This window comes from Rattus norvegicus, chromosome 1 (genome assembly GCF_021556685.1).
Source record: "Rattus norvegicus strain SHRSP/BbbUtx chromosome 1, alternate assembly SHRSP_T2T, whole genome shotgun sequence".
NCBI lineage: Eukaryota > Metazoa > Chordata > Mammalia > Rodentia > Muridae > Rattus > Rattus norvegicus.
Genome location: NC_141534.1, coordinates 58,395,900 through 58,467,988, shown reverse-complemented (window position 1 = coordinate 58,467,988; position 72,089 = coordinate 58,395,900). Strand labels below are relative to the sequence as shown.

Below are 72,089 nucleotides of genomic sequence, written 5' to 3'. Positions count from 1 at the left end.
GGATAGATAATCATTATCAGTAAGATGGAAATAAGAATCTGTACTAGAAAATATTTCATCCTTTTTAAAACAGGATGCAAAATAACTGAATTTGAGTTCTTAAATGTTCTAAAAAAGTTTTGATTGTTACCCCAACAATACCAAGAATCAAGATCAAGTGGCTAGTAGAGATAATCAAGAGCTGCTGTATGATTGAACTTCTCGTATCCTTTTTGACAATTTTCACAAATAGAGCTAGGCAGCAGGTCATGATTTTTTGAAAGAGGTATTCTGACATAGCAATGAGCCCAATTTCCCATTTCTCAATACCTGTGATATTTAGAAGTTAAAACACACTCATCATCCCTGCCTTATATGCAGCTAGGGTGATCATTTCTGTTTAATTCCAACTAGGCATTCTCCCACTGTCGTATTCCTGTAGTGCATCTTTGTTCAGCATATCCAGGAACCCAGGCATCATTATTTTTGTTGCTTCGCCCTTTTCTTATAACTGCCTCAGTTGAAATATCTGAGCCCTTTGAATTGAATGCTTCTCCAAACACTATATAATCCCATGGTACACGAACTGAAGGCACTTCTACTTTTTTATGATGTTAATAACTGACTGTGAACAGTGTTTTCAAGGGCTCAGTAGCCCTTGAAAATTATTCGGATTTCTTCTAACTCACCATGCTCACCATCCTTCACATGTTATAGTCTCAAACCTTCATCCTTTTTTCATCCTTCTTAAGCAGCATCATCTCTTTACAAGCCCACGTTTCTTTCCTTATACAGTTTACTTATTAAATGTCCTCTTCTCATATTCATGTTTTGCACTCATGTTACAAAGTTTATACCAATAATTTTGGATTTTTTTGAAACTTACGCAATGAGACATAACTAGAGACCATGGGATGTGGGTCAAGAGAGGGACCTGGTCAGTAAAATATGGGTAGTAGTACCTGACAACACTCTTGAGGTATCTCCATTTTCTAGTACTTCAACTGTGTTGATGTGCACAGGATTTCTTCCATTCTTGCTGCTGCTGAGAATGGAAGTTCTGTATTTATTTTTATTTGTATTGGCCACATATCTTGACTTTTCTATCCAATGTAAACCATGTAAGCAACAGGAATACAGTGAGTAAAATCCTTTATGCGTGTAATAGAACAAAATGAGAGATTAAGACTCAACAGACATAAAAGTCCAGATAACCAACCTATTATTTTAATGTTAACATACTGGTATATACAAATTATCATTCTATTAATCATGTCCATACATATTCATGCCTTCCTGGCATACCAGTAAGAACACTTTAAAAAAATGACTCCAGCCAGTTCTGAGGTTGAAAGAGATGTTTTATTTTCCAATCTGCTTTTTTTTGGCATTAAAGCCAAAATTTTATTTTTTTAACTTCATGTCTGTAAACAAATACAGAAAATCAACATATAGCAACTAGTTTTATTTGTTATAATGTTAAAGATTTTTTACCACCAGTCCCAGTAAGTACTCTTATCTAACTATTAAGATGCCAACTCTCTACAAAGTAATTTCATAGACTCAGAGCTAAAGAAAATAAGATTTATGGTAATCAAGCAACCTGTAATATCTCATCTTTTCTCAAAATTAGTATGTTTAAAATTGTAAACTGATCTTTCAAATGAGGATGGTTACCCTTAAAAGAGATGCCAGGGTTTCCAGAGTCAATCCTGTGCAAAAGCTTCCTCTGGGTGGCAGGAACACACCAGGAAGACACACTGGATACTAGGGAAGAAGTCACCGCCAATGCAGCTACCAGATTTGAAGAGTTCTGTGCAGTTTTGTAATAATGGAAGGAAACAGAACCAGAGAGTGTCTATGAATGGTATCTTGTTTGGCCCTGGTACCAAATATTAGAGAATAAAGTGCTTTTTATTCCCAAATAACAGCATTTGCCGTAACTAAAAACTTTATGTAAGTTTCCCAACACACTAAAGCTTTAAAGACTTGTTTTCTACTCAGAATCTTACCACATTTTTATAAGCTCCTGGGAACTGCAGTAAGTCACATGCATTCAGTACAGCATTACACTGTCAAGATGGGCCTCATGCCCATCAGGAAGTACTGAGGAGGCATTGCCATTCAAAGGAGTCCTTCCCTGAGAGAGCAATTTTGGAATCTCTCCAGTTTCTAATTATAGATTCAAGATTGAAAAATTATAGCTCAACAGGAAACTGTTCTCATAACTATTTCACTTTCTACAGTACAATTTCTTACAGAGCAAAAATAAAATTTAAGACATGATTGTTTCTGTAACACAAAAGACAGCATATTTGGTAAATACTGATTAGTGTCTAAACACTACAAATTTTCCTATAATGTTTTATAGGAAATTGTTTACAAGTGGATAAACTAAGGCACACAAACTTAAGCTAATATCAAAGTTATCTTGATCCTGAAAGAAAAAGCAGGGATCCAGTTTCCAGGCCAGGGGTTAATGAGTAACAAGTCTTCCCATTGGGAAAAATGATTTTTGTCCTGTAGGCAAATACTTTTAATATTGAGATGTACACTATGAATTCCCTTGAAAATCTTTGGCATGTTAAAAAGCCCTTGAGGTGAAAGGTTCTGGAAATTTTCTCCCACAAAATATAAAACTGCAGTGGAGTCATCCTGTAAGTTAAACAAAAAAAGAATCAATCATAATTTCAAAATGACCTGAGTTCATTTTACATGATTATATATAATTTACTTGAAGTCTATGAATCTTGTGAAAGACAAGTGAGGGCATAGCCCTTCACCATATTCACACACACACACACACACACACACACACACACACACACACCATTATAGGACTTATTTCCAGTTAAGTCCAGAATTAAGCAGTATGTCTCAGGGTTTTTCCCCCATAGGCCCACCAAGTTGAAAATGTCAGACTTATTACAGTAGAATTATTAATTCACACACTGAATACTGTATGACTTGGAGTTGTCCCCAAGGCCAAGCCCAGATATCCTTCCACCCATGTGACAGTCTTTGTTGTGGTTGCGATGTAAACTGAAATCAACTTCATCCAGATCACTGTTGTTTGCTGAGAGCCTGTTTCCTATCAGTAAAACCCTCATCTCCTAAGTCTGTTTTGTTAAGAACTCAGATATGTTTACAAGGTCACAGCATGATTAAACAGAATGTACCTGGTAAGAAACACCATTGTCAGCCTGTTTTTAAAGTGCCCCACGTGCAGTATTAATAGAAATCCACAATGACTGGTAACACTTTACCACCGGCCAGCAGGTGAGCCAGAGTGACCTTTTTCAACTGAACACGCAGACCGAATAATGCTAAATCTCTTTAGAACCATTCAAATCCAGAGCAAACAAAAGCCAAAGAACCCCACAACTGCATCGCATAATCAGAGATATGTCAGAGGTAATGGAGTAAGGTCACACGAGTGTAAACACAACGTCATTTGAAGAGTTGGATATGAATTTGTCAGAGAGAACACTGAACAACAGAAAATATGCACTTAATCCTTATCCAAAATCAAGTCCATCCAAATGCTCAAAGCTGTATGTGCAAAATATCTGGAGACTTTCGTGGCTAGTAGGTGGCTTCGTCCATGTTGTCCTTGCTGTCTACCACAAAATCATCCCCGTTGTCGAAGTAGGAGTTAATGTAGTCATTCTCCTCCTCTTGTTCCTCTTCATCATACTCTTCCTGTTCCACATCTTCTGCGCCATCCTCCTCCTCATCTTTCTCTTTCTCTTTGCTCATTTCTTTCCCATCGTTTTCTTCATCCGACCTTTCACCCTCGCCTCTCCTTTCCAGTTCCTCAATCTTTTTCAACAGATCTGCAGAATTCATGAGGGAAGTACCCTTGCTTGTGGCTTTGGCCGGTTTGGATTTTGGATCTGCTTTTTTGCACTTCTTTCTTGGCATCATCTCTCTTGGAAGTTTTCTCCAATCTGGTTCCCATTCTTCTTTATAGACCTTCAGGCATCGCTTGCTATACCTTTCAATATCATCTTGTTTTTCTTCGGGTGTTTCGATAAAGTAAGGCAATCATTTCACTGTTTCCCTTAACTCCTGTTTCAAGGCCAGCATGTCATCCTCGACTTCTCCTTTTTCAGGGGCACTGACTTGTAATCTGTATCAGGAAATAGCATGGGTGGCTTCAACACAACATCAGGTAACTTCTCTCCTCTGCTGAATCCAACAGCTTCGATATTAAAGGTATAGGCAGCACGGCCTCTTCCTTTATTGCCAGCCATCAGAAGCTATAAGAGCAGTATGGACCAAGGCAAGTCTCGAGGCTGGGGCACACTGTGCAGCGATGGTGGCAGAAAAGCTGGCAGTTGCGCCAACAAGGAGCCATAGATTCCACCTCCTGAACAGCGCGTACCTCACCACACATCCCCAATCTGCTTTTATACCACTTTAATTACATACAGAATAATAAGATCAGTTCTTTCTTTTTTTATTAACTTGAGTATTTCTTATATACATTTCGAGTGTTATTCCCTTTTCCCGGTTTCCGGGCAAACATCCCCCTCCCCCCTCCCCTTCTTTATGGGCGTTCCCCTCCCCATCCTCCCCCCCTTGCTGCCCTCCCCCCAACAATCTAGTTCACTGGGGGTTCAGTCTTAGCAGGACCCAGGGCTTCCCCTTCCACTGGTGCTCTTACTAGGATATTCATTGCTACCTATGAGGTCAGAGTCCAGGGTCAGTCCATGTATAGTCTTTAGGTAGTGGCTTAGTTCCCTGGAAGCTCTGGTTGGTTGGCATTGTTGCACATATGGGGTCTCGAGCCCCTTCAAGCTCTTCCAGTTCTTTCTCTGATTCCTTCAACGGGGGTCCTATTCTCAATTCAGTGGTTTGCTGCTGGCATTTGCCTCTGTGTTTGCTGTATTCTGGCTGTGTCTCTCGGGAGAGATCTACATCCGGCTCCTGTCGGCCTGCACTTCTTTGCTTCATCCATCTTGTCTAATTGGATGGCTGTATATGCATGGGCCACATGTGGGGCAGGCTCTGAATGGGTGTTCCTTCTGTGTCTGTTTTAATCTTTGCCTCTCTATTCCCTGCCAAGGGTATTCTTGTTCCCCTTTTAAAGAAGGAGTGAAGCATTCACATTTTGATCATCCGTCTTGAGTTTCATTTGTTCTAGGCATCTAGGGTAATTCAAGCATTTGGGCTAATAGCCACTTATCAATGAGTGCATACCATGTGTGTTTTTCTGTGATTGGGTTACCTCACTCAGGATGATATTTTCCACTTCCAACCATTTGCCTACGAATTTCATAAACTCGTTGTTTTTGATAGCTGAGTAATATTCCATTGTGTAGATGTACCACATTTTCTGTATCCATTCCTCTGTTGAAGGGCATCTGGGTTCTTTCCAGCTTCTGGCTATTATAAATAAGGCTGCGATGAACATAGTGGAGCACATGTCTTTTTTATATGTTGGGGCATCTTTTGGGTATATGCCCAAGAGAGGTATAGCTGAGTCAAGGAACACACAAGGTTTCTGGAAACACCTTACTCAGGACTGCCACACAGGCTTCTGTTGAGCTTGCTCTGAACTTTGCATTAACTCAAATGTAAATGTTCTTAAGCAGGGCTCATTTCCTTAGCCCAAGCCCAAAGCCAGATTCCTGCTCTCAGTTTATTTCTTTTGTCCTGATAAAGTCAGATTCCCACAAAGTGTCTAGAAGGGAAGCAAGTGGCCCCCAAAGTCTCTCTACAGCTCCTCCTTATTTGTTTCATAAACAAGACTGAGCCTGTCTTGGGTCGTTCTGACAAGAATGCCTTACTTTCCTGTCATAAAATATGTATTATCAAAAGCAGGGCTATTCTGTCTTATGTTGGAATGGTGAGATTCTGTGCAGAATCTTGTCTGTCTTTGGCTTGCTAGCCTGTTAGATTTATAAGTCTGTATGGGGATCTATTTTTAGTTTAAAGTCATGTATCTTGGCGGCCAAAATATTGATGCTGTTAAAAGCAAGCTTTATCACAATGGGAAGGAATAAAAGCATTCCCAGGACAAAAAGGGCTAGCATGATGAAGCTATATACCTTGTTCTCTGAGTTTGACCAAGATGGAAATTCAGGCCATGAATATAACTTTACCAGCAATATCAGCATCATCAAAGCTCAGTGGAGCAGCATTATTTAAAATTATAATCTTGGTAACCAAGGTTAAAACACTCAGGAGTTAGAATTATGTCATATACCCTGCAAGTGTCTTTGAACCTTTTTCCCATTATAGTGACTATCACTGTAAATTTTAGAAGTAACACAAATCTACTGGTAATTAGCATAACACTCAAGATGGCTTCTTTCTCTAAAGCTCTGAAAATCCTCTCCATTAATTTGAAGAACAGTATCATAAAGAGCATCAATCTGTTGTTCCAAACACCTGAATCCACTTGAATACGCAAACCATTAGCAACATTTTTGATAAATGATTAACAAATAATAGTTGTCTTAGCTTCAAGTCAAAGCAATTGTGAAAGCAGTTGTGCTACCTGTTAATGTAATTAAAGCTGCTATACCAGCACATCAAGTCCACTACCCTCTTGCTTCTGCTTAAAGCCTGACTCACTTCTTTGAATTTTCGCAAGCCTTTGTCAGAATACCAGAGTCCTGTATTACACACAAGCAATAAAACAAAAGCTGGTGGATAGGCCATCATAACAGACATGTCAGATTTCAGCACATTAACACAATTAGAAAGTGTACAATCAACACAATTTACATTAAATATCAATGAAGAAACAAGAATAATTTTAACAAGATCAATTATTGAAAGATTAGGAGCTTTATAACACGTACACTAACATTTGTTAGAAACCTAGATCCTGTCCTAATTTTATTGACTGTAAATATAACTTCATACAAGGCAATTGTGAAATTATAAATGTCTGTGAACATGCCTAGAACCAGTCTTCCAAATGAATAATGTTATTTCCAATTTGATTTTCAGACCAGTCCATGATTGAGCTGTTCACATTAAAGGAAAGAAAAGACTCATTATAAGTTCTTCTATTTGATTAATGTTTTGAAGGTAGTTTTAACAGTCCCTAACTTCTCTATCACAGAATGTTTTAAAGTTTGAAGCAAGGCTGCTTGTCCAATTTGAGATATAGGCAAGCAAAGGTGGGTCAGGAACATATATCCAAAACAGCTTCCTAGTCATCACTGTCAGGGCACTCAGCAAGCTCACAGGTCAGCATCATTCTTTGTCCCAGCGTCTGCTTGTCTCACCAGTCACTCTGGCAGGTAGCACACTCCTGCAGCATCCTGCAGAGGAAAAGCATAAACATGCCCTCTTCCCCATATTAATATCTGATCAGGATAATGCCATATGCCAGTAAGTGGATGCTGTCATTTCACCTAGGCATAAGTATGCCTTGTTGTAGGGTGCCATAGCCACTTAGAGAGTTCCTTGGCATCCAATTTTTTTAAAAAAGAGCATTATTTAAATATTTGCATAATATACAGGGATATAACTACCCTTGTTACTTTATGAAGATATTGTTTAAAAGTTTTACAATACCTGTTTCACAATACCTTGTCCTTGAAGATTAAGAAATCCTAGTAATAAGAGTAATATTAAGTTGTTGAAAAAATATCTCAGATGTTTGACTGCAATAGCCAGTTTAAAAAAAAATGTAGGCAACGACTAATTACATTTTTACTTGCTTTTCCTGTTAACGTAGTTCGACCAGAAAGCTTGAAATGATGTCAATAGTCACATGAACATGTTTTCTATAATCAGAAAGGAGTAACATCTATTTGTCATAATTGATTAGGTATAAGTCGTAGGGGATCAACACCATTATGTAGTACAGGAAGAAATTGAAGACACTGAGGACAAGTATTTACGATTTGACTTGTACATTCTCTAGGAATACCAAATTTTTGTCTGAAGCTACTACTATTTAGATGATGTAAAGAATGAGATTGTTTGCTTAATTGTTCCTAGGTATGGCCTATAATCTATCTGGTATACAAATCTGCTGTGGCAGTGCACTCACTAAAGAATCCAGGCAATCCAGCCTGAGTTCTTAAATGGCCTATAAAGGAACAGTATGTTCTTAAATTAAGTTGTACTTCCATAAATAATTGTAAATCGTTGGGGGTAGCAGTATCTAAAAGACAGAAAATTTCAAGCAATTGTAAACCTATCAGTATACAAATTGAAAGCTTAGATTTCTAAAATTTCACAAACAGTGGCTACAGTGCATAATTGAATAATCTGTGCTGAAGCAGGGGGAAACTCAAGAGAATAAACATGTGATCCTAGTATATTTGCTGCCTCATATCTTTAAATAATCAGATTTATATGAGAACCAATAACAAGTCTTGCAAGAGTCACCATGTATGTTGATATAAACTTTATGGTGAGTTACCAAGGGTAGTGATGATCTTTCTTTTACAGACAATAACAAGTGCAGCTATGATATAGATGGACTCAAAGCAGCTCTTGGAATCTGAAGAAGTAGTTGAAGACAGCATCATTAGAAGGTTAGAACTGAAGTGATTCCTCTCTCACATTTGTAACCCACTTTTGTAATGCTAGAATAAATCCCACTGAAAATTAATTCTCCAATTTTCTTAGGATGCTTATTATCAATTTCTTTTGAAGACAAATTTTGTCTTTCTTTATTTCCTTCTTTCTTTCTTTCTTTCTTTCTTTCTTTCTTTCTTTCTTTCTTTTTTCTGGGTTCTATGTCATGATTATGGCACCCTAGATAAACAGATGACATTTTATAATATTAACAAAGATCTATTATGGTGGTCAAGTTCCTAATGCTGTGGTTTACAATTCATAGGTCTAAGAAGTGTAAATCAAAGCCCTAAGTTCATAGTTCCCTTAGGTAGATCAAAGAAAACTAAATATAAATAGTACTTATTATGAATATATCTTAACACATTTAAGTTCCATATTCTCATAGATTAAATCTCAACCTCACCCTCAAAACTTTATACTCTTCCCTGGTCCACCCTACAAGCACTCTACCTCAGATCTACTGCTCTTCAGAAGCTTTCCTTCAGAAAAGAGAAGCACTTAGAGAGCTATGAAGATGACACTGTACAACAAGATGTGATAAGGTGATGCATGAAACCTCATATCAAAGATGAATGATACAACCCAGTAGAAGATTAGGCAAAAGAGTCAGAGGTACTCCCACTTTCATTATTATGAGACCCACAAAAATCACAACCTAATTAGCCACAGCACTGTGCATCAGGACTAACTTAGAACCATGCAAACTGTGTGATTGCACGTTCAGTGTCTGTGAGTCCCTACAAGCCCTGCTTAGTTAATTCTGTGGACTTGGTTCTTGTGAAGTTCTTGAATCTTTTGGCTCCTACAGTCCTTTATCACTCTATTGCCAGGATGTTTGCCTAACTCCAACTATATTTTTAACTATTAGTTTCTATTTCTGTTTCCACCAATTTCTGGATTAAGCCTTTTGTCTAGGTAATGATCTAAGTGTTAAGCAGCATATTGCTTCCCATCCTTTTGGCTCATATAAAATGCAGCATCTGTTCTTATCAGTTTAATATTAATCATGCTACTACTTCTTTTTCTTAGTTTCTATTTCTTTTTAAGACCACAATAATTACATTAGCTTTTCCACTTTCCTTTAGTCAAACTTATTTTTCCATTCCCTTTAAATCTTTAAAACTAGTTGCTTTTTTCCATTTAGTTTTTATTCACAAACACACACACACACACACACACACACACACACACACACACACAAAGAGAGAGAGGGAGAGAGAGACAGAGAGAGACAGAGACAGAGGTAGAGGTTGAGAAAGAGAGACAGAGAGACAGAGAGATGGGGAGAGAAAGGAAAAGAGATAGAAAAATATTTATATATTTAAATACAAAATTTTTTGTCTGTATATTTCTACTTCTATGTTGTATTTTAAGTGCTGATTATTTGTTATTAGATATCCACTGGTTTCTTCTCATAAGAAGACATTTTACTAAATATCTCCCTTCTTTATTTGCTTGCACTTATTTGTTTATGGTTGAAGCCTCAATAGACCTTCATGACTGATAAGCCTGTCTATTGGTTTCTTCCTTCTTCAGCTTATTTTTGAGCAATTATGTTTGTGAGGTTATTAGAGTTTCTAACAGCTCTCTCTCTCTCTCTCTCTCTCTCTCTCTCTCTCTCTCTCTCACACACACACACACACACACACACACACACACACACACATTTTTCAGTGTGTGTATGTATGTCATTTGCAGAAAACTCTATCTTCTTGTCCCTATACTCTTTCCACTCATTCTTTTACAATTAAGTGCATGCATAAGGTACAATAATTATGTCATCAAGGATTATGTCTTTGGTACTCTGGCAGTTGGCAATTTGGACTTAGCCCCAAAACTGCACATTGTTGAGTTGGAGTTTTCTATACTGATTGTCATCTGTTTCTGAGAGAAATTTTCCTTGAGAAGAAATGTGTATTGTACTTATATATAAGAATATGAATAGACAGTGTGAATGTACTGAGGATTTATGCTCTTTCAGGAAAATGGTGGTTGTAAATTCACCTTCAAGATGCATGATATCACTAAATGAAATGCTGCTACTTTTTTAGTAAAAAGCATGATTTACTTATTGATTAGGAGATACAACACACCCAAACTTATGGGATACAATGCAAGCTGGGCTAGGAGGAAACCTAAAAGCTCTGAGAGCCTGAAAAGAGAAACAGGAGAGAGAATATGTCAGCAGCTTGACAGCACAAATAAAAGCTCTAGATAAAAAAAAATAAATAGCTGCTCCCAGACCCGGTGAGAGAGAGACCCAACCGCCTGGTCAGGTGGGCACTCCTGAGGCTGCAGAGCGGAAGAGACCAACAACACTGCTCACCCCTGCCCACATCCCTGGCCCAAGAGGAAACTGTATAAGGCCTCTGGGCTCCCGTGGAGGAGGGCCCAGGAGCAGCAGGACACCTGCCTGAGACACCACCGGAACCGGAAAGAAACAGACCGGATAAACAGTTCTCTGCACCCAAATCCCGTGGGAGGGAGAGCTAAACCTTCAGAGAGGCAGACAAGCCTGGGAAACCAGAAGAGACTGCTCCCTTCACACACATCTCGGACGCCAGAGGAAAAAGCCAAAGACCATCTGGAACCCTGGTGCACTGAAGCTCCCGGAAGGGGCGGCACAGGTCTTCCTGGTTGCTGCCGCTGCAGAGAGCCCCTGGGCAGCACCGCACGAGCGAAACTGAGCCTCGGGACCACAGGTAAGACCAACTTTTCTGCTGCAAGAAAGCTGCCTGGTGAACTCAAGACACAGGCCCACAGAAACAGCTGAAGACCTGTAGAGAGGAAAAACTACACGCCCGAAAGCAGAACACTCTGTCCCCATAACTGACTGAAAGAGAGGAAAACAGGTCTACAGCACTCCTGACACACAGGCTTATAGGACAGTCTAGCCACTGTCAGAAATAGCAGAACAAAGTAACACTAGAGATAATCTGATGGCGAGAGGCAAGCGCAGGAACCCAAGCAACAGAAACCAAGACTACATGCCATCATCGGAGCCCAATTCTTCCACCAAAACAAACATGGAATATTCAAACACACCAGAAAAGCAAGATCTAGTTTCAAAATCATATTTGATCATGATGCTGGAGGACTTCAAGAAAGACATGAACACACTTAGGGAAACACAGGAAAACATTAATAAACAAGTAGAAGCCTACAGAGAGGAATCGCAAAAATCCCTGAAAGAATTCCAGGAAAACACAATCAAACAGTTGAAGGAATTAAAAATGGAAATAGAAGCAATCAAGAAAGAACACATGGAAACAACCCTGGATATAGAAAACGAAAAGAAGAGACAAGGAGCTGTAGATACAAGCTTCACCAACAGAATTCAAGAGATGGAAGAGAGAATCTCAGGAGCAGAAGATTCCATAGAAATCATTGACTCAACTGTCAAAGATAATGTAAAGCGGAAAAAGCTACTGGTCCAAAACATACAGGAAATCCAGGACTCAATGAGAAGATCAAACCTAAGGATAATAGGTATAGAAGAGAGTGAAGACTCCCAGCTCAAAGGACCAGTAAAGATCTTCAACAAAATCATAGAAGAAAACTTCCCTAACCTAAAAAAAGAGATACCCATAGACATACAAGAAGCCTACAGAACTCCAAATAGATTGGACCAGAAAAGAAACACCTCCCGTCACATAATTGTCAAAACACCAAACGCACAAAATAAAGAAAGAATATTAAAAGCAGTAAGGGAAAAAGGTCAAGTAACATATAAAGGGAGACCTATCAGAATCACACCAGACTTCTCGCCAGAAACTATGAAGGCCAGAAGATCCTGGACTGATGTCATACAGACCCTAAGAGAAAACAAATGCCAGCCCAGGTTACTGTATCCAGCAAAACTCTCAATTAACATTGATGGAGAATCCAAGATATTCCATGACAAAACCAAATTTACACAATGTCTTTCTACAAATCCAGCACTACAAAGGATAATAAATGGTAAAGCCCAACATAAGGAAGCAAGCTATACCCTAGAAGAAGCAAGAAACTAATCGTCTTGGCAACAAAACAAAGAGAATGAAAGCACACAAACATAACCTCACATCCAAATATGAATATAAAGGGAAACAATAATCACTATTCCTTAATATCTCTCAATATCAAGGGCCTCAACTCCCCAATAAAAAGACATAGATTAACAAACTGGATACGCAACGAGGACCCTGCATTCTGCTGCCTACAGGAAACACACCTCAGAGACAAAGACAAACACTACCTCAGAGTGAAAGGCTGGAAAACAACTTTCCAAGCAAATGGTCAGAAGAAGCAAGCTGGAGTAGCCATTCTAATATCAAATAAAATCAATTTCCAACTAAAAGTCATCAAAAAAGATAAGGAGGGACACTTCATATTCATCAAAGGAAAAATCCACCAAGATGAACTCTCAATCCTAAATATATATGCCCCAAATACAAGGGCACCTGCATACATAAAAGAAACCTTACTAAAGCTAAAAACACACATTGCACCTCACACAATAATAGTGGGAGATTTCAACACCCCACTCTCATCAATGGACAGATCATGGAAACAGAAATTAAACAGTGATGTCGACAGACTAAGAGAAGTCATGAGCCAAATGGACTTAACGGATATTCATAGAACATTCTATCCTAAAGCAAAAGGATATACCTTCTTCTCAGCTCCTCATGGCACTTTCTCCAAAATTGACCATATAATTGGTCAAAAAACGGGCCTCAACAGGTACAGAATGATAGAAATAATCCCATGCGTGCTATCGGACCACCACGGCCTAAAACTGGTCTTCAATAACAATAAGGGAAGAATGCCCACATATACGTGGAAATTGAACAATGCTCTACTCAATGATAACCTGGTCAAGGAAGAAATAAAGAAAGAAATTAAAAACTTTTTAGAATTTAATGAAAATGAAGATACAACATACCCAAAGTTATGGGACACAATGAAAGCTGTGCTAAGAGGAAAACTCATAGCGCTGAGTGCCTGCAGAAAGAAACAGGAAAGAGCATATGTCAGCAGCTTGACAGCACACCTAAAAGCTCTAGAACAAAAAGAAGCAAATACACCCAGGAGGAGTAGAAGGCAGGAAATAATCAAACTCAGAGCTGAAATCAACCAAGTAGAAACAAAAAGGACCATAGAAAGAATCAACAGAACCAAAAGTTGGTTCTTTGAGAAAATCAACAAGATAGATAAACCCTTAGCCAGACTAACGAGAGGACACAGAGAGTGCGTCCAAATTAACAAAATCAGAAATGAAAAGGGAGACATAACTACAGATTCAGAGGAAATTCAAAAAATTATCAGATCTTACTATAAAAACCTATATTCAAGAAAATTTGAAAATCTTCAGGAAATGGACAATTTCCTAGACAGATACCAGGTATCGAAGTTAAATCAGGAACAGATAAACCAGTTAAACAACCCCATAACTCCTAAGGAAATAGAAGCAGTCATTAAAGGTCTCCCAACCAAAAAGAGCCCAGGTCCAGACGGGTTTAGTGCAGAATTCTATCAAACCTTCATAGAAGACCTCATACCAATATTATCCAAACTATTCCACAAAATTGAAACAGATGGAGCCCTACCGAATTCCTTCTACGAAGCCACAATTACTCTTATACCTAAACCACACAAAGACACAACAAAGAAAGAGAACTTCAGACCAATTTCCCTTATGAATATCGACGCAAAAATACTCAATAAAATTCTGGCAAACCGAATTCAAGAGCACATCAAAACAATCATCCACCATGATCAAGTAGGCTTCATCCCAGGCATGCAGGGATGGTTTAATATACGGAAAACCATCAACGTGATCCATTATATAAACAAACTGAAAGAACAGAACCACATGATCATTTCATTAGATGCTGAGAAAGCATTTGACAAAATTCAACACCCCTTCATGATAAAAGTCCTGGAAAGAATAGGAATTCACGGCCCATACCTAAACATAGTAAAAGCCATATACAGCAAACCAGTTGCTAACATTAAACTAAATGGAGAGAAACTTGAAGCAATCCCACTAAAATCAGGGACTAGACAAGGCTGCCCACTCTCTCCCTACTTATTCAATATAGTTCTTGAAGTTCTAGCCAGAGCAATCAGACAACAAAAGGAGATCAAAGGGATACAGATCGGAAAAGAAGAGGTCAAAATATCATTATTTGCAGATGACATGATAGTATATTTAAGTGATCCCAAAAGTTCCACCAGAGAACTACTAAAGCTGATAAACAACTTCAGCAAAGTGGCTGGGTATAAAATTAACTCAAATAAATCAGTTGCCTTCCTCTATACAAAAGAGAAACAAGCCGAGAAAGAAATTAGGGAAACGACACCCTTCATAATAGACCCAAATAATATAAAGTACCTCGGTGTGACTTTAACCAAGCAAGTAAAAGATCTGTACAATAAGAACTTCAAGACACTGAGGAAAGAAATTGAAGAAGACCTCAGAAGATGGAAAGATCTCCCATGCTCATGGATTGGCAGGATTAATATAGTAAAAATGGCCATTTTACCAAAAGCTATCTACAGATTTAATGCAATCCCCATCAAAATACCAATCCAATTCTTCAAAGAGTTAGACAGAACAATTTGCAAATTCATCTGGAATAACAAAAAACCCAGGATAGCTAAAGCTATCCTCAACAATAAAAGGACTTCAGGGGGAATCACTATCCCTGAACTCAAGCAGTATTACAGAGCAATAGTGATAAAAACTGCATGGTATTGGTACAGGGACAGACAGATAGACCAATGGAATAGAATTGAAGACGCAGAAATGAACCCACACACCTATGGTCACTTGATTTTTGACAAAGGAGCCAAAACCATCCAATGGAAAAAAGATAGCATTTTCAGCAAATGGTGCTGGTTCAACTGGAGGGCAACATGTAGAAGAATGCAGATCGATCCATGCTTATCACCCTGTACAAAGCTTAAGTCCAAGTGGATCAAGGACCTCCACATCAAACCAGACACACTCAAACTAATAGAAGAAAAACTAGGGAAACATCTGGAACACATGGGCACTGGAAAAAATTTCCTGAACAAAACACCAATGGCTTATGCTCTAAGATCAAGAATCGACAAATGGGATCTCAAAACTGCAAAGCTTCTGTAAGGCAAAGGACACTGTGGTTAGGACAAAACGGCAACCAACAGATTGGGAAAAAATCTTTACCAATCCTACAACAGATAGAGGCCTTATATCCAAAATATACAAAGAACTCAAGAAGTTAGACCGCAGGGAAACAAATAACCCTATTAAAAATGGGGTTCAGAGCTAAACAAAGAATTCACAGCTGAGGAATGCCGAATGGCTGAGAAACACCTAAAGAAATGTTCAACATCTTTAGTCATAAGGGAAATGCAAATCAAAACAACCCTGAGATTTCACCTCACACCAGTGAGTATGGTAAGATCAAAAACTCAGGTGACCACAGATGCTGGCGAGGATGTGGAGAAAGAGGAGCACTCCTCCATTGTTGGTGGGATTGCACACTGGTACAACCATTCTGGAAATCAGTCTGGAGGTTCCTCAGAAAATTGGACATTGAACTGCCTGAGGATCCAGCTATACCTCTCTTGGGCATATACCCCAAAAATGCCCCAACATATAAAAAATACACGTGCTCCACTATGTTCATCGCAGCCTTTATTCAAAATAGCCAGAAACTGGAAAGAACCCAGATGCCCTTCAACAGAGGAATGGATACAGAAAATGTGGTACATCTACACAATGGAATATTACTCAGCTATCAAAAACAACGAGTTTATGAAATTCGTAGGCAAATGGTTGGAACTGGAAAATATCATCCTGAGTCATCTAACCCAATCACAGAAAGACATACATGGTATGCACTCATTGATAAGTGGCTATTAGCCCAAATGCTTGAATTACCCTAGATCCCTAGAACAAACGAAACTCAAGAAGGATGATCAAAATGTGAATGCTTCACTCCTTCTTTAAATGAGGAAAAAGAATACCCTTGGCAGGGAAGGGAGAGGCAAAGATTAAAACAGAGACTGAAGGAACACCCATTCAGAGCCTGCCCCACATGTGGCCCATACATATACAGCCACCCAATTAGACAAGAAGGATGAAGCAAAGAAGTGCAGACTGACAGGAGCCGGATGTAGATCGCTCCTGAGAGACACAGCCAGAATATAGCAAATACAGAGGCGAATGCCAGCAGCAAACCACTGAACTGAGAATAGGTCCCCCGTTGAAGGAATCAGAGAAAGAACTGGAAGAGCTTGAAGGGGCTTGAGACCCCATATGTACAACAATGTCAAGCAACCAGAGCTTCCAGGGACTAAGCCACTACCTAAAGACTATTCATGGACTGACCCTGGACTCTGACCCCATAGGTAGCAATGAATATCCTAGTAAGAGCACCAGTGGAAAAGGAAGCCCTGGGTCCTGCTAAGACTGAACCCCCAGTGAACTAGACTATGGGGGGGAGGGCGGCAATGGGGGGAGGGTTGGGAGGGGAACACCCATATGGAAGGGGAGGGGGGAGGGGGATGTTTGCCTGGAAACTGGGAAAGGGAATAACACTCGAAATGTATATAAGAAATACTCAAGTTAATAAAAAAAAATAATGGACTGATTTGCATGCTTCTACCTGCTGACCTCCAGTTGAACCAGCATCATTTGTCGAAAAAGTTATCTTTTTTTCCACTGGATGGTTTTGGCTCCTTTATCATAAATCAAGTGACCATAGGTGTGTGGGTTCATTTCCTCTGATATATCTGCCTGTCTCTGTAACAATACCATACAGTTTTTTATCACTATTGCTCGGTAATACTGCTTGAAGTCAGCAATGGTGATTTGCCCCCCAGAAGTCCTTTTATTGTTGAGGATAGTTTTAGTTATCCTGGGTTTTTGTTATTTCAAATGAATTTGCAAATTGTCCTTTCTATTTTTTTTTTTTTTTGGTTCTTTTTTTCGGAGCTGGGGACCGAACCCAGGGCCTTGCGCTTCCTAGGTAAGCGCTCTACCACTGAGCTAAATCCCCAGCCCCGCAAATTGTCCTTTCTAATTCTAGGAAGAACTATATTGGATCTTTGATGAAGATTGCATTGAATTTGTAGATTGCTTTTGGTAAAGTGGCTAGTTTTACTATATTAATCCTGACAATCCATGACCATGGGAGATCTTACCATCTTTTAAGATCTTCAGTTTTTTTCTTCAGTGACTTGAAGTTCTTATATACAAATTGGTTTGTTAAAGCCACACCATGTTTTTTTGTATTATTTGGGACTATTATGAAGGGTGTCGTTTCCCTTACTTCTTTCTCAGCCTCATTATCCTTTGTGTAGAGGAAGACTACTCATTTGTTTGAGTTAATTTTATACCCACCCACTTTGCTGAAGTTGTTTATCTGGCTTAGTATTTCTCTGGTGTAACTTTTGGGGTCACTTAAGTATACAATCATATCATCTGCAAATAGTGATATTTTAACTTCTTCCTCGCAATTTATATCACTTTGACCTCCTTTTGTTGTCTGATCGCTCTGGATAGGACATCGAGTACTATATTGAATAAGTAGTGAGAGAATAGGCAGCTTTGTCTAATCCCTGATTTTAGTGGGATTGCTTCCAGTTTCTCACCATTTAGTTTAATGCTAACTACTAGTTTGCTGTATGTGGCTTTTACTATGTTTAGGTATGGACCTTGAATTCTTGCTCTTTCCAGGACTTTTATCATTAAGGGGTATTGAATTTTTTCAAGTGCTTTCTCAGCATCTAATGAAATTATCATATGGTTTTTACTTTGATTTTGTTTATATAGTGGATTATGTTGATGGTTTTTCCATATATTGAACCATCCCTGCATGCTTGGGATGCAGCCTACTTGATCATGACAGATGATAATTTAGTTGTGCACTTGGATTCCATTTGCAAGAGCTTTTTTGAGTATATTTGTATTAATATTCATTAGGGAAATTGTTCTGCTGTTCTCTTTCTTTGTTGAGTCTTTGGGTGGTTTAGGCATAAGAGTAATTGTGGTTTCATAGAAGGAATCTGGTAGTGCTCTGTGTCTATTGTGTGGAATATTTTGGACAGTATTGTTATGAGGTCTTCTGTGAAGGTCTGATAGAATTCTGCATTAAACCCATCTGGTCCTGGGCTCTTTTTGGTTGGGAGACTTAATGCCTGCTTCTATTTCTTTAGGAGTTTTGGGGTTCTTTAGATAGATTATTTGTCCCTGATTTAATTTTGGTACCTGGTATTTTTCTAGAAAACTGTCCATTTCCTTAAGATTTTCCTGTTTTGTTAAATGCAGGCTTTTGTAGTAGGATTTGATGATTTTTTAAAATTTGCTCAGATTCTGTTGTTATGTCTCCCTTTTCATTTCTGATTTTGTTAATTTGTATACACTCTCTGTGACCTCTGATTAGTATGGCTAAGGGTTTATCTATCTTGTTGTGGTTTTTTGTTTGTTTGTTTGTTGTTTTGTTTTGTTTTTGTGTTTTCTCAAAGAACCAGCTCCTAGTGTTTTTGATTCTTTGTATAGTCCTTTTTGTTTCTACTCAGGGTTGATTTCAGCCCTGAGTTAGATTATTTCCTGCCTTCTATTCCTCTTGGGTTTATTTATTTCTTTTTTTTTTTTCCCACACCTCTCCTAACATTATTTTCTCAATCCCAATAGGTTAAAATTACTTACTCTGTACTGCACATAATACAACCATGTCCTGTGTGGTCCTTTGTGATTGTCTCTTCCATATAACATGCTGCTTTCTAGATTTGTCAATGTTGAAGACTGCGTCATTGACTTTGTGTATGCCTTTTTTTTTATTAACTTGAGTATTTCTTATATACATTTCAAGTGTTATTCCCTTTCCCGGTTTCCGGGCAAACATCCCCCTCCCCCCTCCCCTTCCTTATGGGTGTTCCCCTCCCAAAACTCCCCCCATTGACGCCCTCCCCCCATAGACTAGTTCACTGGGGGTTCAGTCTTAGCAGGACCCAGGGCTTCCCCTTCCACTGGTGCTCTTACTAGGATATTCATTGCTACCTATGGGGTCAGAGTCCAGGGTCAGTCCATGTATAGTCTTTAGGTAGTGGCTTAGTCCCTGGAAGCTCTGGTTGCTTGGCATTGTTGTACTTTTGGGGTCTCGAGCCCCTTCAAGCTCTTCCAGTTCTTTCTCTGATTCCTTCAATAGGGGACCTATTCTCAGTTCAGTGGTTTGCTGCTGGCATTCGCCTCTGTATTTGCTGTATTCTGGCTGTGTCTCTCAGGAGCGATCTACATCCGGCTCCTGTCGGTCTGCACTTCTTTGCTTCATCCATCTTGTCTAATTGGGTGGCTGTATATGTATGGGCCACATGTGGGGCAGGCTCTAAATGGATGTTCCTTAAGTCTCTGTTTTAATCTTTGCCTCTCCCTTCCCTGCCAAGGGTATTCTTTTTCCTCATTTAAAGAAGGAGTGAAGCATTCACATTTTGATCATCCTTCTTGAGTTTCGTTTGTTCTAGGGATCTAGGGTAATTCAAGCATTTGGGCTAATAGCCACTTATCAATGAGTGCATACCATGTATGTCTTTCTGTGATTGGGTTAGCTCACTCAGGATGATATTTTCCAGTTCCAACCATTTGCCTACGAATTTCATAAACTCGTTGTTTTTGATAGCTGAGTAATATTCCATTGTGTAGATGTACCACATTTTCTGTATCCATTCCTCTGTTGAAGGGCATCTGGGTTCTTTCCAGCTTCTGGCTATTATAAATAAGGCTGCAATGAACATAGTGGAGCACGTGTCTCTTTTATATGTTGAGGCATCTTTTGGGTATATGCCCAAGAGAGGTATAGCTGAATCCTCAGGCAGTTCAATGTCCAATTTTCTGAGGAACCTCCAGACTGATTTCCAGAATGGTTTCACCAGTCTGCAATCCCACCAACAATGGAGGAGTGTTCCTCTTTCTCCACATCCTCGCCAGCATCTGCTGTCACCTGAGTTTTTGATCTTAGCCAATCGCACTGGTGTGAGGTGAAATCTCAGGGTTGTTTTGATTTGCATTTCCCTTATGACTAAAGATGTTGAACATTTCTTTAGGTGTTTCTCAGCCATTCGGCATTCCTCAGCTGTGAATTCTTTGTTTAGCTCTGAACCCCATTTTTTAATAGGGTTATTTGTTTCCCTGCGGTCTCTATCTGTTGTAGGATTGGTAAAGATCTTTTCCCAATCTGTTGGTTGCCGTTTTGTCCTAACCACAGTGTCCTTTGCCTTACAGAAGCTTTGCAGTTTTATGAGATCCCATTTGTCGATTCTTGATCTTAGAGCATAAGCCATTGGTGTTTTGTTCAGGAAATTTTTTCCAGTGCCCATGTGTTCCAGATGTTTCCCTAGTTTTTCTTCTATTAGTTTGAGTGTGTCTGGTTTGATGTGGAGGTCCTTGATCCACTTGGACTTAAGCTTTGTACAGGGTGATAAGCATGGATCGATCTGCATTCTTCTACATGTTGCCCTCCAGTTGAACCAGCACCATTTGCTGAAAATGCTATCTTTTTTCCATTGGATGGTTTTGGCTCCTTTGTCAAAAATCAAGTGACCATAGGTGTGTGGGTTCATTTCTGCGTCTTCAATTCTATTCCATTGGTCTATCTGTCTGTCCCTGTACCAATACCATGCAGTTTTTATCACTATTGCTCTGTAATACTGCTTGAGTTCAGGGATAGTGATTCCCCCTGAAGTCCTTTTATTGTTGAGGATAGCTTTAGCTATCCTGGGTTTTTTGTTATTCCAGATGAATTTGCAAATTGTTCTGTCTAATTCTTTGAAGAATTGGATTGGTATTTTGATGGGGATTGCATTGAATCTGTAGATAGCTTTTGGTAAAATGGCCATTTTTACTATATTAATCCTGCCAATCCATGAGCATGGGAGATCTTTCCATCTTCTGAGGTCTTCTTCAATTTCTTTCCTCAGTGTCTTGAAGTTCTTATTGTACAGATCTTTTACTTGCTTGGTTAAAGTCACACCGAGGTACTTTATATTATTTGGGTCTATTATGAAGGGTGTCGTTTCCCTAATTTCTTTCTCGGCTTGTTTCTCTTTTGTATAGAGGAAGGCAACTGATTTATTTGAGTTAATTTTATACCCAGCCACTTTGCTGAAGTTGTTTATCAGCTTTAGTAGTTCTCTGGTGGAACTTTTGGGATCACTTAAATATACTATCATGTCATCTGCAAATAATGATATTTTGACCTCTTCTTTTCCGATCTGTATCCCTTTGATCTCCTTTTGTTGTCTGATTGCTCTGGCTAGAACTTCAAGAACTATATTGAATAAGTAGGGAGAGAGTGGGCAGCCTTGTCTAGTCCCTGATTTTAGTGGGATTGCTTCAAGTTTCTCTCCATTTAGTTTAATGTTAGCAACTGGTTTGCTGTATATGGCTTTTACTATGTTTAGGTATGGGCCGTGAATTCCTATTCTTTCCAGGACTTTTATCATGAAGGGGTGTTGAATTTTGTCAAATGCTTTCTCAGCATCTAATGAAATGATCATGTGGTTCTGTTCTTTCAGTTTGTTTATATAATGGATCACGTTGATGGTTTTCCGTATATTAAACCATCCCTGCATGCCTGGGATGAAGCCTACTTGATCATGGTGGATGATTGTTTTGATGTGCTCTTGAATTCGGTTTGCCAGAATTTTATTGAGTATTTTTGCGTCGATATTCATAAGGGAAATTGGTCTGAAGTTCTCTTTCTTTGTTGTGTCTTTGTGTGGTTTAGGTATAAGAGTAATTGTGGCTTCGTAGAAGGAATTCGGTAGGGCTCCATCTGTTTCAATTTTGTGGAATAGTTTGGATAATATTGGTATGAGGTCTTCTATGAAGGTTTGATAGAATTCTGCACTAAACCCGTCTGGACCTGGGCTCTTTTTGGTTGGGAGACCTTTAATGACTGCTTCTATTTCCTTAGGAGTTATGGGGTTGTTTAACTGGTTTATCTGTTCCTGATTTAACTTCGATACCTGGTATCTGTCTAGGAAATTGTCCATTTCCTGAAGATTTTCAAATTTTCTTGAATATAGGTTTTTATAGTAAGATCTGATGATTTTTTGAATTTCCTCTGAATCTGTAGTTATGTCTCCCTTTTCATTTCTGATTTTGTTAATTTGGACGTACTCTCTGTGTCCTCTCGTTAGTCTGGCTAAGGGTTTATCTATCTTGTTGATTTTCTCAAAGAACCAACTTTTGGTTCTGTTGATTCTTTCTATGGTCCTTTTTGTTTCTACTTGGTTGATTTCAGCTCTGAGTTTGATTATTTCCTGCCTTCTACTCCTCCTGGGTGTATTTGCTTCTTTTTGTTCTAGAGCTTTTAGGTGTGCTGTCAAGCTGCTGACATATGCTCTTTCCTGTTTCTTTCTGCAGGCACTCAGCGCTATGAGTTTTCCTCTTAGCACAGCTTTCATTGTGTCCCATAACTTTGGGTATGTTGTACCTTCATTTTCATTAAATTCTAAAAAGTTTTTAATTTCTTTCTTTATTTCTTCCTTGACCAGGTTATCATTGAGTAGAGCATTGTTCAATTTCCACGTATATGTGGGCATTCTTCCCTTATTGTTATTGAAGACCAGTTTTAGGCCGTGGTGGTCCGATAGCACGCATGGGATTATTTCTATCATTCTGTACCTGTTGAGGCCCGTTTTTTGACCAATTATATGGTCAATTTTGGAGAAAGTGCCATGAGGAGCTGAGAAGAAGGTATATCCTTTTGCTTTAGGATAGAATGTTCTATGAATATCCGTTAAGTCCATTTGGCTCATGACTTCTCTTAGTCTGTCGACATCACTGTTTAATTTCTGTTTCCATGATCTGTCCATTGATGAGAGTGGGGTGTTGAAATCTCCCACTATTATTGTGTGAGGTGCAATGTGTGTTTTTAGCTTTAGTAAGGTTTCTTTTATGTATGCAGGTGCCCTTGTATTTGGGGCATAGATATTTAGGATTGAGAGTTCATCTTGGTGGATTTTTCCTTTGATGAATATGAAGTGTCCTTCCTTATCTTTTTTGATGACTTTTAGTTGGAAATTGATTTTATTTGATATTAGAATGGCTACTCCAGCTTGCTTCTTCTGACCATTTGCTTGGAAAGTTGTTTTCCAGCCTTTCACTCTGAGGTAGTGTTTGTCTTTGTCTCTGAGTTGTGTTTCCTGTAGGCAGCAGAATGCAGGGTCCTCGTTGCGTATCCAGTTTGTTAATCTATGTCTTTTTATTGGGGAGTTGAGGCCCTTGATATTGAGAGATATTAAGGAATAGTGATTATTGTTTCCCTTTATATTCATATTTGGATGTGAGGTTATGTTTGTGTGCTTTCATTCTCTTTGTTTTGTTGCCAAGACGATTAGTTTCTTGCTTCTTCTAGGGTATAGCTTGCTTCCTTATGTTGGGCTTTACCATTTATTATCCTTTGTAGTGCTGGATTTGTAGAAAGACATTGTGTAAATTTGGTTTTCTCATGGAATATCTTGGATTCTCCATCAATGTTAATTGAGAGTTTTGCTGGATACAGTAACCTGGGCTGGCATTTGTGTTCTCTTAGGGTCTGTATGACATCAGTCCAGGATCTTCTGGCCTTCATAGTTTCTGGCGAGAAGTCTGGTGTGATTCTGATAGGTCTCCCTTTATATGTTACTTGACCTTTTTCCCTTACTGCTTTTAATATTCTTTCTTTATTTTGTGCGTTTGGTGTTTTGACAATTATGTGACGGGAGGTGTTTCTTTTCTGGTCCAATCTATTTGGAGTTCTGTAGGCTTCTTGTATGTCTATGGGTATCTCTTTTTTAGGTTAGGGAAGTTTTCTTCTATGATTTTGTTGAAGATCTTTACTGGTCCTTTGAGCTGGGAGTCTTCACTCTCTTCTATACCTATTATCCTTAGGTTTGATCTTCTCATTGAGTCCTGGATTTCCTGTATGTTTTGGACCAGTAGCTTTTTCCGCTTTACATTATCTTTGACAGTTGAGTCAATGATTTCTATGGAATCTTCTGCTCCTGAGATTCTCTCTTCCATCTCTTGAATTCTGTTGGTGAAGCTTGTATCTACAGCTCCTTGTCTCTTCTTTTCGTTTTCTATATCCAGGGTTGTTTCCATGTGTTCTTTCTTGATTGCTTCTATTTCCATTTTTAATTCCTTCAACTGTTTGATTGTGTTTTCCTGGAATTCTTTCAGGGATTTTTGCGATTCCTCTCTGTAGGCTTCTACTTGTTTATTAATGTTTTCCTGTGTTTCCCTAAGTGTGTTCATGTCTTTCTTGAAGTCCTCCAGCATCATGATCAAATATGATTTTGAAACTAGATCTTGCTTTTCTGGTGTGTTTGAATATTCCATGTTTGTTTTGGTGGAAGAATTGGGCTCCGATGATGGCATGTAGTCTTGGTTTCTGTTGCTTGGGTTCCTGCGCTTGCCTCTCGCCATCAGATTATCTCTAGTGTTACTTTGTTCTGCTATTTCTGACAGTGGCTAGACTGTCCTATAAGCCTGTGTGTCAGGAGTGCTGTAGACCTGTTTTCCTCTCTTTCAGTCAGTTATGGGGACAGAGTGTTCTGCTTTCGGGCGTGTAGTTTTTCCTCTCTACAGGTCTTCAGCTGTTTCTGTGGGCCTGTGTCTTGAGTTCACCAGGCAGCTTTCTTGCAGCAGAAAAGTTGGTCTTACCTGTGGTCCCGAGGCTCAGTTTCGCTCGTGCGGTGCTGCCCAGGGGCTCTCTGCAGCGGCAGCAACCAGGAAGACCTGTGCCGCCCCTTCCGGGAGCTTCAGTGCACCAGGGTTCCAGATGGTCTTTGGCTTTTTCCTCTGGCGTCCGAGATGTGTGTGAAGGGAGCAGTCTCTTCTGGTTTCCCAGGCTTGTCTGCCTCTCTGAAGGTTTAGCTCTCCCTCCCACGGGATTTGGGTGCAGAGAACTGTTTATCCGGTCTGTTTCTTTCCGGTTCCGGTGGTGTCTCAGGCAGGTGTCCTGCTGCTCCTGGGCCCTCCTCCACGGGAGCCCAGAGGCCTTATACAGTTTCCTCTTGGGCCAGGGATGTGGGCAGGGGTGAGCAGTGTTGTTGGTCTCTTCCGCTCTGCAGCCTCAGGAGTGCCCACCTGACCAGGCGGTTGGGTCTCTCTCTCACCGGGTCTGGGAGCAGCTATTTATTTTTTTTTATCTAGAGCTTTTATTTGTGCTGTCAAGCTGCTGACATATTCTCTCTCCTGTTTCTCTTTTCAGGCTCTCAGAGCTTTTAGGTTTCCTCCTAGCCCAGCTTGCATTGTATCCCATAAGTTTGGGTGTGTTGTATCTCCTAATCAATAAGTAAATCATGCTTTTTACTAAAAAAGTAGCAGCATTTCATTTAGTGATATCATGCATCTTGAAGGTGAATTTACAACCACCATTTTCCTGAAAGAGCATAAATCCTCAGTACATTCACACTGTCTATTCATATTCTTATATATAAGTACAATACACATTTCTTCTCAAGGAAAATTTCTCTCAGAAACAGATGACAATCAGTATAGAAAACTCCAACTCAACAATGTGCAGTTTTGGGGCTAAGTCCAAATTGCCAACTGCCAGAGTACCAAAGACATAATCCTTGATGACATAATTATTGTACCTTATGCATGCACTTAATTGTAAAAGAATGAGTGGAAAGAGTATAGGGACAAGAAGATAGAGTTTTCTGCAAATGACATACATACACACACTGAAAAATGTGTGTGTGTGTGTGTGTGTGTGTGTGTGTGTGTGTGAGAGAGAGAGAGAGAGAGAGAGAGAGAGAGAGAGAGAGAGCTGTTAGAAACTCTAATAACCTCACAAACATAATTGCTCAAAAATAAGCTGAAGAAGGAAGAAACCAATAGACAGGCTTATCAGTCATGAAGGTCTATTGAGGCTTCAACCATAAACAAATAAGTGCAAGCAAATAAAGAAGGGAGATATTTAGTAAAATGTCTTCTTATGAGAAGAAACCAGTGGATATCTAATAACAAATAATCAGCACTTAAAATACAACATAGAAGTAGAAATATACAGACAAAAAATTTTGTATTTAAATATATAAATATTTTTCTATCTCTTTTCCTTTCTCTCCCCATCTCTCTGTCTCTCTGTCTCTCTTTCTCAACCTCTACCTCTGTCTCTGTCTCTCTCTGTCTCTCTCTCCCTCTCTCTCTTTGTGTGTGTGTGTGTGTGTGTGTGTGTGTGTGTGTGTGTGTGTTTGTGAATAAAAACTAAATGGAAAAAAGCAACTAGTTTTAAAGATTTAAAGGGAATGGAAAAATAAGTTTGACTAAAGGAAAGTGGAAAAGCTAATGTAATTATTGTGGTCTTAAAAAGAAATAGAAACTAAGAAAAAGAAGTAGTAGCATGATTAATATTAAACTGATAAGAACAGATGCTGCATTTTATATGAGCCAAAAGGATGGGAAGCAATATGCTGCTTAACACTTAGATCATTACCTAGACAAAAGGCTTAATCCAGAAATTGGTGGAAACAGAAATAGAAACTAATAGTTAAAAATATAGTTGGAGTTAGGCAAACATCCTGGCAATAGAGTGATAAAGGACTGTAGGAGCCAAAAGATTCAAGAACTTCACAAGAACCAAGTCCACAGAATTAACTAAGCAGGGCTTGTAGGGACTCACAGACACTGAACGTGCAATCACACAGTTTGCATGGTTCTAAGTTAGTCCTGATGCACAGTGCTGTGGCTAATTAGGTTGTGATTTTTGTGGGTCTCATAATAATGAAAGTGGGAGTACCTCTGACTCTTTTGCCTAATCTTCTACTGGGTTGTATCATTCATCTTTGATATGAGGTTTCATGCATCACCTTATCACATCTTGTTGTACAGTGTCATCTTCATAGCTCTCTAAGTGCTTCTCTTTTCTGAAGGAAAGCTTCTGAAGAGCAGTAGATCTGAGGTAGAGTGCTTGTAGGGTGGACCAGGGAAGAGTATAAAGTTTTGAGGGTGAGGTTGAGATTTAATCTATGAGAATATGGAACTTAAATGTGTTAAGATATATTCATAATAAGTACTATTTATATTTAGTTTTCTTTGATCTACCTAAGGGAACTATGAACTTAGGGCTTTGATTTACACTTCTTAGACCTATGAATTGTAAACCACAGCATTAGGAACTTGACCACCATAATAGATCTTTGTTAATATTATAAAATGTCATCTGTTTATCTAGGGTGCCATAATCATGACATAGAACCCAGAAAAAAGAAAGAAAGAAAGAAAGAAAGAAAGAAAGAAAGAAAGAAAGAAGGAAATAAAGAAAGACAAAATTTGTCTTCAAAAGAAATTGATAATAAGCATCCTAAGAAAATTGGAGAATTAATTTTCAGTGGGATTTATTCTAGCATTACAAAAGTGGGTTACAAATGTGAGAGAGGAATCACTTCAGTTCTAACCTTCTAATGATGCTGTCTTCAACTACTTCTTCAGATTCCAAGAGCTGCTTTGAGTCCATCTATATCATAGCTGCACTTGTTATTGTCTGTAAAAGAAAGATCATCACTACCCTTGGTAACTCACCATAAAGTTTATATCAACATACATGGTGACTCTTGCAAGACTTGTTATTGGTTCTCATATAAATCTGATTATTTAAAGATATGAGGCAGCAAATATACTAGGATCACATGTTTATTCTCTTGAGTTTCCCCCTGCTTCAGCACAGATTATTCAATTATGCACTGTAGCCACTGTTTGTGAAATTTTAGAAATCTAAGCTTTCAATTTGTATACTGATAGGTTTACAATTGCTTGAAATTTTCTGTCTTTTAGATACTGCTACCCCCAACGATTTACAATTATTTATGGAAGTACAACTTAATTTAAGAACATACTGTTCCTTTATAGGCCATTTAAGAACTCAGGCTGGATTGCCTGGATTCTTTAGTGAGTGCACTGCCACAGCAGATTTGTATACCAGATAGATTATAGGCCATACCTAGGAACAATTAAGCAAACAATCTCATTCTTTACATCATCTAAATAGTAGTAGCTTCAGACAAAAATTTGGTATTCCTAGAGAATGTACAAGTCAAATCGTAAATACTTGTCCTCAGTGTCTTCAATTTCTTCCTGTACTACATAATGGTGTTGATCCCCTACGACTTATACCTAATCAATTATGACAAATAGATGTTACTCCTTTCTGATTATAGAAAACATGTTCATGTGACTATTGACATCATTTCAAGCTTTCTGGTCGAACTACGTTAACAGGAAAAGCAAGTAAAAATGTAATTAGTCGTTGCCTACATTTTTTTTTAAACTGGCTATTGCAGTCAAACATCTGAGATATTTTTTCAACAACTTAATATTACTCTTATTACTAGGATTTCTTAATCTTCAAGGACAAGGTATTGTGAAACAGGTATTGTAAAACTTTTAAACAATATCTTCATAAAGTAACAAGGGTAGTTATATCCCTGTATATTATGCAAATATTTAAATAATGCTCTTTTTTAAAAAAATTGGATGCCAAGGAACTCTCTAAGTGGCTATGGCACCCTACAACAAGGCATACTTATGCCTAGGTGAAATGACAGCATCCACTTACTGGCATATGGCATTATCCTGATCAGATATTAATATGGGGAAGAGGGCATGTTTATGCTTTTCCTCTGCAGGATGCTGCAGGAGTGTGCTACCTGCCAGAGTGACTGGTGAGACAAGCAGACGCTGGGACAAAGAATGATGCTGACCTGTGAGCTTGCTGAGTGCCCTGACAGTGATGACTAGGAAGCTGTTTTGGATATATGTTCCTGACCCACCTTTGCTTGCCTATATCTCAAATTGGACAAGCAGCCTTGCTTCAAACTTTAAAACATTCTGTGATAGAGAAGTTAGGGACTGTTAAAACTACCTTCAAAACATTAATCAAATAGAAGAACTTATAATGAGTCTTTTCTTTCCTTTAATGTGAACAGCTCAATCATGGACTGGTCTGAAAATCAAATTGGAAATAACATTATTCATTTGGAAGACTGGTTCTAGGCATGTTCACAGACATTTATAATTTCACAATTGCCTTGTATGAAGTTATATTTACAGTCAATAAAATTAGGACAGGATCTAGGTTTCTAACAAATGTTAGTGTACGTGTTATAAAGCTCCTAATCTTTCAATAATTGATCTTGTTAAAATTATTCTTGTTTCTTCATTGATATTTAATGTAAATTGTGTTGATTGTACACTTTCTAATTGTGTTAATGTGCTGAAATCTGACATGTCTGTTATGATGGCCTATCCACCAGCTTTTGTTTTATTGCTTGTGTGTAATACAGGACTCTGGTATTCTGACAAAGGCTTGCGAAAATTCAAAGAAGTGAGTCAGGCTTTAAGCAGAAGCAAGAGGGTAGTGGACTTGATGTGCTGGTATAGCAGCTTTAATTACATTAACAGGTAGCACAACTGCTTTCACAATTGCTTTGACTTGAAGCTAAGACAACTATTATTTGTTAATCATTTATCAAAAATGTTGCTAATGGTTTGCGTATTCAAGTGGATTCAGGTGTTTGGAACAACAGATTGATGCTCTTTATGATACTGTTCTTCAAATTAATGGAGAGGATTTTCAGAGCTTTAGAGAAAGAAGCCATCTTGAGTGTTATGCTAATTACCAGTAGATTTGTGTTACTTCTAAAATTTACAGTGATAGTCACTATAATGGGAAAAAGGTTCAAAGACACTTGCAGGGTATATGACATAATTCTAACTCCTGAGTGTTTTAACCTTGGTTACCAAGATTATAATTTTAAATAATGCTGCTCCACTGAGCTTTGATGATGCTGATATTGCTGGTAAAGTTATATTCATGGCCTGAATTTCCATCTTGGTCAAACTCAGAGAACAAGGTATATAGCTTCATCATGCTAGCCCTTTTTGTCCTGGGAATGCTTTTATTCCTTCCCATTGTGATAAAGCTTGCTTTTAACAGCATCAATATTTTGGCCGCCAAGATACATGACTTTAAACTAAAAATAGATCCCCATACAGACTTATAAATCTAACAGGCTAGCAAGCCAAAGACAGACAAGATTCTGCACAGAATCTCACCATTCCAACATAAGACAGAATAGCCCTGCTTTTGATAATACATATTTTATGACAGGAAAGTAAGGCATTCTTGTCAGAACGACCCAAGACAGGCTCAGTCTTGTTTATGAAACAAATAAGGAGGAGCTGTAGAGAGACTTTGGGGGCCACTTGCTTCCCTTCTAGACACTTTGTGGGAATCTGACTTTATCAGGACAAAAGAAATAAACTGAGAGCAGGAATCTGGCTTTGGGCTTGGGCTAAGGAAATGAGCCCTGCTTAAGAACATTTACATTTGAGTTAATGCAAAGTTCAGAGCAAGCTCAACAGAAGCCTGTGTGGCAGTCCTGAGTAAGGTGTTTCCAGAAACCTTGTGTGTTCCTTGACTCAGCTATACCTCTCTTGGGCATATACCCAAAAGATGCCCCAACATATAAAAAAGACATGTGCTCCACTATGTTCATCGCAGCCTTATTTATAATAGCCAGAAGCTGGAAAGAACCCAGATGCCCTTCAACAGAGGAATGGATACAGAAAATGTGGTACATCTACACAATGGAATATTACTCAGCTATCAAAAACAACGAGTTTATGAAATTCGTAGGCAAATGGTTGGAAGTGGAAAATATCATCCTGAGTGAGGTAACCCAATCACAGAAAAACACACATGGTATGCACTCATTGATAAGTGGCTATTAGCCCAAATGCTTGAATTACCCTAGATGCCTAGAACAAATGAAACTCAAGACGGATGATCAAAATGTGAATGCTTCACTCCTTCTTTAAAAGGGGAACAAGAATACCCTTGGCAGGGAATAGAGAGGCAAAGATTAAAACAGACACAGAAGGAACACCCATTCAGAGCCTGCCCCACATGTGGCCCATGCATATACAGCCATCCAATTAGACAAGATGGATGAAGCAAAGAAGTGCAGGCCGACAGGAGCCGGATGTAGATCTCTCCCGAGAGACACAGCCAGAATACAGCAAACACAGAGGCAAATGCCAGCAGCAAACCACTGAATTGAGAATAGGACCCCCGTTGAAGGAATCAGAGAAAGAACTGGAAGAGCTTGAAGGGGCTCGAGACCCCATATGTGCAACAATGCCAACCAACCAGAGCTTCCAGGGAACTAAGCCACTACCTAAAGACTATACATGGACTGACCCTGGACTCTGACCTCATAGGTAGCAATGAATATCCTAGTAAGAGCACCAGTGGAAGGGGAAGCCCTGGGTCCTGCTAAGACTGAACCCCCAGTGAACTAGATTGTTGGGGGGAGGGCAGCAAGGGGGGGAGGATGGGGAGGGGAACGCCCATAAAGAAGGGGAGGGGGGAGGGGGATGTTTGCCCGGAAACCGGGAAAAGGGAATAACACTCGAAATGTATATAAGAAATACTCAAGTTAATAAAAAAAGAAAGAACTGATCTTATTATTCTGTATGTAATTAAAGTGGTATAAAAGCAGATTGGGGATGTGTGGTGAGGTACGCGCTGTTCAGGAGGTGGAATCTATGGCTCCTTGTTGGCGCAACTGCCAGCTTTTCTGCCACCATCGCTGCACAGTGTGCCCCAGCCTCGAGACTTGCCTTGGTCCATACTGCTCTTATAGCTTCTGATGGCTGGCAATAAAGGAAGAGGCCGTGCTGCCTATACCTTTAATATCGAAGCTGTTGGATTCAGCAGAGGAGAGAAGTTACCTGATGTTGTGTTGAAGCCACCCATGCTATTTCCTGATACAGATTACAAGTCAGTGCCCCTGAAAAAGGAGAAGTCGAGGATGACATGCTGGCCTTGAAACAGGAGTTAAGGGAAACAGTGAAATGATTGCCTTACTTTATCGAAACACCCGAAGAAAAACAAGATGATATTGAAAGGTATAGCAAGCGATGCCTGAAGGTCTATAAAGAAGAATGGGAACCAGATTGGAGAAAACTTCCAAGAGAGATGATGCCAAGAAAGAAGTGCAAAAAAGCAGATCCAAAATCCAAACCGGCCAAAGCCACAAGCAAGGGTACTTCCCTCATGAATTCTGCAGATCTGTTGAAAAAGATTGAGGAACTGGAAAGGAGAGGCGAGGGTGAAAGGTCGGATGAAGAAAACGATGGGAAAGAAATGAGCAAAGAGAAAGAGAAAGATGAGGAGGAGGATGGCGCAGAAGATGTGGAACAGGAAGAGTATGATGAAGAGGAACAAGAGGAGGAGAATGACTACATTAACTCCTACTTCGACAACGGGGATGATTTTGTGGTAGACAGCAAGGACAACATGGACGAAGCCACCTACTAGCCACGAAAGTCTCCAGATATTTTGCACATACAGCTTTGAGCATTTGGATGGACTTGATTTTGGATAAGGATTAAGTGCATATTTTCTGTTGTTCAGTGTTCTCTCTGACAAATTCATATCCAACTCTTCAAATGACGTTGTGTTTACACTCGTGTGACCTTACTCCATTACCTCTGACATATCTCTGATTATGCGATGCAGTTGTGGGGTTCTTTGGCTTTTGTTTGCTCTGGATTTGAATGGTTCTAAAGAGATTTAGCATTATTCGGTCTGCGTGTTCAGTTGAAAAAGGTCACTCTGGCTCACCTGCTGGCCGGTGGTAAAGTGTTACCAGTCATTGTGGATTTCTATTAATACTGCACGTGGGGCACTTTAAAAACAGGCTGACAATGGTGTTTCTTACCAGGTACATTCTGTTTAATCATGCTGTGACCTTGTAAACATATCTGAGTTCTTAACAAAACAGACTTAGGAGATGAGGGTTTTACTGATAGGAAACAGGCTCTCAGCAAACAACAGTGATCTGGATGAAGTTGATTTCAGTTTACATCGCAACCACAACAAAGACTGTCACATGGGTGGAAGGATATCTGGGCTTGGCCTTGGGGACAACTCCAAGTCATACAGTATTCAGTGTGTGAATTAATAATTCTACTGTAATAAGTCTGACATTTTCAACTTGGTGGGCCTATGGGGGAAAAACCCTGAGACATACTGCTTAATTCTGGACTTAACTGGAAATAAGTCCTATAATGGTGTGTGTGTGTGTGTGTGTGTGTGTGTGTGTGTGTGTGTGTGTGAATATGGTGAAGGGCTATGCCCTCACTTGTCTTTCACAAGATTCATAGACTTCAAGTAAATTATATATAATCATGTAAAATGAACTCAGGTCATTTTGAAATTATGATTGATTCTTTTTTTGTTTAACTTACAGGATGACTCCACTGCAGTTTTATATTTTGTGGGAGAAAATTTCCAGAACCTTTCACCTCAAGGGCTTTTTAACATGCCAAAGATTTTCAAGGGAATTCATAGTGTACATCTCAATATTAAAAGTATTTGCCTACAGGACAAAAATCATTTTTCCCAATGGGAAGACTTGTTACTCATTAACCCCTGGCCTGGAAACTGGATCCCTGCTTTTTCTTTCAGGATCAAGATAACTTTGATATTAGCTTAAGTTTGTGTGCCTTAGTTTATCCACTTGTAAACAATTTCCTATAAAACATTATAGGAAAATTTGTAGTGTTTAGACACTAATCAGTATTTACCAAATATGCTGTCTTTTGTGTTACAGAAACAATCATGTCTTAAATTTTATTTTTGCTCTGTAAGAAATTGTACTGTAGAAAGTGAAATAGTTATGAGAACAGTTTCCTGTTGAGCTATAATTTTTCAATCTTGAATCTATAATTAGAAACTGGAGAGATTCCAAAATTGCTCTCTCAGGGAAGGACTCCTTTGAATGGCAATGCCTCCTCAGTACTTCCTGATGGGCATGAGGCCCATCTTGACAGTGTAATGCTGTACTGAATGCATGTGACTTACTGCAGTTCCCAGGAGCTTATAAAAATGTGGTAAGATTCTGAGTAGAAAACAAGTCTTTAAAGCTTTAGTGTGTTGGGAAACTTACATAAAGTTTTTAGTTACGGCAAATGCTGTTATTTGGGAATAAAAAGCACTTTATTCTCTAATATTTGGTACCAGGGCCAAACAAGATACCATTCATAGACACTCTCTGGTTCTGTTTCCTTCCATTATTACAAAACTGCACAGAACTCTTCAAATCTGGTAGCTGCATTGGCGGTGACTTCTTCCCTAGTATCCAGTGTGTCTTCCTGGTGTGTTCCTGCCACCCAGAGGAAGCTTTTGCACAGGATTGACTCTGGAAACCCTGGCATCTCTTTTAAGGGTAACCATCCTCATTTGAAAGATCAGTTTACAATTTTAAACATACTAATTTTGAGAAAAGATGAGATATTACAGGTTGCTTGATTACCATAAATCTTATTTTCTTTAGCTCTGAGTCTATGAAATTACTTTGTAGAGAGTTGGCATCTTAATAGTTAGATAAGAGTACTTACTGGGACTGGTGGTAAAAAATCTTTAACATTATAACAAATAAAACTAGTTGCTATATGTTGATTTTCTGTATTTGTTTACAGACATGAAGTTAAAAAAATAAAATTTTGGCTTTAATGCCAAAAAAAAGCAGATTGGAAAATAAAACATCTCTTTCAACCTCAGAACTGGCTGGAGTCATTTTTTTAAAGTGTTCTTACTGGTATGCCAGGAAGGCATGAATATGTATGGACATGATTAATAGAATGATAATTTGTATATACCAGTATGTTAACATTAAAATAATAGGTTGGTTATCTGGACTTTTATGTCTGTTGAGTCTTAATCTCTCATTTTGTTCTATTACACGCATAAAGGATTTTACTCACTGTATTCCTGTTGCTTACATGGTTTACATTGGATAGAAAAGTCAAGATATGTGGCCAATACAAATAAAAATAAATACAGAACTTCCATTCTCAGCAGCAGCAAGAATGGAAGAAATCCTGTGCACATCAACACAGTTGAAGTACTAGAAAATGGAGATACCTCAAGAGTGTTGTCAGGTACTACTACCCATATTTTACTGACCAGGTCCCTCTCTTGACCCACATCCCATGGTCTCTAGTTATGTCTCATTGCGTAAGTTTCAAAAAAATCCAAAATTATTGGTATAAACTTTGTAACATGAGTGCAAAACATGAATATGAGAAGAGGACATTTAATAAGTAAACTGTATAAGGAAAGAAACGTGGGCTTGTAAAGAGATGATGCTGCTTAAGAAGGATGAAAAAAGGATGAAGGTTTGAGACTATAACATGTGAAGGATGGTGAGCATGGTGAGTTAGAAGAAATCCGAATAATTTTCAAGGGCTACTGAGCCCTTGAAAACACTGTTCACAGTCAGTTATTAACATCATAAAAAAGTAGAAGTGCCTTCAGTTCGTGTACCATGGGATTATATAGTGTTTGGAGAAGCATTCAATTCAAAGGGCTCAGATATTTCAACTGAGGCAGTTATAAGAAAAGGGCGAAGCAACAAAAATAATGATGCCTGGGTTCCTGGATATGCTGAACAAAGATGCACTACAGGAATACGACAGTGGGAGAATGCCTAGTTGGAATTAAACAGAAATGATCACCCTAGCTGCATATAAGGCAGGGATGATGAGTGTGTTTTAACTTCTAAATATCACAGGTATTGAGAAATGGGAAATTGGGCTCATTGCTATGTCAGAATACCTCTTTCAAAAAATCATGACCTGCTGCCTAGCTCTATTTGTGAAAATTGTCAAAAAGGATACGAGAAGTTCAATCATACAGCAGCTCTTGATTATCTCTACTAGCCACTTGATCTTGATTCTTGGTATTGTTGGGGTAACAATCAAAACTTTTTTAGAACATTTAAGAACTCAAATTCAGTTATTTTGCATCCTGTTTTAAAAAGGATGAAATATTTTCTAGTACAGATTCTTATTTCCATCTTACTGATAATGATTATCTATCCCTGAATTCCTGACAAGCTTCTCTTTGTTCAATTTTACACCTCTAAAATGAGACATCCCTCAAACCTGAAAATTAAAATATATGTATAAGTGTATGTGTATCCTTATACATACTTATAAAATATATGTATAAGTGCATGCGTATCTTGTGTTTGTGTGATTATTTGTGTTTCTTCTCTTTTCTCTCTCTCTCTCTCTCTCTCTCTCTCTCTCTCTCTGTGTGTGTGTGTGTGTGTGTGTGTGTGTGTGTGTGTAAGAACAAACCAAAAGAAAGATGGAGTCTAATGAGAATCCCAGGTTTCATTGTACATCTTCCCTACATCAAACACTGATGTCCCTAGCAGGTTCCCTCTGTCAGCCTTCAGTAATCATGAAATCTTATGATATTCTCCAAGCACTTTGCCTCTTTTGAGACACTCATAACAATGAGAAATCATCTTAAGCAAATTGAAATACCCAGAAAGTCTCAGGACAGTTATAGGTTCACAAAGCAAGTGTTGTCATTGCCGGGTGATGTGACAAAAAGATTACAATTATGAGGGCGATAAAATCACATGCTCTGATCCTTTATCTGAATCTTACTTTCCCTTCCTCTCTCATAGTGCTGCAGTTTCTGTAGCTTCACACCAAGCTGAAGGTTCTACTGAGAAAAGGAGTGAGGTATGCAATTTTTACTGAGTCTGGGAAGCAGAGAAAAAAAATGATAGTTTGGGGAATTGCTCAAGTTTAAAGAAAGGATTCTAGGGTGAAAACATATAGACAAATCTCATCTAAATGAGAAGAAAACTTTATGAGGTATAAGTAGACTTGCTAAAATGAACAGTGTAACTCACTAGCTGCTAAATTCTGACTTCCAAATATTGTGTGTTAAAATCTTTTCTGACACTGACTTTTAGTAAATCATCCCAGATCAAATTTATATTACATCAAAGGTACTTAGATAGCATTGTAATTATGGCATTTTTTTTGTTTTTAGTCCCCTTATTCTACATGAATTGTATACTAATTTTAAATATGAACATCATAATTTCTTATATAAGATCTTCATATTTCTTCTGAAGAATGAAATGAAATAACAGCTATCTAGTTTTGGAAAACTTTTTGTAAGTTGAGCCAGCTTAGCTAGTAAAATCAGATGGCTCTCCGTCTTGAACCTAAATAATACAGTATATATTTGCACATGATTAATTGGTACATTAAAACATGTGTATATATAAATGCAAATTGTATATGATATACCATAATATGTGTGTATATTCACATCTATACAATATACATTATACATACATATGTATGTTATACATATCATAGGTAATTATATGACAGATTTCATATTTTATATATTATATGTTCCTATATTTTTGCATATATAATTGAAAAAGGGAAATCTTACTAACTTTATTATAATGAAATAATTATAAGTTTTTAAAGAATACATGACAGCACACTAGTTATTTTTTTAGTTGAGATTTTAAGAAAAGAAGTTATCAACTAAATTTTCTGCCCACTCCAGTAATAACAATGTTTGCCATAGTCTGATTTCACATAATCCTTTTCATGTTTTATAGCAGATTATATGTTTTGAACAAGGTTCTTAAAAATAATCCTGCACTTGTCTTCATTTAAGTTATACCATCACTGCTTTTTGTTTTCATGAAACCGTAAGTATTTGATGTAAAACTACCTATTGAGTCGGCATTAACTTATCAAATCAAACTTAGATATAGGTAATTTCTGTTGATTTAACCTGAATAAAAACTGTATTTTTACAAGATGACATGAATTTAAGTTGCAGTGAAAATAAACTGAATATCAGTTAAATATTTCAAAACTTAGCTGACATAGCATCACTGAATACACAATTTTGTGACTGTTCAAGCAGCCGGGTGGGTCATGTTGTTATTTCTTAAGTCTCAAAACTGCACAGAATTACCATTTGAATACAGGCAATCATCTACAAAATCTTCTCTCTGGTTTTACAAATGGTGAGAAATGTACTTGCATATATACAGTGATTATTGCTAGCTGTCTTTGTAGTTTTCAATTCAATTTAGGGTGTATCTTAAAAAGTAGTAAAGTATTCATTTTTGAGATTTTTAAAAAAAATAAGTTGATGTTATTATTGTGACCACACTGTGTGTTCCTACTCAGAGCAAAGTCTGGGGCCTCTGGAAAAAAATGCAAGTTATTGGAATCTGGTAGAGAGACATAGGGATTCAGAAATGGGAATGGTCCAAATGATTCAGTGTGAAGATGGAATTATAGATATTTACTTGAGGATTAAATCCTTATACTTAATTTTAAAATACTGGTTGCATTCTACTGCCATATCCCTGATTTCAAAGTGTCTCCAATCTCGTGCTTGCTCTTCTCTTGGGTTGTTTTTCAGTAACTATTATTGCAAACTCTACACTCACAGATATGCCATGGCAGATTCTACTAAAGCAAATTCCTGAGCATGTGTTCAAGTAACTCAGTCACCTAAGTACTCTAGGTGGTTAGAATTTATGAAGGTTCCAGGTAGTTCATGCTTAAATTTCTTTCTGTAATTACTTGATATCATGTCAAATGCTTTCCTATGCTTGATGTAATTATCTGAAGGAGCACTGAAACACAATAAATTACAAAGAATATTGCGGACAGTGTTTGAGGTAATATCACAATGTTTTTACAAACTATATTGTCATTGATATTATGAATCTTTCAAAGTTAGTGTTCATAATCTGGTCCTGTGAATACTGTTTATTAATCCTACAAAGGTATTCCTGCCTACTACGTATGCATTGCATTTACAGAACCCTTGTACCAAGCCATATTATATTTTTAGTTATATGAGGTAAAAATTATTCACTGTAATTCACAAATGAAATATAGCTTAGTGTAAAGCACACACATGAAAGAACAGAATATCATCTATGGTAGTAATTATAGGAATCCATAGGCTGTTGTATTGAGATTTTAGAAATGTCTTGGAAAGAGCTAGCCATTAATTATTTACACTGAAATACTACCAAAATTCCTAAACTTTACAAAAAAGAAAGAGAATATTGACAATGTTATTTGTTACACTGCTCTGTGTTTTTTGAAGGTGGTGAGTGTTCATGAATTCATAGGTTCATATATATTTTAATCTTTAATAAGTATGATAAATACATATTTAAGATGTGCTTTGATGAATGCAGAAATAAAAAATAAACACTTTTATGGGTAGACTATTTGATGTGTTTTATTTTTTGCTAGCCTTCATCTTTCAACAACAAGGTCCCAAGAACCTCACTGTGTTTCAACTTGGGCAGTGCATTTCTAATGGATATGTAAAGAGGTTTCTTATTAGAGACCACAGCTGGTTGTTAGCTGCAACCTTGGACTTTGAAAATACTATTAGAATAATGAGTTTTCACAGATATGTTTATATCTATTCTATTAAATATTTCAGTCACGTAAACCTATCAAAGTTTCATTATCCATATCTATAAGAACTGTTATCTCCAATGTTATTTTAATTATATTTATACTATATCACAACTATACTAAACCATGTATCTATTAAGATCATCAGACATTCTTTCCCTGTATTTGCTTCATTAATTTTTTTTTAGTTTGAGTCACCTACTTTAATTAAATTGTCACTTGGTATAAGTTTACACAGAAAATGCATCTTGTGGCTCTCCACCACACTCTGAACCTAAGAGATCATTCATGTTTCATTATGTATGAGCTTTTAATAAATTTGATGAGCATTACTTCTCAGCATAACTTATTTGAAATTTTAACGTATACTTATGGTTATTATCCTCGACCCCTAATAGTAAATATATTTTATAAGATTACATATCTACCTTGTTGTATAACATGTACAATTTTATGTCTTTTATACCACGTGAGAACTGCATGAATTTCTTTCTTATTTCTTTCCTCGAGTATGACTTTTAAACAGCACTTAAATCTAAAATTGTAGAACACAACAATTAGTCCCTTCGAATTTACTAGCCATTGGCTCTTACAGTGGGAAGGTGTGTTCTTTATTTATGATAACTTTTCTACCAAATATGTTGGAAGCTCTCTTTTTAAATGTGTTCATTTATAGGCATCAATCATTTGATTACATGTTATTAATGATGAAATACATTTGCTTTGAAACAGAGTCTTGATGTGCTGCACACCATGGCTTTATGAATTTGAGCACATATGGTTCTTGCTCACATATGTCCTTCCTAGAAATCTTCAATACATGCTTTGGTTCACAAATGTGATTGTTTCTATAATTTAAAGGAGAAACTACTAAATGACAGAATGGAAACCAGGAACATGGCAATAGGAATCATTCTCTTAGTACAGAGTATACTTGGAATTTTCGGAAACTTTTCTCTTCTTTTCTACTATCTAATTCTTTACTACAAGGAATGTACATTAAAGATTGTAGACATGATTTTTACACATGTGTTCATATCTAACTCTTTGATAATTCTCTCCAAAGGAATTGCCCAGATAATGGGAGCCTTTGGTTGGAACCAGTTCTTCAATGATGTTGGATGCAAACATATTTTATATTTTCAAAGGCTTGGCAGGAGCATGTCCATCAGCACCACCTGTCTCTTGAGTGTCTTTCAGGCAATTACCATCAGCCCCAGAAATTTCTACTGTAAGGAAATTAAAATTAAAACTCCAAAGTTTATGGGACTGTTAATTTCACTCTGCTGGATCCTGTTCCTGCTAATAAATATGTTTTTTCCTCTGTACACATCTACCAAAAAGAATAGCAAAAATAGGACACAAAAGAGAGGTTATGAATTCTGCCTCTCTCTAAGTCGTGACAAAATCATAGATTTAATGTACACAGCATTTTGGGTGTTCCCTGAAGTTTTATTTTCTGTGCTCATTGTATGTTCCAGCACCTTCATGATTGTCACACTTTATGGGCACAAGAAGAGGGTTCAACGGATTCTCAGCACACATGCTTTCCAAAGAATGTCCCCTGAAAACAGAGCCACACAGACAATCCTGGTCTTGGTTTGCACCTTTTTAGCTTTTTATACTCTCTCTTCCATTTTACAAGGTTATATTGCACTTTCACAAAACCCCAGTTGGTGGATAATGAATATCACATCCATCATTTCTATGTGTTTTCCTACATTAGGTCCATTTGTGATGAGCCATCATTCCATGTTTTCCAGATTTTGCTTTACCTAGCTAAGAAATATAATAATAATAATAATAATAATAATAATAATAATAATAATAATAATAATAATAATAAATGCTATACAATTTTTTTGTTGGTGAACTTAGATTGAGTCACTTGTGTCTTTCAAGATATCATGGAGGTCATGTAATAATATGTGGAGAGATTATTTCAAAATTATTATAATTTCACTGCAGAATTGATCCATATTTTCCTTATAGTCTATAGTCAAAGGATTTTCACCAATAATATGTTATAAGTATAGACTGTATTTCATTCAGTGGGCCTATGATCCTATTATACTGTGGATGATTCCTTCTGATGTATTTGCCCAGTTATTTCATTTGACAGTTCATTTGTAAAGTTAGTCTTGTTCTTTGTGGAAACCAGTGTTCATGCATGTTTTGTTTCCCTAATAGATAGTGTATAACTTTCCAGAGCAATGAGTATAAAACACTATACCTAAGCCTTGCAAGTACCTTTTTGATATCCTCATATTTTATCACTCATAATTTTTCAGATATATCTATTCATGAAGATAATATGTGTCAGTATAAACAAGACTCATGCTAGTTCAAGTCAAATAATATTCCAACAATGTGGTGGGGAGGGAGCTAACATTCATGATTTCCAAAGACTAAAGGAAATCCTAGTAGTATTTGATAGCAGCTGGGGAAAGTATAGATTCACTTTGCTGTAACTGTGTGAGTCAGTATTAGACTTCACACATTCACTGTTATATACTAGAACTAAGAATACTTAAGCAGTACAAGGAGACCTTGATGGATTTTAAAATGTAATAACTTGAAGGAGTGAGTAGATCTGAGGAAATTTGGAAATAAGGATGACTATGAACAAGATATAGTGTGTGCAATTCTCAATAAATAGATAAAAATATGAAATAAAACTATGTTAAGGCTCATGATCAGCATGCAATTTATGCCTTGTTTACAATATTAGAATCAAGAGTACAAAATTTAAATTTTCTTCTGAGACACAGGGCAGTATTTTAAATGTGATCTTATGGGGTTGGGGATTTAGCTCAGTGGTAGAGCGCTTGCCTAGGAAGCTCAAGGCCCTGGGTTCGGTCCCCAGCTCTGAAAAAAAAAGAACCAAAAAAAGATTTTAAATGTGATCTTATTTAATATCTAAATGCATTCTAATACTTCCTATACAGTACAGTAAAGAATATGTTTTTCTATTCCCAATGTGAAATGGCAACCTGGTAAGGAAACACTGGATAAAAACAATACAGTAACTAAGCAGGGTATTACCAAAGACTGCATCTCCTTAATTATTATCTGGGACTTTGATTTAAAGGCTTAGAAAACTACACAAACCAATTTATATATGTAACATTAGGTCTACTCCCTATATCTGATTCAGATTTCTCAGTATCCAAACAATCTTTCATTTCTAATTTCCTATTTCTGCACTGAAATCTAGCTTCCAATTCAATAGCTATATGGGATGACTTCTTATGGCTTTCCAGATGCTATAATATACACTGCATATACCCTGTGGCTCTATAAAATCTATGGAATATTTAGTGAATCACTTGTTCTCCATTTGACAACCTTCCAAATGTAACACTACATGTGATATAAGGCCACATAAGTCATACAGCTTGAAATGCACCCTTACGAACACCAACTATATGGCATCATGGTGGGTGTTTTATTCTGTGATGTGCTTACAAACAGGAACCTAGCATGGCTTCCTTCTGTGAGGCCCAACAAGCAACTGAAAGAGTCAGAGGCACATACTTACCACCAACCAATGGACAGAAGCTGGGAAACCCTGTGGTTGAATTAGGGAAAAGCTGAAAGAAGCTGAGGAAGATGGTGACCCCCGTAAGAAGACCAGCAGTATTAACGAATCTGCACCCCTGATATCTCTCAGACACTAAACCACAAGCCAGGGAGCTGATATTAGGCCCCCAACACTTATACAGCAGGGGACTGCCAAGTCTTGCCTCAGTGAGAGAAGATGCACCTTATCATTGAAAGGCTTGAGGCCCCAGAAAGTGGAGAGGTATGGTGGGGTAGAGGTTGTTGGGAACATCCTCTTGGAGAAGGGTGGTAGGAATGGGATGAGGAATGGTCACAGGGTGGACTGGGAGGGGAATGATGATTTAAGTGTGCAAAAGATTATAGACTAATAAAAAAGCCATTAACAGTCAGCACCTCAAGCTTTCTTTTTTACAAACAGTAACTTGGTAGGGACTTGCCCTGAGAATATTACCCCAATTTCAACTGAGCATCAGGATATTTCCTTTCAAGGTCACTAATCTTTTTAGTAAATGTAGCATTTCTTTTTTCCTATACCTTGGTTTTCATGTATCTCTCGTACATCTTTTCTTTCCAAACAATATATTTTACAATAATTCCTGCCTTAACTGCCATTTTCACTCTCAATCAGAATAAAAGTTAGCAGACAATGATATACCAACTTAAAATTCCTTGGGCCAAATATCTTAATCCTTTATTCCTAAAGTCCATCTCATAAAAAATATTCAGGATTTGGCAGAAAATTGCCATAAACCTTGCACCTATCAAAAAAATGATGTTTTTAATCCTAATCCATTTATTGAGATATATATTCTATACTCAATAGCCTGACCATACTATGGCTCCTAACAATTTATTTATTTATTTATTTATTTATTCATTCATTAATTCATTCATTCATTCATTCCTTTCTTTCTCTTTCTTTTCTTTCTTCCTTCCTTCTGTTCTTTTTTCTTTTTCTTTGTATCACCATCTCTCTCCTTTTGTATCTTAGTTTCTTTCATTTTTTTCTTTTTTCTATTTTTTATATGCCAAATGATGCCTCATTATGGTGCCTCATCACAGTTTCCCTCTCCTCATACTACCTTCTGCTCTCCTCTGGGAGTATACACATGCACCTAGTTTTCTACTTTCCCTGCCATATCAATTTTCTTTAGGAGTATGGCAATATTCTTCCACTGAAGCCAGAAAAGACAGCCATATAGGAAATTTGATCCCAACAGTCTCTTACAGCTTTAGTAGGGATAGCCACTTCTCGAGTTGTTGTGGTTTACACCCACATGAAAACTGAGCTGTTTGTCTGCTACATATGTGTAGGGGTCCTCGTTGAAGCAGGTTTATGATCTTTGACGGGTGGCCTAGATTCTGCGAGCTCCCCCAGGTGTCCAGGTTATTTGACTCTATTGGTCTTCTTGTGGAGTACCTATCCTCTTCAAGGCCTTCAATCTTTCTACCAACTATTCCACCTTCAATCTTTCTACCAACTATTCCATAAGAATTCCAGTACTTTGTCTAATGTTTGGCTATTATTATCTACATCTGTTTCTTTTAGCTTCTGGTGAGAGCTGGTCACAGAAGAGTTAAGCTAAGTCCCTGTCTCACTCAGGATGATAAAAGTGAATTTTATAACAGTTACTGCTATACTCCCTACATAATTTTGAAACACAAGCTCCAATAATGGGCATCTACTTTTCTCTCAGCATAATGGTCTTCCAGATTACAAGCACATTAGCTCATTAAGATCTGCTCTCTTCACACAAATCCCATGGGGAGAGAGCTGAACTCCCAGAAGGGCAGGCAATCCTGAGATCTCAGGGGACACCACTACTTCTACTCATATCCTGGCCCAAGAGTAACCTGCATAGTGGCATCTGCATACAGGAATATAGGAGTAGTCAATGGCAGGAACCTGCTGGTTTCTGCCTGCTGCCAGAACATAACTGAATAGGGTCCTCAGCTCCACGCACCCAAATCCTGGACTGTCACAAGTGCAGACAATCCTGAGAACTCAGAGGACACAACTACTTTCTGCGTACATTTCTGAACCAAGAGAAAACTGCCTAGTGCCATCCATGCCCTCTGGACACAGGGAACTAGGAGTGGTCAGGGGCAGGACTCTTCAGGTTTTTGCCTGTGCTGAGAGCTGAAAGGCAGTCGCAAGGAGCATCTATACACGTGAAAGCAGAGATAAGACCAACTCTTTTGTGCCAAGCAAACCACCTGGAGGCTTCAGGTCACACAGACACAGGAGCAGCTCTCTGTCCCCAGATCCAGCTGAAAAAAAAAAGGAGTGCTGACACACAGTCCTATGGGAGGATATAGTCACTATCAGAGAGAGCAAGACAGGTTAACACCAGAGACAACCTGATGGCAAGAGGCAAGCACAGGAACCTAAGCAACAGAAACCAAGACTACTTGGCAACATTAGAAAGCAGTTGTCCCACCAATGCAAATGCTGGATATACAAACACAACAGAAAAGCAAGATTGGAATTAAAAATCACATTTTATCAGGAACAGTAAAACCATCTAAACAATCCCATAACTCATAATCAAATAGAAGTAGGAAATAAAAGTCTCCCAACCATGAAGAGCCTGGGACCAGAAGGTTTTAGTGCAGAATTCTATCAGACCTTCATAGAAGACCGCATACCAATACTGTCCAAACTATTTAACAAAAAAGAAACAGACAGAGCACTACTCAATTCTTTCTATGAAGCCAGAATTACACTTATACCTAAATCTCACAAAGACCCAACAAAGAAAGAATACCTAAGACCAATTTCTCTTATTAATATTTAATCAAAAATCCTCAATAAAATTCTCAAAAAAATCCAAGAATACATCAGAACAGTCTTCCATCATGATCTAGTAGGCAGGAATGAAGGAATAGTTTAATTCATCAATTTAATCCATGATAAAAAGAAACTCAAAGGAAAAAAAGAAACATTTCATTAGATGCTGGAAAGCATTTGACAAAATTCAACACCCCTTCATGATAAAAGTCCTGGAAAAATCAGGAATTCAAGGCCCATACAAAAACATTGTAAAAGCAAAATACAGCAAACCAGTAGCCAACATTAAACTAAATGAAGAGAAACTTGAAGCAACCCCAGTAAAATCAGGGACTAGGCAAGACTGCCCACTATTTCCCTACTTACTCAATATAGTGCTCAAAATCCTAGCAGAGCAATCAGACAAGAAAAGGTCAAATGGATGCAAACTGGAAAGGAAGAAGCCAAAATACTACTATTTACAGGTGATATGATAGTATACTTAAGTGAACCCAAGAATTCCACCAGAGAACTACAAAGACTGATAAACAGCTTCAGCAAAGTGGCTGGGTATAAAATTAACTCAAACAAATCAGCAGCCATCCTCCACTCAAATGATAAAACGGATGAGAAAGAAATTAGGGAAAAGACAGTCTTCAAAATAGTCACAAATAACATAAAATACCTTGGTGTGACTCTAACCAAGCAAATGAATCATCTGTATGACAAGAAGTTCAAGTCTCTGAAAAAAGAAATTGAAGCAAATCTCAAAAGATGGAAAGTTCTCCCATTCTCACGGATTACCAGGATTAATATAGAAAAAAAATGGCCACTTTGCCAAAAGTAATCTACAGATTCAATGCACTCCCCATCAAAATTCCAACTCAATTCTTTATGGAGTTAGAAAGAGCAATTTGCAAATTCATTTGGAATAACAGAAAACCCAGGTTAGCAAAAACTATACTCAACAATAAAAAACTTCTGTGGGAATCATGATCCCTGACTTCAAGCAGTATTATATAGAAATAGTGATAAAAACTGTATGGTATTGGTACAGCGACCGGCAGGAAGATCTTTGAAATAGAATTGAAGACCCAGAAACACACCTATGGTTACTTGATCTTTAAAAGAGGAGGGAAAAACATCCCATGGAAAAAAAGATAGACTTCTCAACAAATGCTGGTTCAACTTTTAGTCAGCATGTGGAAGAATGCAAATCAATTCATACTTATCACACTGTAAAAAGCTTAAGTCCAACTTTATCAAGGACCTTCACATCAATCCAGATTCACTTGAACTAATAGAAGAAAATTGGGGGGGGGGGAACAGTCTCAAACAAATGGACACTGGGGAAATTTTCCTGAACAAAACACCATTGACGTATGCTCTACGATCAAGAATTGACGAATGGGACCTCATAAAATAGCAAAACAAAGGCAAATGACACTGTAATTAGAACAAAATGGCAATCAACAGATTGGTAAAGATCTTTACCAATCCTAAATCTGATCGAGAGCTAATATCCAACATATACAAAGAACACAGGAACTTAGGCTTTATAGTTTTATGAGTTCCCATTTGCTGATTCTTAATCTTGGCTTCATAGAAAGAATTTGTTAGTACTCTGTCTGTATCCTTATAGACTGTTTATCATGGTTGGGAAGTAGAGCAGAAAACAAGAGCCATGGAATCAGAAATAATATGTGGAATATACATGTCTTCAGAAATAGCAGGAAGGTTGACACACGTTTACAAGGTTGTCAATATCAAGTCCCTCTTCAATGCAAACCTTTCTCCATCAAGATTGCCTCTCTAAACACCATGAATCAATGGGCAACTCTAACTTTTTTTAAGGCTGATGTTTAATGATGGTTCTTAAATGTGTTAAACTCACTTTTATCTCACCAACTACCAGAGTTAGTGAAAAAAATGTGAGAAGTGGACCTGTTTAAAATAGTTCTTTTGAGCAACTCTCATCTGTGTTTAGATATTGACAGTTCAGTTTGCACATCAATAAATACCTCTTGATTCACTCACAAATACTTCAAAAATATTCCAACAGTCCAGTTCAGTAGAGTTTCGACAATAAACATAAGTCGACAGCAGTGAAACTACCAAACAGACACAGCCAGAACTCAACCTCACAAGTCAACAGGAATGATCAGGGCCAACATGAATGCCCAGAAAAGTTCTTGGCTGTGCCTCTCTCAGCAGAATAAATATCAATGAAGACATATGACTAACAAACTTTACAGAGATAAACAGGGAAACTTCAGTCTCTGTCACTGTCTGTGAAATTTTTATAGTCCCTACAAAAATCAGGTGTCCTTGATGGGTCTTGTCTCAAAACATGCCTAGGATTAACACGTAGGTCTGTCTCAGGTGATATCTCTCTGCCAACCATTCTGAGTCCAAAAGAGCAAGAAAAACCTAAACTATACCACCAGAAGATATTTGGTGCCTCTCTTTATATAAAGTCCTCAAAAATGGAGTTAAACCACACAGTGTAAGCCAGACCAATACCTGTTTTATTAATGGATAATCCTTCATTACTTGTTCTTTTACATCTTTGTTTAACAGAACAGCCTTTTACCTGTGTTTGCTCCAACCAAACATTCCTTTACAAGTCTGCCTTAGCTTTTCACATATGTTTGCTTCAACCAAATACTACTTCATATGTTTAATCCAACAAAACACCCTCCATCACAACTGACTTTGCAAAGATTCTGTAATTTTTCACTTTAGGCAACAGGTGATTGTTTTTGTTTTTTGTTTTCTTGTTGTTGATGATTTTATTTTTCTGCCAGTGGTGATATTGGTTCAGGCCAGAACAATTTTCTATGTTTGCAATTTATTTAATTTAATTCTTGAAATTCAGAGAGTTCTGGGAATGGAACACACAGTTGAATCAAAAAGTTAGATGTCTGCCATGGATTATATTGCTTCAGTGACTCTGACATATTTAAATACTCAAAGAAATATTCTTCTTGACTAGAATGTAAATATTAATTTGCTATATTATCCACTATCTGTATCTTACTAATGATAAAACATTAATGTTCACAATATTTTTCATCAAGCTTAATTGTGGATACTCTAGGATCACTAAAGGAATTTATATTAAAAGTGCAGCATATTATATCTTCTATTTAAAGAATACAATTGATTGCTTTTGGGAAAGATAGATATTTGTTTGTATATTCTTCAGTGAATAGGGTCTTGTTCAGAGATATTGTCAGTTCCATGGTGATATTTGTAACTCTTTCAAGCATATTTCCTTATCATTATGCATTGTAATTTGTAGGCTGTTTTAAGAGGACAACAATGATTTTTGATGTAAATCATTAAAATGGACAATTCAGTAGCTATTCCTGAATTTCTGAGTGGCTATAATTGGCCTAATGTGATTCAAATGGGCAGTGCTAGAATCTGAAAATTAATGACAGACTGAACTTTCTAAAGAATAATTAAGAGAATGATTAAGTAGAATAAGTCACAGAAACCTCTTTGTAAAATTTTTACACGCATACATCAGTGTGCTTGGTATATTCTGAAATGGTTATCCATCAGGAATCATAAGAATATAAGTGTAGCTGCTTCAAGCACTCTTTAGATTGTTTCTTTGGAGACACTCACATGAATTTAATGATAAGCTTAGGTAGATCGACATCAAAAAAGTACCTGAAAATTTATTGGCTCCCAAAACAAATGTCATTGCAGCTGCAGATGTAAATTATACTGAAGATTATGAGGGAGATGATGTCATAGACATTGACCTTTATCTCATAGTTAATTGCCTCCCTCTGCCTAATGTTATTTTAGAAATTTCAGAACATAATGAAGTGTACGTTGAGCCAAAATTTTGAAACTGCTAATGATTCAGGTGAGAAGTGTGTACTTGGTGTGGGAAGAAATTCATCTAAGAAGGGAATTCTGGAGTAAGGATTTACATGGAAAAATTGATTCAGAATATGAAAACACATACATTGCGAATTTGAACTTTAGATTTTATGACTATCTTGCACTTTATTCAAAAAATCCTTATTCATTACACGTTTGATTTCATTAAGAAATGTAATAAATGTAAGCATTTAAATATCAATTAATAATAATATAATTTGTCTCTTTTATTTGTATATGTTTATTTGCCTCCCTGTGGTCCTATGGTCAGATAAAAAAGTGTTCATGGACATAGTATGGGTGTCTATGTCTGTGTCTGTGTGTGTGTGTGTTTGCGTGTATATATGTGTGTGTGTGTGTGTGTGTGTGTGTGTGTGTGTGTGTGTTCACAGGACAACTTCCTATTTTCTTTTGACAGATTTTATATCTGAATAATATTATTATAAGGATTTTTTGATATCCTTATTGCTATGGACCTTTCTCAATATTCTACGCTGAACTGTCTGGGAGATCTATGGCTCTTCTATAATTTCGGTTCTAGTGCTTGGGTGAAAAATATGTGTTTCTACAGGCATCATTTTTTCTGACTTGTAGAGGGTCAACTCAGGCCATAACATGTCCAAGTCAAGGAATTCACCAACTTAACCATTGTTTTAACCTATAAATATATTAATTTCTAGTCTATATTTATTGAAAATATTAGTTTTTCCATGTAATTTCTAAGAATCCAACCCAGGGATCAAGAAACTGAGTCACAACGATTACAGAAAGTTATAGTACAATTCACATTATATTTAAAGAGCCTTCATAAAGTCTATCAAAAGAAATAAAAATATGAAATTTTCTATTACCCTTTTCACAATTGTGCATCATATTATTAAAATAATATATGGCCATGGTATTGTACCATGTTTATTACTTGAACATTCATTCATATCTATGTTAATCATAAAAAACACAATCACTGTTGATCCATACTGTATTTTTCATAAGTGCTATCATAATGTATAAACAATTACATTTTCATTGTACCTGATTGTTATACATTTTCTTTTCATTTACAGTGCTGTGGAGAACCGTATAATCAGCTGAGGCTCTATCCTCTTGAAGAGTATGTGAGGATGTCTAAAGTTATAAGATATAAATAACATAAGAATTCTCTGATGGATAAACAATTAAAGTAGAATTATTGATATTAAATTGTATATATGTTCTATTAAACACAATTTATAAAGATAAATATTTTTGTTAAATATGATGACCATTTTCTGTGTTGGAGAAGAAAGTTTCATCTTTAACCCCTAATATAGAAGAATAAAAACCACTTGCTGAAATTTTTATAGCCCAATTAACTAAAGCAAGGAATTTATCAAAGTAAACTTTTGTTTTAATTTTCTGTACATATGCTGTGCTGTCATAGGGTGGGAAATTGAGGGGTTTGAGCTTAGCCTTGAACATGAGGTAGATAGGGGGCTTCCAAATGAGGAGTATTGCCAGAAAAATAGGTGGCATTACAGCACAATATATGAAATCTTAATCATAATAACCTCCTTAAACAAATACATAATTTCAAGGTTATCATAAAGCAGTCATAGCAATTTTTGAAAGAAAATGAGAGTTTCAAGATAGTTATAACTTTTTGAAACAAAGATATGGTTATCATTTCCTGGAATAGGCAGAATAAAATTATTTGTTGTTAAAGCTACAAGCGGGGTATAGGCCAGTCCTTGAAAAAAATGGAAATTTAATAATAAACAAAAATAAACTTAGGCTTTACAATAAGATCATTTTGAAGACTAAGTTAGATGTAGACTAATTTGGCATTCCTGATTTGTCTTATATACCCATTTAAAATTTTTGATAGAGTGTTGAAATTTTTAAATGAGAAGTGATAAAAATGTGTAATGCACAAAAGGAGGCGTGGCTTATGTATAAATTATGACTGTTTGAAAAGACTCAGAGGAATGTATTTTTTAATCGTGGTATAAAAATTGTTATTATATGCAGGTATTTTGTTCATTTGCCAAGGACATTTCTTTGTGTACAATATTCCATCAATTTGTTGAGAGCAAATGGTGATGTGTTTCCTTCCTTCTGAAATTAAGATGCCTTTGTTAGGGTCCATAAATGGTAGAATACTAGCCAACACTGAGGAGGGCATTAGAAAAAAAAAGGGTTTTGTCAGAAGCATCTGATTTTCTATTTCATCTGAAGAGACTGAGAATACTTACATCAGCTACACTGGTTTACATCAGCTTTTACTAAGGTTCTTTTTTTAAGGTTAGGAAGCCTGACTGGAGCTGGCACAGTGTAGAACATTTTTGGAGAAATTAGCTGATTTCTAAGTTGATTTTACCACTGGATGGAATTTGTTCAAGACATAAACTAGGGCTAGACATTAAAGTTAAACAACTTAAAAACAAAATCCTTATAATTGGGAGCTTCCCACACAAGAATAAAGGATAAACAGTTGATTGTCCAAGTATTAATCTGCCATCCACTTGAACTTTGGTAACTAGATCCAAGTTTTGTGACTTGTTTTACTCCCTGAAGTTTATATTACCATATTTTTGAATCTGCATTGAAATTTGGGATGTACCAAAAACATCTTTGAAGTATCTGTAAATTAGCTAGAATATATTCATAGCTTTTAGGCATAGAAATACTATGGTTTAGGTGTAAAAACCAGAACATTCTTTTCATTTTGTCTAGGGGGATGGACATATAATTTGAGAAGAGATGATTTTAGCATGATGAGAAGCATCTACGAATTTATATTTAAAGACTGCCATGGAAAATTTAAACTACTTAGTGTTTGACTAACCGAAGAGAAGTATTATTTCAGTGCTAATCAAAAGGCTTGTCAGGATTCCATTGAAGGATGTTAAAACTCTGAAATATTAAATCTTAGCTTACAGTAATTTGGATTTGTAAAGTTTAAATGCTTTTTTTAGAACTTTATAATTTATAGAAACATTACATTTTAGGAGTCCACTTATTTTAACACTACACATATAATAGTGGTTGCTGGTTACAAATTTAAGTTACTGTAGGCTTATGGCAGTCTTTAATGGGTTTTCGTATATTAAACCAATCTTGCATCTCTCGGATGAATCCTACTTGATTGTAGTGAATGATGGTTTTGATGTGTTTGTGGATTTGGTTTGTGGGAAATTTATTGAGGACTTTTGCATTAATATTCATAAGCAAGACTGGTCTGAAGTTCTCTTTCGTGGTAGGGTCCTGCTCTTGATTTAACTCTGTTACATGGTATCTGTCTAGAAAACCATCCACTTCATGCAGATTCTCCAGTTTCATTGAGTGAATAGGTTATGTAGTAGGATCTGATGATTTTTTTTATTTCCTACATTTCTATTTTTATGTCTTTGTTTTCATTTCTGATTTTATTAATTTGGATACTACCTCTGAGCCCTTTAGTTAGTTTGGCTAGGGGTTTATCTGTCTTGTTGATTTTCTCAAAGGACCAGCTTCTCTTTTGGCTGGTTCTTTGTATTGTTCTCCGTGTTTCTATTTGGTTGATTTCAGCCCTGAATTTGACGATTTGCTGCCTTCTACTCCTCTTGGGTGAGATTGCCTTTTTTTTTCTAGAGCTCTCTAGCGTAATGTTAAGTTACTAGTATAAGATCTCTCCAGTGACTCTACCAATGCACTTACTGCTTTGAATTTTTCTCCTAGCACTGCATTCATTGTGTCGTATAGATTTGGGTATGATGTGTGAACATTTCCATTAAATTCCAAGAAGTCTTTAATTTCTTTCTTTATTTCATCCTTGACCAAAATATTTCTTTTTTTTTATTTTTTTTATTAACTTGAGTATTTCTTATATACATTTCAAGTGTTATTCCCTTTCCCGGTATCCGGGCAAACATCCCCCTCCCCCCTCCCCTTCTTATGGGTGCTCCCCTCCCAACCCTCCCCCCATTGCCGCCCTCCCCCAACAGTCTAGTTCACTGGGGGTTCAGTCTTAGCAGGACCCAGGGCTTCCCCTTCCACTGGTGCTCTTACTAGGATATTCATTGCTACCTATGAGGTCAGAGTCCAGGGTCAGTCCATGTATAGTCTTTAGGTAGTGGCTTAGTCCCTGGAAGCTCTGGTTGCTTGGCATTGTTGTACATATCTTAACAGTGATGAACAGGCCGAGGAGCGGTAGGACCCCTGCGCATGAGACACCGCCGGAACCTGAAGGAACAGACTGGATAAACAGTTCTCTGCACCCAAATCCCGTGGGAGGGAGAGCTAAACCTTCAGAGAGGCAGACACGCCTGGGAAACCAGAAGAGACTGCACGCTGCACACATTACTGATTCCAGAAGAAAACACCAAACGCCATCTGGAACCCTGGTGCACTGAAGCTCCTGGAAACGGCGGTGCAGATCTTCCTGGTTGCTGCCGCCGCAGAGAGCTCGTGGGCAGCACCCCGTGAGCAAACTTGAGCCTTGGGACCACAGGTAAGACCAACTTTTCTGCTACAAGTGACCAGCCTGGTGAACTCAAGACACAGGCCCACAGGAACAGCTGAAGACCTGTAGAGAAGAAAAACTACACGCCCGAAAGCAGAACAGTCTGTCCACATAACAGGCTGAAAGAAAACAGGAAAACAGGTCTACAGAACTCCTGACACACAGGCTTATAGGACAGTCTACCACTGTCAGAAATAGCAGAACAACGCAACACTAGAGATAATCTGATGGCGAGAGGCAAGCACAGGAACCCAAGCAACAGAAACCAAGACTACATGGCACAATCGGAACCCAATTCTCCCATCAAAACAAACATGGAAAATCCAAACACACCAGAAAAGCAAGATCTAGTTTCAAAATCATATTTGATCATGATGCTGGAGGACTTCAAGAAAGACGTGAAGAACTCCCTTAGAGAACAAGTAGAAGCCTACAGAGAGGAATCACAAAAATCCCTGAAAGAATTCCAGGAAATCATAAATAAACAAGTAGAAGCCCATAGAGAGGAGTCACAAAAATCCCTGAAAGAATTCCAGGAAATCATAAATAAACAAGTAGAAGCCCATAGAGAGGAGTCACAAAAATCCCTGAAAGAATTCAAGGAAAACACAATCAAACGGCTGAAGGAATTAAAAATGGAAACAGAAGCAATCAAGAAAGAACACATGGAAACAACCCTGGATATAGAAAGCCAAAAGAAGAGACAAGGAGCTGTAGATACGATCTTCACGAACAGAATACAAGAGATTGAAGAGAGAATCTCAGGAGCAGAAGATTCCATAGAAATCATTGACTCAACTGTCAAAGATAATGTAAAGCACAAAAAGCTACTGGTCCAAAACATACAGGAAATCCAGGACTCAGTGAGAAGATCAAACCTAAGGATAATAGGTATAGAAGAGAGTGAAGACTCCCAGCACAAAGGACCAGTAAATATCTTCAACAAAATCATAGAAGAAAACTTCCCTAACCTAAAAAAAGAGATACCCAAAGGCATACAAGAAGCCTACAGAACTCCAAATAGATTGGACCAGAAAAGAAACACCTCCCGTCACATAATAGTCAAAACACCAAATGCACAAAATAAAGAAAGAATATTAAAAGCAGTAAGGGAAAAAGGTCAAGTAACATATAAAGGCGGACCTATCAGAATCACACCAGACTTTTCTCCAGAAAATATGAAGGCCAGAAGATCCTGGACTGATGTCATACAGACCCTAAGAGAAAACAAATGCCAGCCCAGGTTACTGTATCCTGCAAAAATCTCAATTAACATAGATGGAGAAACCAAGATATTCCATGACAAAACCAAATTTACACAATGTCTTTCTACAAATCCAGCACTACAAAGGATAATAAATGGTAAAGCCCAACATAAGGAGGCAAGCTATACCCTAGAAGAAGCAAGAAACTAATCGTCTTGGCAACAAAACAATGAGAAGAAAAGCACACAAACATAACCTCACATCCAAATATGAATATAACAGGAAGCAATAATCACTATTCCTTAATATCTCTCAACATCAATGGCCTCAACTCCCCAATAAAAAGACATAGATTAACAAACTGGATACGCAACGAGGACCCTGCATTCTGCTGCCTACAGGAAACACACCTCAGAGACAAAGACACACACTACCTCAGAGAGAAAGGCTGGAAAATAACTTTCCAAGCAAATAGTCGGAAGAAGCAAGCTGGAGTAGCCATTCTAATATCGAAAAAATCAATTTTCAACTAAAAGTCATCAAAAAAGAGAAGGAAGGACACTTCATATTCATCAAAGGAAAAATCCACCAAGATGAACCCTCAATCCTAAATATCTATGCCGCAAATACAAGGGCACCTAAATACGTAAAAGAAACCTTACTAAAGCTCAAAACACACATTGCACCTCACACAATAATAGTAGGAGACTTCAACACCCCACTCTCATCAATGGACAGATCATGGAAACAGAAATTAAACAGAGACATAGACAGACTAAGAGAAGTCATGAGCCAAATGGACTTAACACATATTTATAGAACATTTTATCCTAAAGCAAAAGGATATACCTTCTTCTCAGCTCCTCATGGTACTTTCTCCAAAATTGACCATATAATTGGTCAAAAAACGGGACTCAACAGGTACAGAAAGATAGAAATAATCCCATGCGTGCTATCGGACCACCACGGCCTAAAACCGGTCTTCAATAACAATAAGGGAAGAATGCCCACATACATGTGGAAATTGAACAATGCTCTACTCAATGATAACATAGTCAAGGAAGAAATAAAGAAAGAAATTAAAAACTTTTTAGAATTTAATGAAAATGAAGGTACAACATACCCAAACTTATGGGACACAATGAAAGCTGTGCTAAGAGGAAAACTCATAGCGCTGAGTGCCTGCAGAAAGGAACAGGAAAGAGCATATGTCAGCAGCTTGACAGCACACCTAAAAGCTCTAGAACAAAAAGAAGCAAATACACCCAGGAGGAGTAGAAGGCACGAAATAATCAAACTCAGAACTGAAATCAACCAAGGAGAAACAAAAAGGACCATAGAAAGAATCAACAGAATCAAAAGTTGGTTCTTAGAGAAAATCAACAAGAAAGATAAACCCTTAGCCACACTAACGAGAGGACACAGAGAGTGTGTCCAAATTAACAAAATCAGAAATGAAAAGGGGGACATAACTAAAGATTCGGAGGAAATTCAAAAAATCATCAGATTTTACTATAAAAGCCTATATTTTACAAAACTTGAAAATCTGCAGGAAATGGACAATTTCCTAGACAGATACCAGGTACCGAAGTTAAATCAGGAACAGATAAACCACTTAAACAACCACATAACTCCTAAGGGAATAGAAGCAGTCATTAAAGGTCTCCCAAACAAAAAGAGCCCTGAACTCCTTCTATCAAGCCACAATTACTCTTATACCTAAACCACACAAAGACCCAATGAAGAAAGAGAACTTCAGACCAATTTCCCTTATGAATATTGATGCAAAAAATACTCAATAAAATTCTGGCAAACCGAATCCAAGAGCACATCAAAACAATCATCCACCATGATCAAGTAGGCTTCATTCCAGGCATGCAGGCATGGTTTAATATACGGAAAACCATCAACGTGATCCATTATATAAACAAACTGAAAGAACAAAACCACTTGATCATTTCATGAGATGCTGAGAAAGCATTTGACAAAATTCAACACCCCTTCATGATAAAAGTCCTGGAAAGAATAGGAATTGAAAGCCCATACCTAAACATAGTAAAAGCCATATACAGCAAACCAGTTGCTAACATTAAACTAAATGGAGAGAAACTTAAAGCAATCCCACTAAAATCAGGGACTAGACAAGGCTGCCCACGCTCTCCCTACTTATTCAATATAGTTCTTAAAGTTCTAGCCAGAGCAATCAGAAAACAAGAGTCGGTCAAAGGGATACAGATCACAATAGAAGAAGTCAAAATATCACTATTTGCAGATGATATGATAGTATATTTAAGTGATCCCAAAAGTTCCACCAGAGAACTACTAAAGCTGATAAACAACTTCAGCAAAGTGGCTGGGTATAAAATTAACTCAAATAAATCAGACCCAAATAATATAAAGTACCTCGGTGTGACTTTAACCAAGCAAGTAAAAGATTTGTACAATAAGAACTTCAAGACACTGAAGAAAGAAATTGAAGAAAACCTCAGAAGATGGAAAGATCTCCCATGCTCATGGATTGGCAAGATTAATATAGTAAAAATGGCCATTTTACCAAAAGCGATCTACATATTCAACGCAATCCCCATCAAAATACCAATCCAATTCTTCAAAGAGTTAGACAGAACAATCTGCAAATTCATCTGGAAGAACAAAAAACCCAGGATAGCTAAAACTATCCTCAACAATAAAAGGACTTCAGGGGGAATCACTATCCCTGAACTCAAGCAGTATTACAGAGCAATAGTGATAAAAACTGCATGGTATTGGTACAGAGACAGACAGATAGACCAATGGAATAGAATTGAAGACCCAGAAATGAACCCACACACTTATGGTCACTTGATATTTGACAAAGGAGCCAAAACCATCCAATGGAAAAAAGATAGCCTTTTCAGCAAAGGGTGCTGGTTCAACTGGAGGTCAACATGTAGAAGAATGCAGATAGATCCATGCTTATCACCCTGTACAAAGCTTAAGTCCAAGTGGATCAAGGACATCCACATCAGACCAGACACACTCAAACTAATAGAAGAAAACTGGGGAAGCATCTGGAACACAGGGGCACTGGAAAAAATTTCCTGAACAAAACACCAATGGCTTATGCTCTAAGGTCAAGAATCGACAAATGGGATCTCATAAAACTGCAAAGCTTCTGTAAGGCAAAGGACACTGTGGTTAGGACAAAATGGCAACCAACAGATTGGGAAAAGATCTTTACCAATCCTACAACAGATAGAGGCCTTATATCCAAAATATACAAAGAATTCAATAAGTTAGACCGCAGGGAGACAAATAACCCTATTAAAAAATGGGGTTCAGATCTAAACAAACAATTCACAGCTGAGGAGTGCCGAATGGCTGAGAAACACCTAAAGAAATGTTCAACATCTTTAGTCATAAGGGAAATGCAAATCAAAACAACCCTGAGATTTCACCTCATGCCAGTGAGAATGGCTAAGATCAAAAACTCATGTGACAGCAAATGCTGGCGAGGATGCGGCGAAAGAGGAACACTCCTCCATTGTTGGTGGGGTTGCAGACTGGTACAACCATTCTGGAAATCAGTCTGGAGGTTCCTCAGAAAATTGGACATTGAACTGCCTGAGGATCCAGCTGTACCTCTCTTGGGCATATACCCAAAAGATGCCCCAACATATAAAAAAGACACGTGCTCCACTATGTTCATCGCAGCCTTATTTATAATAGCCAGAAGCTGGAAAGAACCCAGATGCCCTTCAACAGAGGAATGGATACAGAAAATGTGGTACATCTACACAATGGAATATTACTCAGCTATCAAAAACAATGACTTTATGAAATTCGTAGTCAAATGGTTGGAACTGGAAAATATCATCCTGAGTGATCTAACCCAATCACAGAAAGACATACATGGTATGCACTCATTGATAAGTGGCCCAAATGTTTGAATTACCCTAGATGCCTAGAACAAATGAAACTCAAGACGGATGATCAAAATGTGAATGCTTCACTCCTTCTTTAAAAGGGGAACAAGAATACCCTTGGCAGGGAATAGAGAGGCAAAGATTAAAACAGACACAGAAGGAACACCCATTCAGAGCCTGCCCCACATGTGGCCCATGCATATACAGCCATCCAATTAGACAAGATGGATGAAGCAAAGAAGTGCAGGCCGACAGGAGCTGGATGTAGATCTCTCCCGAGAGACACAGCCAGAATACAGCAAACACAGAGGCAAATGCCAGCAGCAAACCACTGAATTGAGAATAGGACCCCCGTTGAAAGAATCAGAGAAAGAACTGGAAGAGCTTGAAGGTGCTCTCGACCCCATATGTGCAACAATGCCAACCAACCAGAGCTTCCAGGGACTAAGCCACTACCTTAAGACTATACATGGACTGACCCTGGACTCTGACCTCATAGGTAGCAATGAATATCCTAGTAAGAGCACCAGTGGAAGGGGAAGCCCTGGGCCCTGCTAAGACTGAACCCCCAGGGAACTAGACCGTTGGGGGGAGGGCGGCAATGGGGGGAGGGTGGGGAAGGGAACACCCATAAGGAAGGGGATGTTTGCCCGGAAACCGGGAAAGGGGATAACACTCAAAATGTATATAAGAAATACTCAAGTTAATAAAAAAAGAAAAAAGAAAAAAAAACAGACTTGGATATGGATTAGAACCTAATACCACAGACATCCTTTAGTTTAGATTTCTTAGCCTCAAATATGTGAGGCAACTTTTATAACAAATATATAAGGAAACATATTAACCCATTATCAATGACTAGTAACATTATTTGTGTGACATTAATAGATGTATGTAATGTGTTCTTCCTATTAGTTCTATTTCTCTGAAGCATCCTTACAGATCCACAATGGTCATTTCAAGCTGAATTATATAGAGTGTTTCTCCTAAACCAGGAATTCTGCAAAAGAAAGCTTTGTCCTTTTCAATTCACTAAATGAGGCATTCATGATGTTTGTGTTGATAATATATATAAATGCTTGATAAGCTGAAAGTCCTTTGTAAACATCATTGTTAATCGTGTCATGTTTATAATAGGTATTTATTGTTCCTAAGAGATTGTAGGGAGGAATAAAAGAACCATTCTAAAGCAAAAAAAAATAGTGATGAACAGTCTAAAAAGATCCAACTGCTCAGATGATCTGTCTCTTCTTTTTTTTTTATCTTTATTAACTTGAGTATTTCTTATTTACATTTCAATTGTTATTCCCTTTCCCGGTTTCTGGGCCAATACCCCCCTAAACATGAGCCTGGAAACTGTTTCTACTTCTTGTATCTATATGATGTACATGTTTTGTGGAGACATTATCTGGTTTTTGACCATGATTGCTGCATTTATTAACTTTTCAGTATGCAGTACTTTATACACTTCTTCACAGTTCTTTCCCACTGCATTTACTTCTGCTATCCTCCTGTTAGCATCAAATGGAAATTCAAGTATCTATTAAAGTTTACCTTTCACATAAGTGACTTCTGCAATGATGTTCTTTAACAAATGTATTGAGAATTTAACACATACACTTGATCACAGTCAAGCTGGTTTCCCAATTCCCTCAGATCTGCCTCTTCCTTGAAGTTATTTCATTTTAAGATTCATCAAGTTTTCTGTGTTTCACTTAAACACCTTCATTTTTAGTGTCTGACACTGAATGTGTTCACCATAAGGACTTATATTCTTAGCTGCTATCAAATACTACTTGTATTTTGATAGTATTTGAAATCTGTGACTATCAGCTCTCTAACCACCCTAGTGCTCAAGTGTATGAATTTAAATTACATAGGTTTTATGTTTGCTGGTACATAATATCTTCATAGACTGATTTAACTGAAAAATATATAATTGAAACACATGAAGAAATCAGTAAGAAATTGAAATTCTCATGTGTCTAAGATTATGGTATCTCCTAGAGAAAAAATAACTCATCTAAAAACTCTGCTTACAAAACAACAAGAAAAAAAGACTGACATAACAAATGCACCCACTTAAACAACAGTTGGGTTAATACAACAGAAGGAATCATTCACATTGGTAAGCTGAATGAAATGGAGTCTAAACTTATCACAGATAACTTGGTAAATAATTGGTGGATACAGACAATAAAGAAGAATAAAAATTAATTCTGCAGTAAAATTGCAATAACATCAAAGAAATTTCCCCATATATGATTACACAATTTCAATGATATTTTTAAAGTCACTAGTGATGCACATCTAATAAACAATAAAAATTGCACAGCCTTACTATAATATTACTATATTTTTATATTTTGTAACTAGGTAAAAGAGAATCTGGAAAAAATGGAATGAAGACTCATGACAAATGGACTTAATGTCGGAAAACACATAGAAATGATGGCTGTGATATTCATTACCCACAAACTGGTGTTATAGGAAAGAGTAATATAGCTTTGTAAAATAGACGAGTGACAGTATAAAAGGCTAAATAGTGCAAACCAAGAACAGGATTGTCTGTGTGGCTCTGTTTTCAGGAGATGTTCTTTGTGAAGCATGTGGGCTGATGATCCATTGAACCCTCTTCCTATGCCCATAAAGTGTGATAATTATAAAGGTGATGGAACATACAATGAGCACAGAAAATAAGACTTCAGGGAACACCCAAAATGCTGTGTACACTGAATCTATTATTTTGTCATGACCTAGAGAGAGGCAGAATTCAAAACCTCTCTTTTGTGTCTTATTTTTGATTTTCCTATTGGTAGATGTGTACACAAGGAAAAACATATTTACTAGAAGGAAAGGGATCCACCAGAGGAAAATTAACAGTCCCATAAATTTTGTACTTTATGTTTTGATTTCTTTCCTGTAGGAATTTCTGGGACTGATAGTAACAGCCTGGAAGAAACTCAAAAGACACCTTGTACTGATGGACATGCTCCTCCCAAGTCTATGAACATATAAAATATGGTACATCCAACATCACTGAAGAACTGGTTACTGCCAAGGGCTCCCATTATCTGGGCAAGTCCTTTGGAAAGAATGATCAAGAAATTAGATATGAACACGTGTAAGAATCATGTGAACTACCTGCAATGTGCATTCCTTGTAAAAAAAAAGTATTAAATAGTAGAAAAGAAAAGAAAAATTTCCCAGAATTCCAAGTACACTCTGAACTAGAGTACAGTTCCTATTGCTATGTTCCTGGACTCCATCCTTCCATTTAGTATTTTTTTTCCTTTTTATTATAGCAACAATCCCATGTGTGAATCGAAGTATATATTGTAGATTTCCATTTTGTGACATGTATGATAATGAAGCAAATGAACTTAAATTTGTAAAGCCATGATGTGCATCATACATATTAAGATTCTGTTTCAAAACAAATATTTTTATCATTAGTAACTTTCATTGGAATTATTGAATCTTATAAATGAACATATTATGGAGAGAACATTCAATAAAATCTTTAGAAAAGTTATCATTAAATATAAGGGTATTTCTCCCCACTGAGAGAACCAAAGGCTAGTAAATTCAAAAGGAATAATTATTAAATCCTAACATTCAGATTAGACGCTCTATGTAAGACTAGAAAAATAGATTTAATCATCATTTTCAACATGAAATATATTCCTGCAGTCCTCATTTGGTGTACGAGTCTTAAAATTATTCACTTTATATAACAAACTGAATATGTACTCTTTTATAAAATATATTCACTAGAAGTGGTAAAAGATGATAACCATAGGTACATATTAGAATTTCAAACATTTTATGCTGCAGAATAGTGCTCATCGAAGTTCTAAAAAATTTATAATATCATATGAATTCTTTCTTATTTGGAATCAGACTGAGGGACAGAATAGCAACAAATATGTTTTGCAAACATATAAACTGAAAGATCAACTGAAGTATGTGATTCAAGCTAAGAAAACATTGTGTAATAAAAGATCATAAAATATTAAATGTGAGTGAACAGAGGAAAAAATATCTAATGCTCTCACTAGATACCCAGTTTAATGTCATTGTTCTGCTGCATAAATGCAATGAAAATACAACAATATCATCCAGCTGTTAGAGTAGATGTAGGTAATCTTATGAACCCATGATAGTGTTTTCATATTACAAATATTTCTCAAGAATTGTTATAAACATGTTTCACAAAATTCACTCTTCTGATGACAAATCTTCAAAGACTAATGTCTGTGTATTAACCAGATGCAGTTTATAATAATAAAATTCCCTACATGTCCATTAGAATTACACTGCCTCTGTAGATACACAGTGAGGTTCTGTGAAATATTCACATTTGGAAGATCAAGCCATTCATAAAAGTAAAAATACTTCAAATAATCTACCCAGGAAAATGTGAGTTTTTTAATTGTGTTCTTGAAAAAGATAGCATAGGTCTATATTGATCAAACCTCTTATAGGTTAACATATGTAGGAACCTATACCCCAATATGACCTCACCAACTTGTCATATCATAGAGAATTTTAACAAAGGGCATTGCCAATATTCCAATTCAATTTATATTTTCTGAGGTGAAGGAATTTAGGTAGGATCTCAGTCTAATTAGATAGATTAGACTCTGATTTGGAAAGGCACTTCTAAAATTCCAATACCACAGCACTGGATTCCTTAATTTGCTACTACAGAAAATATTCTGTACCTTCAAGTGTGTTCTGAACACTGAGGTGAGTTTAATTTGTTTGATACAGTGAAATATGTTTAACTCAGTTCACTAAAAATATAATGTGTATTGGTAGAATGATTAAGTAAATGTGAGACATGAAAAGTAGGTAGGAATATGTCTGTCAGGTGAAAAGCAAGGAGCCACAGGGCTAAATCATAAACATTAACTGCAAAAGACTCTCAGATATTAAAGCCATGCATGTTGTAAATTCATAAACATGTTCCTTTAAAAAGTGTTGTGAAGCACTGTTGTACTCTATTATGTTTGTTTCCTATTACAGATAAGTATTTGAGGGAAAGGAAAACGTTTTACAGAATATAAAATAAAAATTACAGAAAGAACTGTAAACACAAAATACCTGGAAGCCTCTTAAATTCTACCCACCTAGAGTATATTCTTTGCTGAGGTGCTTGGACACATGCTCAGGAAGTTCTATTAGAAGAATCTGCCTTTGCATATCTGTGAGTATAGAGTTACCAATAGTAGTTAATGGAAAACAGCCCAATAGAAGAGCTGCCGTGAGATTGGAGACACGAGAAATCAGGGATGTGACAGTAGAATGCAACCAATATTTAACAACCAAGCATAAGGATTTAAGTCCTCAAGAAAATATGTATGATTTCATCCTTTCCCTGAATCATTTTGATGAATACCATTTCAGAATCACCTAGTCATTCTGACAGATTCCATCAAATGCCATTTTTCTTTAGATTCCCTGGATTTTTAAAATTAGGAACAATGTGGTCATATTGATAGCATAAATTAAAATTTCTCAAAGAGTACTTACTTAAGATGTAATTTCGTTAAGTTATATCCTTAATTGAATGGAAAAGTATAAAGTGAAGTAGGAATAATCTCTATATATCTAAGTATATTTCATACCGTTTATAAGCTTGAGAGAAAATTTGTACATGATTGCCTATATTAAAATGGTAATTAGATGTTGTTTGGTGACTTGAGAAATGATAATATGACATTCCTGCCTGCCAAGGCACATAATTTTGTGCTCATTGAAGCTTTGACAGCTACATGTTGAAATATTTAACTGATATCCAGTATTTTTCATTGCCTCTTAAATTGCAGGCATCGTCAATCGTTTTCTTATAGTGTCTAATTCAATAAAAATTGTTGGTCTCTATTTTTGATTTGATTAGATGAGGCAGACCCAGTATTTATTTTAACAACAAATACTTTATGGTTTCATGAAAACAAAAACTAGTCAGAGTATATCTCAAATGAAGATTAGAGCAGTATTTTTTAATGAAGCTTTTATAAAACATATAATCAGCTGTGAAACATAAGAAGCAATTAAATTGTTATTACTGGGATGGACAGAAATTTTAGTTGATAAAATTCTTATAACTGTTTTTCTGTAGGTAGGAGGTTGTATGTTTAATCATAAAAACATGAAAATAACCAAGGAACTGTTGCATATTTTTAATTATGTCATATATTATTTCCCCCTCCTACTTCACCATCTAAAATCTTTCATATATAATTCTTTCTCTGTTATATTTATAGTCCTATTTTCCAATAATATAAATCCAAACATACATGCATACATATATCATAGATATTTATATAGAATGTATGTATATATATTTAGTATATATTTATATATGATATATATGATACATAAGATATATCGTACATAAGATACATGATATATAAGTACATACACATATATCATACAGATGATAAACATACATGTATATTTGGCATATTGGTAAAGGATGTGCAATATGTAATTAGTCATACCATATAAGTAAATATATGTATCTATATGTTTACATACATTTGTATATATAAAAAACATTTTACATTTATACATTTTGCAGATTTACATAAATACATGTGTGTATATATTTCTAAGAACATAAATACAACTATAGTATTTAAAATGAAATTCTTTCAGCATTTCTTATTTAATAGAGAAAGCCATATCAAACTGAAATGTAGATTTTGGAGCCCAGCTCTTTTTGATAAACTACATTTCAATACAAGCACATGTTCATGTCATTTTTTAAAAGGTGAAGAATAATTATATGATCTTGAGAAAAAATAACTTTTGTTTTGAGGCTTTTTCTACTAGAAATGTCAGGCTATCAAAAGTTCAACTCATAAATCCTCGGGAATATGATTTCTTAAACATGCACAGGATAAGAATGAAAATAAACCAGCTAACATTCTTCACCTTTGGTCAAAGCCTGGAGAAAAAGACCCAAGAAGTTCTTTGGGATCACTGAACAGCCACACTAATATAGTTAAAATACCACAAGTGAAAGATCATGTCCTAAAAGTAGCAACATGAAAGACCAACTGAGATTATTATCTAAATATACAAGAAAGATCAATGAAAAATATATTTCAACTTACAATGTACCTGAATAAATATATATTCCCAAATTACTAAAATTAACTTATTAGCAATTTGAAGTTAAAAACTTCTATTTGCAAATCCCTAAATCTAGCCAAACATTTATAATAACGTTTCTAAAATTTGCTTAAGTAAAAAGAATTCTGAAATAGAATCTGGGATTATGGAATTTATGCATTGTACAAATTATTTAAAAGAAAACATGTGCTGTAGACATAATCATAGGATTACATTTTTCCTTGTCATTCCAAAAGCTCCAGGTACCAAAGATATCAGGTATAAAAATTGAAAAACTTATGCTATTTCTGGATGAAGCTACATCAGAGTATTAATAAACTAAGGAAAATGTCATTAGACACATCTATCCTACATGAATATTGTACAAAACTGACCATGAAAATGCCATCTTTTCTTCAACATACCTAAGGTCAGGGTGGAGATAAATCTCTGCATTTATCACAGAACTGATTCTTAGGTTTTGTGATAGTCATGCAGGTAAATTTGCATAGAAGCTTGATTTTTAAAAAACCTGGTAAAATTACAAAAAGTTTGCCAGAACTAGATGGTTATTATTTTATTTTATTCATCAGAAAAAAGGTGAAGGTTTTATCCAAGCAACTATGATTACTGTACTAAAAATAGTCTACAATTCATATAAAAAGCAGGATTAAAAACATAAATGACATAATTCCTATGATTTCTAAGCAATTTAGATGCTAGATAAATACAGATATGGGATGATTTATGAAAAGTGAGCGTCAGACAAAATTTTATCCCACCATATTAGAAAGTCAAGAATTAGCAATGTTTAAGCAAATCTCCTTATAACTCATTAAGCTTTCTTTTAACTTACCCGAGATTTGTCTCTATGTGTTTTCACCCCAGAATCCCTTCTTTAGACTTGTGCAATTAACAAACTACCACGATTTTTCAGCTACACAGTCTCACTACAAATAGTATACCTCATTCCTTTTCTCAATGGAAACTTTAGTTCCAAATGAAGCTCCTGGAAGGACAGCACTGTGAGACAGGGAATGACAGCAACACTCTGATAAAGAATCAGGACATGTGATTTCATCTCTCTCAAAATTGTAATTTTTATCTCATCTGTAATGGCAATGACAACACTTTCTTTAGGAGCCAATAACGGTTTTGAGACTTGCTATTTTAATCCTCCAAAGCTGGTGTCTGATTATTTATGTTTCTCTCAAAAGAGGCAATGTCCTAGGAGTATCTCTTAACATTTCCTGATCACTGAAGAACATAAAGTTCTGGAATCATAAAGTTCAATTTCTGAAAGGTGTACTAAAAAACCCGTGTGAATAATTAGACACCATTTTCTCTTGGATTGTACACACACACACACACACACACACACACACACACACACACAAAACTATATAATATAATTATGTGTTTAATTAGTATATTATATATAATTAATATATTCATATATTTAATTGATATATTATATAAATTATATATGTAAATATATGCATATATATTTTTTTTCAGCTCCTTCCCCACTGTTGTCTCATTTTCATGGTGTAATCCTGGACAAATTAATGTTAGTCAAGAATTCAGGGATAGTTAATGGTTAACAGTAAGAGGGAAAATAAAAAGATAATCTATACTATAAACCATTTCCCTCCTTATTAAAAAAATAGTTACAAATTACCTGGATTTGAGGTATTAAACACCCTAAAGTAGTTACATGAACCACCCCAACAATGCCAAGAATCATAAACACAGTCATATTCTTATAAGATTTTTCCATATGTAACTATAACCCACAAAATAAGTCAATTGTATTCAAAATATATCATATAACCTGGTATCTACATGAAATATAATCCTGTGAGAACTACAGTCATTCCCTATAATAATATTGGTGAGCATTTATTGTTAAGAAATTGGTGAATAGATTTAAAATACATTATTTTACGATGTTATCTCTGCCCAGTAAGCATCTAAGTTTTGAAAAGTTGAAGGTGATAGAGAATTGAGCTATATTCTGAAGGATAACTTCTGTAGTAACTGCTGTCCAAAGATCCCATACCTTTCCAAGATTTGACAATTGAATATAATATTTAGGACGCTTAGTAGATTTTTAGTAGAATTTTACAAATATTAATTTTATGAAGACAGGGGACTTTTAATTTCTTTCAGATCTAGCAGTAGCCCTCATTCTAGTATGTCATTCAGATGTCAAGTTGAGTCCACTATTTAAATAAAAAATATATGCAAATGAAAGAAGCATTCTAGAATGAGGAGAGGATTTAAGTAAGGATAATTATGCAACAATGAAGGGGACTAACTTTGTGAATTGGGGCAGAGAGATGGGGAAATTAAAATATGTTGGGGGCTGAGAGAATTAGGGAAGACTGAGTAAGTGACTGATACCAAAACCATGTTTCTCATACACCTACAGGGATTTTGGACATATATATTTTCATATTTATTTAAAGTACGCATTCAATGTTCTTATATCAATTGGAAACATGTATAATAGTATAATATTGTTTACACAGTATATGAATGATGAGAGTTTTAAAGTTACAGAATGTTGAGAGTTTCTCTTATCTCTAATGGTGATAACTGTTCAGAAATCTCAGGTGGTGTTATACAAATACTGATAATGGTGGAGATGATTGTCAGGTACTAGTTAGATTTTATGGACAGAAATGTACATAGAATGTGTGAGGTCTACATTACAGAGAAAGAATACACACAACACTCTGTTTACATAGCAATTGTATGAGGTTATAAGGCAAAGCACTTATGGACATAAGATTAGATAAATTTCAGTAACTCATTCACTGGACAACAGCTCCAGAGATGCCTGAAGATTTATTCGCAAGTTTATGTTTTCCAATTATGTTGTTTCCACAGAGCTCTTGTGATGCTAAACTTCTATTCACCAATTGGTTCTTGGCCTGAGTAAAGAAAGCCATGAGCCAATTGCTGGACAGAAAGTACATGCAGGACTTCCAAGTCACAGAAGGAAAAGGAAGACACAAGGAAGGAGAGGAGTTGTTGCCACATGTTGGAGAGAGTAGTAATGGACAACTATGTTGGATCTCAAAATAGAGTGGCAATGCAGGCCTTTCCTCCCATTGAATAGTCTGGGAGTTTAGCAAATGAAGTTTAGGGCAGGTGGCAAGGGGAAATAAGAAATTGATAAGGGAATCCTTTTCAGGTGGGAGATAGCAGTACCTAGCAATTGTGTCCTAAAGCAAGTTTAAAAGGAAGAAATGTGAGTCCGTGTCTTATCCAATGATTCAAGGGAAGCTGGGAGTGGTCTGGTACTTCAGTCACCTCCTGTAGCTACTGGCACATAGAGGGATAAATCAAAACATAATAGAATTTTATAACAAAACTTTAGTTTTTGTGTATAAATGAGTATTTTTATTAAATCTTAAACAAGTGCACATGACGTATATTGTACATACTTACACTCAATTTTCTCTGATATTTATATATATATATTCTCATCCTCAGCTTCTTTTCTCCTACACATCCTCTTCCTCCTCCTCTTCTACTTCTTCCCAAATTGAGAGCAATTTTTCTGTTTCCCCACTAATATTCTGTAGGGTGTTCACTTATCTGGTGTCATGAGAGCAAAGAAAGCTGATGCTCTACTATTCCCAACAACTATCAAATGCTAAAAGCTGCTCAACTAGGTTTTCAATTTCTTGTTTACCCTTGTTTATTATTGAATTGTTTTGAGATGAGCCAGTATATGCCTTCTTTTGCTCTTATAATTACTATATCTCACATGTGCATAGGTGTAGTAATGTCTTCAATTCATTGTTTTCTTATCAACCATCCAGGTCTCTTAATCTTTTCACTCAAACTTCAAAAAAGATTGGTAAGTTTCAGTACCAGTATTTGTTATATTCATGACTCAGAACTCTGTAGTCATTCTCTGAAGAGTAAGCACTTAAAGGGAATCCCTGAATTAATTATTATATACTTCCAAATATGTATGTAGAAATGATTGAGAGATAGTGTGAACTATTATAGTCAAAATAAGGTATTAGAAGTCACTGTTATGTTTCTGTTTAGCAGAATGTTAACATTAGGTTCTCCTTATAAACTATGAAAAAGTGGGCTTTCCTGATGCTTGGTCTTTAAATCATTTTTTTTCTTTCTTCTGTAAATGAGTCCTCACCATATTCCTTCAAGTCATTCTAACAAAACTTTAATTTCACCAAGTTGTGTTTTGGTGTCACTATTGTTTGAAAATTTTCTGGAACCATGTCCTTGCCCTTCTTTTTGGCACTCTTTTCAAGGTAGCCAGCAGGGAAAGGAACCATCATGTGTAAAATATTGAAGGTTTGTGTTTAATAATAAACGCTTAAATTCTAAACTACCCCTATAAAAATTCTCTTAGAAAAAGGTAAAAGAGCCTGTCTGTGCTCTTTCTACTAAGCACTATTATATCTTTCAGAATACATGATCACATGTAAAAGATTTCTTCATAATTTTACCGGCTAAACTCAAATAATAAATTGAAATTTAAAGTTTACATCAGAGACTGTTTAAATGTATATGCACTTGGAGTAATAATCTTGCTAAAAATTTATCATCTGTCACTAGCTCTACAGGATCCTGGAGAGTTATAAGCCATATATTTTTTACAAAAATATTAGTGAAGTTTTGTACAGATAAATCCAGTTGATATTTTGTCTTCTATCCTTGCACCTATAGTAAATCTTTACTATGATCTTTGGTTATTTGTCTAAAAATATTTTGAAATGTGTACTAATTAGTAGATGCTTTTTTTGGTATTTCAGAAGAAATTAACTTTTGACAGTTGAAGATTGGCAGAGTTATCAATATAGTTTGACATCTGAAAAGACTTAGTAGCAGTCCTATTATAAAATATCTAAATATTTACTGACATAATTTTAGGAATTATTAAATGATCAGGATCAAGAATTTAAAATCACCTATTTTTTGTATTTCAAGATTGCACACAAATACATCTTCAGAGTTCTGCAGCAATCTGTTCAAAACAGCAGGCAAATAACTAGGTGATTGTTATAAATATTTAATAATAACATCAAAGCATTTTAAAAGTAGTAGTCTTTCCTAAAATGAAACCTTTTTACCCTCACCTGCAAAATTGAATCTGTCATTACCTCTGTAGACTATGGTGGAATAATGTCAGGAAGATTACCTGCTGATTTTTAGCTTTTCATAGATGGATCTTGGCAAGCAGTCATTGGTTCCTTATGTGGGAGGAATAGACATTTATTGAAATACC

General features: G+C 36.7%; 1 protein-coding gene and 3 pseudogenes across 1 annotated transcript; 2 read left to right on the top strand and 2 right to left on the bottom strand.

The window, feature by feature from the left end:
• Window positions 1-3,564: 3,564 nt before the first annotated feature.
• Window positions 3,565-4,247, bottom strand: LOC148007023 (DNA-directed RNA polymerase III subunit RPC7 pseudogene; annotated as a pseudogene).
• Window positions 4,248-32,205: 27,958 nt separating this feature from the next.
• Window positions 32,206-32,888, top strand: Polr3g-ps1 (RNA polymerase III subunit G, pseudogene 1; annotated as a pseudogene).
• A 7,785-nt stretch (window positions 32,889-40,673) lies between these two features.
• Window positions 40,674-41,644, top strand: Vom1r1 (vomeronasal 1 receptor 1). Its single transcript, NM_001009514.2, is given in 1 exon segment — window positions 40,674-41,644. A coding segment is annotated over 1 exon segment (897 nt). The 5' UTR covers window positions 40,674-40,747.
• On the bottom strand, window positions 62,062-62,958 carry Vom1r-ps2 (vomeronasal 1 receptor pseudogene 2; annotated as a pseudogene).